This window comes from Solanum dulcamara, chromosome 12, assembly GCF_947179165.1.
Source record: "Solanum dulcamara chromosome 12, daSolDulc1.2, whole genome shotgun sequence".
In the NCBI taxonomy this organism is placed as follows: domain Eukaryota; kingdom Viridiplantae; phylum Streptophyta; class Magnoliopsida; order Solanales; family Solanaceae; genus Solanum; species Solanum dulcamara.
In genome coordinates, this window is record NC_077248.1 from 8784137 (window position 1) to 8842055 (window position 57919).

Sequence of the window (57919 nt, forward strand, 5' to 3'; positions counted from 1 at the left end):
TCCAGTGGCCTTTCATGCCACAACGATGACAGTTACTTCTTGAAAGGCCATTTTGAGAACTGATATTGTTCTCCCTTTTATGTTGACCACCACCACGACGATTATTATATCGTCCTCTACCATTGCCACGTCCACGCACATTATTGTGGCCTTGATTTTTATTATGTCTTCTTTCAGACTGGCCATGTGCTTTTATCATATTTGCTTCCGGTAACGGAGCAGTTCCAATGGGTCGAGCTTCATGATTTTTCATTAAAAGGGCATTATGTTGTTCAGCCACCAGAAGGCATGAGATCAATGCAGAATATTTATGAAAACCCTTTTCACGGTATTGCTGCTGTAATATCACATTAGAGGCATGAAAAATTGTTAGTGTCTTTTCTAACATGTCCTCATCATTTATAGTTTTCCCACATAATTTTAATTGGGAAGTTATTCTAAATACAACAGAATTATATTCAATTACAGTTTTAAAGTCTTGAAAACGTAAGTGCATCCACTCATAACGAGCCCTTGGCAATACCGTTGCCCTGAGATGGTCATACCTCCCTTTTAAGTCTTTCCACAATTCAAGTGGATCTTTCACTGTCAAGTATTCCATTTTCAGGCTTTCATCTAAATGATGACGAAGGAAAATCATAGCCTTTGCTTTATCCTGATTTGATGCTGTATTTCCTTCAATTATTGCATCACCAAGACCCTTAGCGGTAAGGTGAATTTCAGCATCAAGTACCCATGACAAATAATTTTTGCCAGAAATATCAAGTGCCACAAATTTCAATTTTGACAAGTTTGACATGATGAAAATTAATTTGAAAGTAACAAAGACAACTTAAAAATTAAATTTCTTTAATAGATATACCTGATATAGAAGTTAATTTTCTGAAAAATTAGAGCTTCGTGCTGATAACGTGTTATAAAATATCTTAATTCAACAAAATAAAGCGGAGAAACTAAAGAGAAGAAAGGAGAACAGAAGAGGAAGAGAAGAAATTAACTTGCTGTGTATATGTTTGTGTATTCTTATTGCCAAAATCTGACAATATTTATAGTCATAAGAAAGAGCAAAATATAGTGGGTGGGACCCACACAAAAAGAAAGATAATTGTAAGTGGACATCCAACTTTGTCCACTTGTTGTTTAACAAGAAATAATATATAAATCCATTAAGTAAACAAAACTATTTCTAAAGTGTTTAAGAGCTTCTAATCACAAGTGCACAACACATCAAAGTAAAGAACAAAAGTATTTTACAAAAAAGATGCATAATGATTATATAGAGAAAAAAATTAGATACTTACCACAAATATAGTGGACTTCTTTTGTTTGGATTGACTTCTGTTTTCAATTGGTTTAGACTGAATCGTAGAAGTAGTTGTCACAATTTGATTATTTGCATATTGTTCGTAGAGCTTGTACCATTTTGACTTTATAGTTGTAGCCTGTTCTTGTGCCGAAGAAGTATCCACCTTTGAGAAACAATATTCTAAAAGTTGCATCTTTAAGCGAGGATCCAAAATTGCTCCAAATGAGAGTATTATATTATATTTATTCCAATATTTCTGAAACTTTTTGAACATTCTTGCAGCCATTTCCTTAATAACTTCATCTACTTGAATTCTCCTTCAACATGCATTCAATTTTCCAAACTTACATAAAGTACAAGTTGAAAGTAGTATAACTTGAACCAGAAATTAAGTTCGTTTTTTCATAAAAAGGTTCCAAGAATTCAAATATTTTTTCTGCCTTTCTCCAATGATCAGATTAGGACAATTAGAGTCATTTCTATCAATCAATTGTAAACTAGAAAAAGCTTTTTCATATTATTGTACACTCTCAAGTATCAAGTACGTTGAGTTCCATCTAGTTGCCACATCTAAACGTAAATTCAGATTTGTACTAATTCCAACCTGCTTAACACATTGCTCAAATTTTCTCATTCTTCCATCGGATCCTTTAACATACTTCACACTTTCTCTAATTCTAAACAAGGAATCATTAGCTTCTTTTAAACCTTCTTGGAAAATCAAATTCAGAGTATGGGCAGAACAACGTACATGAAAAAATTCACCATCACATAATAAACTCTTTTGTGGCATTATCTAAAGTGATAGAGAACACCTTCATATAAATTCTCCACTCTTTCAAACAATCATATATAGTTTCAACCAATTCAACTCCAGTATGAGGAGGAATCATACGATAAAAGTTCAAAATTTTACTAACTACCTTTCAATTATCATCAATATATTGAGCAGTTAAATAAAGATATCCCTCAGAAGTACCTGCTATCCAGCAATCAGAAGTTAAGCAAACTCGATTAGGTATCTTAGTCTAAACTTGTTTTAATTTTTCTTTCTCTTTGAAATACACTTTCTGGACATCCACAATAGAAGTGTTCCTCGATGGAATTACCACATCTGAATTTACATAATTTGCCCAAGATCTAATTTTTTATATTCAACAAAAGAATACGGAAAATCATGCTCAATAATAGCTTCAGTAAGCTTTTCACAGAAAATCGATTGATCTATTTTTCTCGACTATATGCTACCTTGCTGATCTATATACATTTGATCCAAATCATAGTATTTAACCTTTTTACATTTAAGTAAATGATGTTTCAAATGTGATGTTCCATAGTTTTTACCATTAGGTGAAGGAGTAGAACCAACCTTATAAGAACCTTTACAACCTCTGCATAATGCAATTTCCACTCCATCTTTATCTCTACTTATCTTTTGGAAATATCTCCAAACAGTTGATTTTAACTGCCTCGTTTTCTTCTATGTAGGTTCATTAGGTTCATCCACCTCAACACTAGTTTCATATGCACTATATTCACCATCATTCTCCATTGATTCCATTGATTTTCGTGTAACGATAATTATGTCAAAAGTTAGTTTCTGACTTCACAACTAATTAGAGGCATTTCATTAGAACTAATTAAGTTCATAATGTAAGAATCATTAGCAGCTATAAAGTGAAAAAGACAAAAGTAGAAATGCAAAAAATGACACAAATTTGTTGACTCTAGAACAAAGGAGTAAAGGAAAAACCTACTGCAGATGTTTGCCAAAGAGAAGAGTAAAGATTTAGCAACTGCAGTTGCTTGCCAAAGAGAAGCTAAAGGAGTAAAGGACAAATGTTCTCTTATTCACTTTTAAAGCTACTGTAGTTGCTTTCCAAAGAGAAGTCAGAAGACTAAAGGAGTAAAGGAAAACCATAATAGATTAAGAGGTGTCTGCTAGATGGATGTAACAAATACTTCAACACTCAAAATGATAGGCTCGGATGTGGCAGGAAATACTAGGAGATCAAGTAGGTCCTGGATCATAACCTATATAAGTGTAGAAGCAAGGGGTGAGTACAAAATAACACGGTACTCAGCAAGTGTACAACTAAAATTAAGCAAAGCTCAATAGATACAAGTACTTCTGTCATCTCAACCGAACCTCCTTAACTACAACCTGCATAAAACCAGCCCAACTCTACACTTTGCACAATAATAATAATACAATCCACGAATCCTAATCGATAGTCTCATCAAGTAAATCATATCAAGTCAAATTCAGCATATACAGAGCAATAAGTGGTTAACACGAATTCACAAATATCAATAAAAAAGTGCGATGCAATGCAAGGAAATGATGCATGTCTGTCCTATAGGTACACATCCGCTGAATCACAGTTCGGAACTCATAGGGATATTCCTGTCCATGTAACCTGCCATGGAGTGTGTGGCCCGTCCCCTCAATATACATATCTTGCCATAGAGCGTGTGGCCCGACCCCTTTGTTTCATATTATTTTTCAATCTTAGCATAGTATATTAGAACCAATGCAATCAATTAAGGTTCATATAATTCACAATAATCACATGATATCAATAATAATTTTCATATCTCATATCAATATAGTTACTTCACATGTCCAAAATAAGTCAATAATCTCATCACATCGATCACAACAATACACGTCATTAGATTGTCATTTTATACCCCTCATCTCCATTTTTAAGATCACTCATACAGTCAATAACTCGGTCCTATTCTAATAACTCCCCAACGCACATAACAAGGAAATACTAGCATCTAAAAGCTTAAACTGAGGTTTAGAAGTTCACTTGCCTCAAATAATCAAGCAATCACTCTAGGACTTGAGCATTCCCCTTTCGTTGGGCTTCCACATTAATGAAATCTAGTCAAATAAATAATCACAATAAGATTTCAAAACTAACAACAACCATATTACTATATGTCTAGCCTAGATCCAAAAACTCACTCAAATCTATAACGGAATTCCTAATCTTGAGGTCAATTAACATGTCAGCTCTCATATGTTTTTCAAATTTCAAGTCTAGGGTAAGGTCACAATTTCTCCAAATAACATGAATATGATGATCTTAATATAATACCATATACCTACTATTTAATTTCCTATCTCAACATATCAAAACTTAATTTATAATATGATAAACCACAAAAATTTCTTTTAACTGAAACTAGGTGCCAATAACTTTAACCGTGAAAATATCATTCACGCCCTTAACTTACTGCAATTCTACTTTACATATAATAAATATGTAATTCCTAATGATTCATTTATCAAGTGACATAGTCATCATTACGCATTGATGTCATTACCTATATATATTCTTTATATTCCCCCACCAAATTATCAATACACAGAACCACATACTTCAAATCCAAATATTTCATTTTGTTTCCCTTTTTTTTTGGGTATTAGGCTGACTTGTCTCGATGGAGTGAGATGAGTGCCGTCATACCTGAATTCGGATCGTGAAGAAAAACCCCAATAGATTAATGGGCTAGTCACTAATGGGCCGTTGCTAATTAACAAAAATCTAATGGGCTAAGGACCTAAAATGTAAAAGTTGTGCAGGAGTTGGAATTAATTTTAATTTTAAAAATATTTATTGACAATTTTTTAACAAATAAAATTTTATTCAAAATACATATAATAAATCTTTTTAAAATTCACAATCCACGGGCCGCAGCTGGCTTCTGAGGCTCGCGGGTTGAACCTCTGAGGCTAGCGGGCCTCGTGAGGCTGGGCTAAAAAGCCTCGTTCTTAAATGGGATGAAAAAATTGAGCCCAACCCTATTTAATTCAAGGATTAGGTTGGGCCGACTTCGCGGGCCAAGCCCATTTTTACAGCTCTAATTCCGAAGTGAGGACGAAAATGCAAAGTGAGAAGAAACTTTTACACCACTTGAACAGGTAAGTGAACCTCATTAAATACTTGAACAATTTATGTTTACACGCGTTTGATGAAACATGCTTGATTATCTATCAGAAATATTATGCACCAAATTTCTTTTTTTATTAATTATCTTTGATTTATTTGTTATATTGTATTACAAATTCTGAGATATAAATGACAATAGGAATGCTGAAAGATCATGTAGGACTTTTGTAGATGTTACACCAATAAGTAAAGCTTCAAGACAAGTAAAATATCAACTAAACTCAAATAGACTAAACCATAACCTACGACCACAGGTACAAATAGGTTAAGGGAAATAGACTATTAAATAAGTTATTTACATTCATCATTTATTTCGTGATTCACATTACTTAAATATTTCACATAGAGCTATCAATATGAACTCACATAAGTATATCTCTGTATATGTCTCCTATATTGATATGGACCCCCTAGTTATCACAAGCCTTAAATCTCACTCTAACCCGACAATTTTCTTCACCTTAATCTTTACAAAGACCATCAATCATATCAATAAGCAGTATTACATTTATCAACCAAGAACTAGACTATCATCATTAGTCACAAGATAATCATACCCACATGGTACATTCCTACTCTAAACAACAAATACGATACATTCAGCCATCCAAACTCCGTGGCCGAAGGCCTAGGCATGAAATCTCTTGTCAGCTACAATATAGAATGCGTGGGAACAGATTTACAACTAATCAATTAGAGAAACCTAGCCTACCTGGGCGCCAACCAACTGTAGAGAAGCATTGTGGCTTTAATCCTAGCTTCCAGACAAGAGATGGTGAAAGTGGGCCTGAATTTCGCCGATTGGAATCTTTCCTGAAACCTCCTTCTCCCTCCTTTCCCAGGCCCAGAGCCTCCTTTGGAGGGTTTCTGGGGTAACCCTCTACTCTTTTTGGCACTTAGGGACAAGAAGAGAAAATAAGAAGTCGCGATATTAAGTTCTGCCCTGACCATCCCGCTCTGGCGGCTTACATCCTGCTGGAGCAGCGCCGTCGTAGCGAGATTATATCCGCTCTGACGGGATTGTGCGGATCTAGATGACAAATTTTTACGGTTTTCCATCTCCCTTAGTAACGGCGGTTCTGATCGTTATACTTAGGTAACAACTAATATTTTTCTTGTATCACAAATCGTTCTTATTTTAACTTTCTTACAAAAACATGTCTCTTTTGAGTTAAATGACAAGTGCTATATCTTCCAAATTAAAACCAAGTTGTGTACCATTCAATTTGTAACCCCTACTACATCTGCCATTGCACTATTTACTATATTTCGTATGTTTCAGTTTAATGTCGAAAACTTGAAAGCGAGTAAGGAACTCTTTCCATCCATAGAATCTATTCATTATACTAGCACTTTTATCAACATAAGTTGCAATACGGTTTAGAGAGGCGAAATGAAAATGGCATAGATGGGCCAAAGTGTTAATGGATAAATGAGCTTTTTCTCAAAGTTCGATAACATATTTCATCCTTTTCCCTTTATTCAAAATCAAGCACCTAAAAAATTGTTCAATCACCAAAATCAAGCACCTAAAAAAAATTTCAATCACCCAAATCAAAGCATGATTTTAAATCACTCAAGTCTTTTGAATAATATTTATTCCTTGATGAATGAGATCAAAACCAAATGATAGAGGAGTGTACACAATACTATATAAGTATATATTCTTAATCATTGCTTTATATTATCAATATATAGTTTGAGAATTCTCTAAAACAAAATAATCTGAATTCCCAATGAACTTCCTAACAAGGATCTAAAATTTACCTTTCTATCGTCTTACAAGATTGAGTGTCCAATTTTTTCGAATATTATGCTCTAAAAGAGACTTGCCATATCCTAGATGTTTGACCAATCTAATAACATATGTAGCCTATCTTTATAATCTCCTTTTTCTTGAACCATTTTTATCATATTTTCAATTGTAAAGCCAGTCCTAACAATAATTGGATAAACTTCATCTTCCCTATAACCTCCACAAAGACTTAAGACAAGATGAAGGGTGGACTCTTTTTGAATATTGTAATCAACCAGTGTTCGATCATCTTCAAATTGTTTTCCACCAAATATTAATCTTTGTTGATATGAGGGAATTCCTTCTTTGTCTTGAATCTTTGCTTTAACATTGTCAATGGTGTTGGAACTCTTGACATCAAGAGTAATGGTCTTTCCATTGAGGGTCTTAACAAAGATTTGCATCTGAAATTGCATACAAAAAGAGAAAATATTTGTTATTATTAAGTTTAGAGAACACAATGGACCTAGAACATAAGAGAAATAAGATTCAACAAGTGTTATTAGAGATGATTTAATAATTTAAGGAGTTGAATTCAAAGAGAAGTATTGGACGATTCGATGGATTAATAGTCTATTTGGCCAAGCTTTTGGGAGACTGAAAGTGCTTATGTTAAAAAGTGAAGTGTTTGACCAAACTTTTAAGAGAAAATATAAGTGTTTTTAAGGAGTAGCATTAGCTAATCGAAAGTAGTTTTTTTTTCCGAAAGTGCTTATTTGGAAAACGCTTTTGAAAAAAAATACACTTAAAAGCACTTTTTAAAAGTTTGATCAAAACTAATTGTTGCTTAAAAATATTTTTTTTTTTTTTTTTGGCCAAACATAAACTGCATCTCATGAAAAGTACTCTTTTGAAAAACACTTCTCAGAATAAACTAATTTTATAAGTTTAACCAAATAGCTAAAATTGAGAAAGGGGTCGATAAAAATAAAATACAACAGGAGAAGGCAATTGCTGAAACATATTTACTAAAAAAATGGGTTTAGTACCATGTGAAACAATGTAAAATCCTAATTAGGCAGTAGATGAAGTAATCGAGACTTAAGAATAGTGACGTTAGATTAAGATCTATGTTTGATTAATTAAAACTTTCAAACTTTTTCATTCGATGTACGCTATCCACCGGCCACATTAGATCAAAAGATAATATTGATAAACCAAGCATGTTATATATATAATAGAAAATAATATATATGAAATTAAAAACAGATCAATCAAGATGAAACTAATTATGTTAGATTAATAAAAGATAAGTAGCAGAGCATCAACTAATTAAATTGAACAATCAGATGATCAAATCAATACATAATTACTATTTAGAGATTAAAATAATTTTATCTTGAAATAGAAAAATAATTGCTTAATACACTAAGCTTTTACTGTGCATAAGATTCAAGGAAATGCAAGATCATCTAAAGTTATTTTCTTTAAATTAAATTATGGTTATATATTTTCACGTAATGTCTAAATATATAAGTTATATTTCAAAAATTGATTATCCGATCGACGAATTCCTCACTTTATGAATTTCTATCATTCTACTTCAAACTTCGTCATTCTTTTCTTACGTTTAAATATATAAATTTTACTTCACACATTTAAGAAATTAAACATCCTAATTAACAAGAAAATAGACAGTAAATTATCATACTCCAAATTTCACCATTAAATTATCATACTCCAAATTTCACCATTCTTTTTCTATCTAAAGGGAATAAAGGAAAACTAAATTAAAATTAAAATTAAAAAGAAAAAACAAAAACAAATAAAAAGAAAAAACAAAAACAAAGGATAGAGATGAGCAATAGAAGAACTTACCTTAAAAGCTTCTGTTAATGAAGAGAAATTTATAGATTATTTATGAATTAAAGAGGGGGGAAAATAGAACACTCTAAAGCTGTGGATGAAAGAGCCATTAAATAGGAGATGCTCCCTAAGAAATTGCCAAATCAGAGATTAGGAGAAAAACTCGTAATTAATAAAATATGTAAACAAATAAAATAAGTAATTTTTTTTTGCTTTATAAAAGTATAACAAAACCTAATGATAAGTTTATATAATACGTGTGTCCACACTTGTTTCAGTTTATACAAATTTAATTATTTACTCATGTATATTTAAAGTTGAAGAATATGAATGTCAATTAAGATAAAGTTAAATGATATGTTTATATCTAATATCTTTAATAATTAGTGATGAGTTTTAATTTTAATTCTCCAAGTATATAGTTTAGAACATTTATCTTTTGATTATGAGTTTCTTTCATTCTTATATAATTCCCAAGTTATATAAAAAGATAATGATTTTTGACATATAAAGTTATAGACTATAATTACATACAAATAATTGGTTGTATAATAAAACCAAAGTTTTAACGGGCAATGGACTCTAGGGCCTAAAACATATCCTTAAGTCACTCATGTGAAGGGAAAATTACATAACTAAGCTAATATTTAGTAGTTAATTATGCTTCATAATTATGATTTAAATTAGTTATGAAAAACGTCTATAGTTTAAGAAAATGATTATAAGCTGGGTCCCACATTTTGTATCAATGTGTATAATTCTTTTTCTTCTTTTATACAAATTAATACACTCTCTCTCTTATTACACTCACTTAATTTGCTCATAAAATTTCTCAGTTCCCTCTAAATCACTCAACCGAATCAAAATTCAAAATTTGAAAAATTTATTCATCCCTCCTAATCGTGCAAAATCAAATCCAGATAACTTCCATTCCATTTTTTTTTTGTAACTTTCATCCATTTTTATTTTTTGTATTTGTATAATTTGTTTAGATTTCCCTCATTATTTCATATTTTTTCAGCCATAATCTTGAAAACTCAGGATAATCATCATACACATTCAAATCATAGAGGAACAATCTCCATCAAAAGAGAATTACCAAAGGTATACATTTGCATGCAAAAAAATTTGATGTGTTGGGAATAACTCAAGATTTTGGAGAAAGTGCAGGTTTCATTGCCAAATCTAGAGCCATTGATGAAAACAGAGCAAAGATAGAGCAAAGCCATTGTTGTTAATTAGTGCTTCAAGTGTTGTTTCATGAATTGTATTAGAATCAAACAATTTTTACATGATATAGGTTTTTGTATATATATCAATGTTATATGTATTTGTCATTTTTATTGTATAGTTTAAAGAACAATATAAAATTGCTTATTTGTATATATGCATCAATTGCATGTATACAAATAGTTGTCAATCACATATATATACAAATAGTTGTCTAGCATTTTCATCTGTATATTTTGATTTGTATATTTCAGAATTCATGATTTGAAACTAAAGTTTTTGTTTCAAATGAATAATTAGAAAGGAAGAACTGAATTGAATTATTAGTATTAAATCGAAAAATACTTGTTGTTGTATTATGGATGAAGAAATCAAATTAGATTTTTGATTGTTGAAACCCAATAAACGAAGATCAGAGTTTCAAGGAAGAAGTTTATAGCTTGAAGAGTCCATTTTGGTAAGAAATTGTAAGAAAAAATTACACAGCGTGATTTATGGGATAATTTCCATTTTTAAACTGATTTAACTGTGTCAATTAAGGAATCAATTGACAATTATATTTGTATAAACGACATTCAAAAACAAGAGATATGCAAATACTAATCTCAGTAGCTAATGAAACTATAGCTACAACTTGTAACTAGGCAAACTGTAGCTTAAGAGTGAAAGCAACATGACAATTTACATTTCTCAAGTTTTAAACTATACGCAGAGTATCTTAGAATCAACCACTTACCATTATGCCAAAAGTTATAGCTGATAGCAAATGCACAATTTTATTTCTTAACTAAGTCCACGACACAAACGCTATGGTCGATTGTGACTCCGACCCAAGCCATCTTAGCCCCGGGGCCTTGTCATAGGCATCATGTGGGCATTTACCCAACAGAGTATTAGATTGAAAAACGAGATATAGTTTCCACCATTAGTAAAAGGAGCTAAAAGTAGCATAACTTTAGCCTACAAAGCATACAAAAAAATATCTATCTTGTTCGTGGTAGGTATTGTCTGAAAACAAAACTCAAAATAATCGTTGAACCTAGTAAACATACTGGTCAAGACAAAGGAGATTTGGACTGAAAAGTAGCATAATAGCGCTCACATTACACAGTTTGATAACAAAGCAGAGATCTTCCTTATTCTCTCTACTCACGAAGTCTTATATTATCATTGTTTGCATCCGTTAGAATTGTTAATCTCCGTGCCGTTTTCGTGAAATCCCTGCAAAACAAGTTTATATGAAGCTGAATTACCAAATAAATTTATGTGAATATGAATTACAGAATATCACTTTTTGAAAGATAAAACACATACCTAAATGGTTCATCACCAAGTTGTTTTACCGCACCAATTATATCTCGGTAAATCACATGATTAAGCATTTTTGAGATTTCAATGCCTGACATATTTGATAACTCTATAGATAACTTGTCATAGGATCCCAACGATGATAAATTCAATGTTCGTCCTACATCTTCTGATTCGATGAAAACTTTACAATGTCCAATCTCCACATTTTGCTCTGACTGAACTGATTCGCTTGGTAAGCGATCTGGTAGACTATTGTGATCAAATGTAGTATCTGAGGAATCAGAGATATTCTCTTTTTTACATTCATTCCCACTATTCGTTGTACGAACTGGAGAAACACTATTTCTTGAATTGCTTAGAGATATTTGTTGTTCAATAACTATGGGTTGACCAAAGAGTACGAATTGTGGTGTTTTTTCACAATCAAATTTCTTCTCAGTTTGGGTGGAACTTCCAAGGGTTAGCAAACAAGATATATCATTGTTGTTACTTGGCTTGGGAATCATGGTATTATTGGAGGTGCTAGGGTTTGAAACAACATGATGAAGTGATGGAAAACCGATAGGTAATGATAAACTATATGGAGCATGCCTGGCTCCCTGCATGCCAACAGGGGTGTCGTTAGTAAGATAACCAAAGGGGCCATTGGGCGTAAGAAGATGATTGTTCGGAAAACCTGACATAGGAAGATGAGCATCTAGAGTAAAATTTAGGTGGTTGCCGAGAAAACTCTTCATAGGAAGATGACCATCTAAAGGAAAATCTGAATGGTGAGATAATCGAAATTTCTTTAGTGGGGATGTGTAAGGAGTAAAGTTGATAGTGGGCATGTTTGAGACTAATTCCACTAGCCATGGGTTGACACACTTCACATTATGAAGCAAATTTGGCTCGTCCCATGTCACCTGCAATAAAACATCTCTAGTTACAGATAAACATATCAATTATAAGGTCAATAGGCAGTTATCCCGAAGAACAAAACTTTGAATTGAACATTAAAATGAATTGTCATGGTGAAAAGTTTATCAAGAAAGAATGGATCGAACAGACAATATTATGTGTTACAGAGTAACAAGAACGACTCAATACCATCCATGGCCTAAAGTCAAAATTTAATAAAATAATGTACTTTTTTTCATTCCAAATTCACTATTTTAACATTTTATATGCAAAGCTATAAAGTTACCCTTTTAAGATTAATTCATTCAAATATTTCTTTTCAGCGACAAATAATTCTTTCCAAATTTTTAAGTATTTTGTTAAATGACAATAGAATTTTATTTGATATTTAGAACTTTGAGTTATACATACAACTTAAAACTCATTATCTACCCAAAAACCAAAGTATTGTACAAATTGCTAATATTTTATCAACTTATAAGAAGGTTGCCTAAGCAAGATAATAAGATAGAGTTACAGAGAGATAAACACTATAAACAAGTACAAATGATTATTTATATAATAAAAATTAAGTTTGTAATGGCGTTAGGCCTTAGCAAGTTCGAAGTAGATCACAACATGATATACCAAACATATACACTAAATATAGATGGTATTACCTGAAGAATCCTCCAAGGTGAAACAGGCCATCGAGTGGGATCGATGGCCTGGACAGAAGATATAGTTCCCATGAACCAACTTATCACTGAGTCTTCAGTTTCAAAGGGCATTTTGAACCTCATTCCTGAGCACCAAGGAATTTGCAACGCTGCCTTCACACGTGACGCCTTGACAAAGAACTCTGGAGTTCTACTGCGCGGATAAAAGATAACCTCAAATGGTTGTCTATTAGTTGCCATATTCGTAGCTTCAATAACTGATTCTGCTTTCACCTTTCCTCTGTCCCAACTCGAGTAATTTGTATTCTGATCATCTCTTAGAAAAGCTGAAAACCTTCCGCGTGGTATTGTATAGTTACCAACAGATGGAATCCACCAGGGAGAAGTCTCAGGTTCAATTGGAACAACACTTTTCTTTTTTATCCTTCGAATGCCTACATAAATCTCGTCATTTTCAGCTCTCACAAACACAATGGAATCACCTGCAACAAGTTTTTTTCCGTTCACAAATGTACTCCAACCGGTTGTTAAAAGATGACGTTCTGGTGTCCCTCGATAAATATGTCTGAATTTCCATATCTTCCCATGAATATCCTTTGCTAAGAGGGTCTGAACAGGAGGATTTGCAGTGTAATCCAATGGAGGAAAAATCCTATCTGCACAATATTTCGGAACAGAAAAACCTCCACCGTTATTAGCATCTGATTGTGTCAATGTCTTAGCAAATGAAAGAGGTTTATTATCTGAGTTATCAGACCCAATTTTCACAACCATTCCATCATCAGAAATTTCGATAACTTCATTAGGACTAACAGGTGTCAAACTAATTTTTGCAAAAACCTCATCAGTTTCATGTTCTGCCATGTATTTAATACCCGAAACTCTACAAGGAATGTATGATGGAATCCTAATGTCACTCGTAAATTCCACACTTACACCCGCGTGTTCTGCGTGTCCTTGAGGAAAGTAGAACACTATCGAATTAACTCCAGCCATTTTTACCATACTACCAGCACATGCTTGCCACAATTGCGACGAATTTAAGCAATCTGAATCCATAAAAGTAATAATCTGTACAAATGCAGAAAATCAGCTCATAAATTCGAGAAAAAAATAAATAAAGATAAACAAAATCAACCATACAATGAAATTCAAAAAGGCCTCGGAAACTCAGAAATCTTGTTGAATTGATGAAAATTTAACACCAAAGAGAATTCAATAACCAATTTAGAATGGAAAAACCCAATTGAATTGAATCATCATTTGAAAAAATTCCCAAAAAATATTGAAGTCGCTACCTGGTATGGACTCACCTCTGAGTATAACTTTGACACTATTTCTCACAAAAAAAAATATATATATATATAAGAGCAACTGAGTAACAAATCACCGAAAAAACACAAATGGATTAAAGAAAGAGAAGCCTAGAGAAAATCGGAAGAGGTGGAAAACGAAAAACATGCTGATGTTCTTTATTTTTTCTCTCTCTTTAGAAGTGTTATTTGCAGTTAAATTTTTATGGACTTTTGGTTTTGACCTTTTTCTTCGGATCTGAAGAAGCTTCTAACTGTATATATATATTTCAGAACACACCAAAACAGCAAAAATATATTTGTTTTAAAATAAATTAACTTAGCAAAATAAGAAAGAGTATAAAAGAGAAAAATAGTTGTGTTTATATTCTTTCGTGTTTTTTTTTACATTATAGAATATGACATATTTATAGTCATAGTTAGGAAGACAAAAGAATGTGGATTGGAAAAAAGTAGAATAGGATTGAAAGGGATATCCACAATTATTTTTTAATACTATCCCTTGGATGTCCATGAAAAGAAAATATATCTAGTTATTCTGAGCACCCATATATCTTGTGCCTTGTTAAAACCTTACTAGGAAAAATCCAGTGGAAAAAAATCTAGTGAAGAAAAAAGAGTACACACATCTGGTAATACGCTGCCTCATTAAAAACCTTACCAGAAAAACTCAGTGGGACAAAACCTTGATTAAGGAAAAAGAGTGCATCACGTATTTTACTCCTGCTGATGAAAACTTCATTTGATATTTTGGAGACGACGCATTCCAATCTTATATCTTAGTTTCTCAAAAGTTGATGTTGGTAATGCCTTTGTGAATAAATCTGCAAGATTATCACTTGAACGAACTTGTTGTACATCAATATCACCATTCTTCTGAAGATCATGTGTGAAGAATAATTTTGATGAAATATGTTTCGTTCTGTCTCCTTTTATGAAGTCACCTTTCAATTGAGCTATACACTCAACATTGTCTTCGAATATAACTGTGGGTACTTTGACATCATTTTCCAGGCCGCATATTTCTTTGATGAAATGTATCATTGATCTCAACCACACACATTCTCTACTTGCTTCATGAATTGTTATTATTTTAGCATGATTTAAAGAAGTAGCAACAATAAACTGCTCTCCGTGTGTAAATAGATAGCCTGTTTGAGATCGAAATTTATGTGGATCTGATAAATAACCTGCATCTGCATAACCAATAAGATCTGCACAATCTTTGTTAGTATAAAACAAACATATATCAATAGTAACCTTTAGGTATCGCAAAATATACTTAATACCATTCCAATGCCTTCGCGTTAGGGATGAACTATACCTTGCTAGCAAATTAACAAAAAATGTTATATCAGGTCTGGTTGCATTAGCAAGGTACATAAGTGCACCAAAAGCACCGAGATATAGTATTTCAGGATCAAGAAATTCTCCATCCTCTTCTAGAGGTCGAAATAGATCATTTTTCACTTCAAGTGATCGAACAATCATTGAAGTACTTAATGGATGTGCTTTGTCCATGTAAAATCATTTTAAGATTTTCTGAGTGTAAGCAGATTAGTGGACAAAGATCCCATTTGTTAAATGTTCAATTTGCAGATCTAGACAAAGTTTTGTCTTTTCAAGGTCTTTCATCTCAAATTCTTTCTTTAGTTATTCAATCGCCTTTTAGACCTCTTCAGGGGTTCCAATGAGATTTATGTCATCAATATAAACGGCGAATATAACAAACTCTGATTCCGTTTTCTTAATAAAAATACTTGGACAAATGACATAATTTATATAACCTTCATTTATCAAGTACTCACTAAGGCGATTATACTACATACGCCCTAATTATTTCAGACCATATAATGATTTTTGCAATTTCGTTGAATACATCTCCCGAGACTTAGAACATGCTTCAGGCAATTTTAATCCTTCTGAAATTTTCATGTAAATTTCATTATCAAGTGAACCATAAAAATAAGTTGTAACTATATCTATTAGATGTATTTCAAGATTTTTATGTACAGCTAAACTGATGAGATATAAAAAAGTTATTCCATCCATAACAAGTAAATATGTTTCTTCATAGTTGACCTCGGATTTTTGAGAGAATCCTTGTGCAACAAGGCGTGCCTTGTATCTTACAATTTCATTTCTCTCATTTAGTTTTCGCACAAAAACCCATTTATGGCCAACTGGTTTTACACCTTCGGGGATTTGGACTACAGGTCCAAAAATCTCACGCTTAGCAAGTGAGTCTAATTCTGATTGAATTGCCTTTTGCCATTCTGGCCAATCACATCTACGTTGACATTCTTCAATGAATTTAGGCTCAAGACTTTCACTATCTTGCATGAGGTTAAGTGCAATATTATATGCAAAATCATTATCCACCGTAATTTTTAATCGATCTAAATTTATCTCATCACCGGTAGAACTAATTAAAGTTCTTCATTCACTTGAATCTCGGGTTCACTGATTTCTTCAGGAATATTAGGATTACTCAAATCTTGACCTTTTTTAGGAGGTTCTTTTGTAGTAGCATTTTTATTATTCTTCACGCTTCTCTTTCTAGGATTCTTATCCTTTGAACCCAATGGTCTACCACGCTTCAGGCGTGTTTGGAATTCAGAAGCTATAATACTTGTAGATGGTCCTTTTGGGATATCAATCCGGATAGGCACATTCACAGCAGGGATATGTGACTTAGTTATCCGTTTCAAATCAGTAAATGTATCTGACATTTGATTTGCTATTTTCTGTAAGTGGATTATTTTCTGGACCTGTTGCTCACATGTGCGTGTGCGTGGATTAAAATGAGATAGTGATGAAACTTTTCACGCAATTTCTTTTTCGGGTTTTTTTTCTCTCCCCCTAATTGCGAAAAAGTTATTTTATCAAATCGATAATCTGCAAATCGAGCAGTGAATATGTCTCCAGTCAACGGTTTAAGGTATTGAATTATGGAGGGTGAGTCAAACTCAACATAGATGCCCAACCTTCATTGAGGGCCCATTTTTGCACATTATGGTGGTGATGTAGGCAAGTATACCGCATAACTAAAAATTCGTAAATGGACTATATTTGGTTCATGATCAAATACTAATTGTGACGGGGAGTATTTATTATAATGTGTCGATCTTAGACGTACAAGTGCTTCTACATGTAAGATAGCATGAACCCAAACAGTAATCGATAATTTTATTTTCATTAGTAGAGGTCTGGCTATCAATTGTAGGCGCTTAATAAATGACTCGGCAAGGCCATTTTGAGTATGAACATGAGAAACAGGATGTTCAATTTTTATCCCAATTGATAAGCAATAATGATCAAAAGCTTGAGATGTAAATTCTCCAGCATTATCAAGGCGAAGAGCCTTAATTGGATAATCTGAAAATTGCGCTCTTAATCTTATTATTTGTGCTAACAACTTCGCAAATGTCAGGTTGTGAGATGATAAGCGGCAACATGGGACCATCTAGATGATGCATCTATTAGGACCATAAAATATCTAAATAATCCACTAGGTGGATGAATAGATCCACATATATCTCCATGTATATGCTCTAAAAAGCCAGGAGATTCGATGCCAACCTTCAGGGTCGATGATCTGGTAATTAATTTGCCTTGATAACAAGCAACACATGAAAATTCATTATTCGTAAGAATCTTTTGGTTCTTTAACGGATGTCCAGTTGAATTTTTAAGGATTCGTCTCATCATTATTGATCCAAGATGACTTATTCGATCATGCAATATCATAAATGTATTTAGATTAGTAAACTCCTGGTTTACGATCAAATGTGCTTCAATTGCACTAATTTTTGCATAATATAGTTCAGATGACAAAGTTGATAATTTTTCCAAAATATATTTCTGGCCTAAGACACTCTTATTTATACCAAGATATTCAGTATTCATTTCATTTAGTGTCTCAATATGATATCCATTTCTGTGGATATCTTTAAAACTTAACAAGTTTCTTGGGAATTTAGAAGAGAATATTGCATCGTTTATAATAATTTTTGTCCCCTTTGGCAGAAATATAGTAGCTTTTTCAGAGCCTTCAATCATTTTTGAATTATCAAAAATTGTAGTAACATTTGCTTTTCTTCTAAGCAAGTTGGAAAAATATTTCTCATCTTTAAAAATGGCATGAGTTATTCCACTATCAATTATACAAATATCCTCGTGATTGATCATTGATCCAAACAAAATTTGAGGCATATCCATATTTTTATTCAAAAAGAAATAAAGTAAATATTATAATTAATGCATGGCCCATTAGATAAATTTTATTTATTTACATGGACTAGAAATATCATTTAGTACACACAAATAAAAAAATTATTTAAATATTATTAGGCTTATCAATATTCATATTGTTTCTCAAAAATTAAAGAAATCAGATACATCCAGATGCATAGGCTCAATATTATCTTCAGAGATAAGTTTGTCTCTAGATTATTTTCTGCCCTCTTCAAGGATGCCTGATATAGTTGAACCTGACGTTTTGATGAACGGCAAGTCCGTGAGTGCCACATACCTCCACATCTATGACATATACTTTCTGAAATTTCCTTTGGTAAAGCTTCTGGCTTTTCACTCTTCTTTTGGTACTGTTGATCATTTCTCGGTGCGAGCCGAGTATCATGATTATAATTTCTTCTTCGACCATAACTACGACCACGACCACGACTGGGGTCATGACCTCTTTCTCATTGGTTATAATTTATCTGATTCACTTTAGGGAGTGACAAATAACCAACGGACCGACTATCATAATTTTTCATTAGCAGTTCGTTGTGGTGTTCAACAATCAGAAGGTGAGAAAGTAATTCAGAATATTTTTTAAAATCCTTTTCGCGATATTGCTGCTATAGGAGTATATTTGCGGGTGAAAATGTGGAGTATGTCTTTTCAAGTTTATCTTGCTCAGTGATTTCTTCTCCGCATAAATTTAACTGAGTTATAATTCTAAACAAGACAGAATTATATTCAGTTATATTTTTAAAATCCATTAATCTCAGATTTAGCCAATCATGACGTGCTTGTGAAAGCATGACCAATTTTAGGTGGTCATATCTTTTTTTAAAATTTTTCCACAGTTTAAGGGGATCTTTTAATGTGAGATATTGTAATTTTAACCCCTCATCAAGATGGGACGGAGGAATATCATGGCTTTGACACGGTCATGACTAGATGTCGTATTGTCATTTGATGGTGTCTGCCAGACCCATCGATTATAGATGTATTTCGGCATCTAGTGCCCATGACAAGTAGTCTTTTCCAAAAATATCAAGAGCAACAAATTCAAGTTTTGAGATATTAGACATTTTAAGAAAATAAAATTCTTATCCCTTTTGTTACCTTCTTAAAAATATAACTCAAAGCGATGGAGACTCGTGCTGATAACGTGTTTTAAAATAAACTAACTTAGCAAAATAAGAAAGAGAGATTAATTAAAGAGAGAAGCAGAAGAGAAATATTTGTGTTTGTATTCTTTCGTGTGTTTTTTTACATTGCAGAATATGGCATATTTATAGCCATAGTTAGGAAGACAAAAGAATGTGGATAGGAAAAAAGTAGAATAAGATTGAAAGGACATTCACAATTATTTTTCAACAATATTTCATTATTTATTTATTTGTATTATTATAATATTGGGTACTATATGTTTGAGGTGTCATATTCAGAACTTTTCCATTGATTAAAAAATAATATATTTGTTCTCTTGGATTTAATTATAAATTTTGATCAGAAATTTTAAGATCGGCAATTATCTCGACGCAGTGAGTGAAGTCAACACTATCATGGTTATTGGGCTTAAAAGGCATATTAATAAAAGTAATAAAGATTTATTAACTAACTAACTATGGTTAGAAGGAAGTTTAACTTTTTACTGGGGTTAATCTAACTGTACTTTTGCCTAACCTGCAGGTTTAGTTGGGTTAAAGTTTGGTTGTACGACTTCAGCAACTGCCTTCCTACCGGTAACAATTTAAAAATGAATTTTTAGTATGTTTTGCTTCAACAAACATGGAAAAATCATCAATATTTATGGCAGAATTTTATTAATAAAAATATTAATATGATTTAATTTATCAAGTCAAATTAACAAACTCAATAATATAAGTAAAACTAGGACACTTGCATTATTGATAATTTCTTGAACATTGTTCAATAAACTAGACTTGTACTGACGTATCCCTTTCCACACAAAATAATTACTTTATTCAGCTTCAAAATAAGCTTAAGATCTCTTTGTTGAAGAAGCTCTCGAGAGACATAGTTCAAGAATAACGTTTTATTCAAACGAATCTAATCAAATACACAATTTGCAGGATTATTCAATTCGTTTTATTAGTTCAATAGTGCAATCACATATATAAATATAAATTACATTGAAAAATCAAAGTCTATAAATTATATTTTGTCACATAATTGATCAATTTTTTTTTTTGTAAAAAAATCTTCACCGAAAATTTATAGAAATCGAAGAAGGAAGAAGGATAAATTTAGTGTGATGTGTAAGAGTTCACCTTATTTAACATATTCAAGACACCGACTTAGGAAGAGTCCTAATTATTGTGTCCTTTCATCTATTAATTTGAAATAGAAAATTCTATTACTTATATGAAACCAAATTGACCCATATGGGTGACCCAAATCTAATTTGGGTACATTATAAAAAAAATGAATAATTTTCTACATGATATACACATGGATTAATCATATACTTTGATTAAAAAATATTCCAATATTATATAATAAAAAGATATTTACGTATAACATTTTGTTTGGATGGTTGTTACGTATTGTTTCATAATGTATCATATTGTATTGTGTTGTGTTGTGTTGTATCGTACTATATTATTTTAATGAATACAGTGTTTGGATAGATTGTATCGTTCTTCGTCGTTACATAATGTCACACATCCACGATTTGAATGATAAAACTCACAAGAAAAGTAGGGTACGAGGTAGAGTTACTACGAAAAGGTAGGGTAAAAGATGAAATATAATTATTAAATAATAAATAAAGACAAAATGAGAAGAAAATATTAAGGTAACGACGCGAACACACAAATCAGTCATTATATAAAATGGGTCTTTTCGTCGTTACTTAATGATGAATTTAAACGATAAGATACAATAGAGTTTAAGTAACAATCAAAATAAACATTGTATTTAAACTAACAATACAATACAACGGGTAAAAACCATCCAAACAAGGTGTAAAAGTCCACAACAAATTAAATTAATAACTAAAAAATAACAAATTATTTGCTATATAATATGTTAAAGTACTAGAAAGTTCACCATCAATATAAATAATAGATCTTTCACCAATTAATAGCCCGTTTGGATAGACTTATAAAGTGTTTATAAGTTATTTTCAGTTTTTTTGAGTAATTGGCTGACCAACTCAAAGTCATTTGGTATTTAAAATAAGTCCAAAAAAATAATTGCGTCTGTTTGACTTAGTTTATCTAAAGTAGTTTATAAGCTGAAAAGCCAAAAAAAATAAGTTGGATAGCCTAAATTATTTTTTGGGGCTTATAAGTTGTTTTCAACTTATAAACTAATTAAAATAAGTTAAGCCAAACGGACACTCATTAGAAAATGTTGATGAAAAAAGACGTTGGAAACTCTGGCTATTGGGAGCAGGGTTGCATATCGACTGTCCTCATAAGAGATATCACGACAAAATAACTCGAGATTTTTTATTAAAAGGTGACAAAAAAGTTTTAAAATTAAAAAAGTGAAATACGTCTTAATTATTGAGTAAAGATGACATTTTAAGATGATAATAATTTTAAAATCCTCAAATTTTATTACTAACACAAAGACTCTATTTTTCCATACCCACCACCACCACCCTTTCCCTCCCCTCGTCCTCACCGCCATTGTCATTCCTATCCCTTCTACCATCGCCGCCGTCACCACCACCACCTCCTCCGCTACTACTGCCACATTTTTCTCCATCACCACCACCACCATATTTTTCTCCTCCTACACCATCACTCTCACCTCCTTCTCTACCACCACCTCTTCCTCCTCCTCCTTCACCACCGCCACAAAAATCATCACCTTTTCTTCCATCATCACTACCAACACCACCAACCTTCTCTTCTCTCACAATTATTATCTCCTTCACCAGTCCTCCTCCACCTTATTTTTTGTCAAAAAATTAAATAATTATTGAAGTTGTTGCAATAACTATACAGAAGTTGCTATAATATTTCAATAATTGTTGTAGCAACTCAAATAATTATTGAAATTGATTCAACAACTCAAGCAACTGCTAAAGTTGTTGTAGCAACTATGATAGCTACTGCAACAACTATAGTAATTGTTGTAGTAATTACCATAATTGTTACAAATATTGCAATTATTGCAGTAACTATCATATTATTTGATTTTCTATAGAATTTCTTTCAACGACTTAAACATTGACATCTTGAATTACTGAATACTTATATGTTCTAACCTTCTTTCCTATTTTTTCATTCTCTGTTTTTATCGATTTTTCATTTTATGTGGTTATTTTTAGGTCTAAATTATAGGATATTAGAACTCTTGCTAGATTTACATTTATCTGATCTTTTAGAATTACATTTTAATTTTTATTTGATTATGTTGTTTTAGTAGGTGTAGACACATAAATTTTGTTAGATTTAATTCATCTCAAATTTGAATTAAATTTATAGTTTTGGATTGAATAATTAATTTGGACTGCACAATTTATAAATAAGTCTATTTTATTTATTAAATTCAAGTACGAGGTCCATTTCATCTTGATACCCAGCTCATTCCACATGTCAAGATGATTTTGTATCCTAGTCAAGTTAAAGACCAATAAGAGGATGCCATGTATTCAAATGATGCGGTGATCCTGGTCAAAGTTCAACAACCAATCAAAAAACAACCTTATCACATAGTAATTGTGATAAGCTTGAAGACTTATAAGAACCAATCAGAAGAAGGCAAAAGAGCTCATTCACATTTGAACTGCCTCCCTCCTACAACTATAAATAACAAGGTTACATAATTTTCTGAGGATATTTTGCAAGCATTGGAGAAAAGCTACAACACCAACTACATAGTTCTTCAAAGGAATGGTCAAAGGAGTTCTTCCTGGAGATCGACTTGAAACGATGAAGTATTTTCTGATGTTCCCGGAGATCAAACACATCTCAAGGAAGTCTACATCCTCTTACATTCGAGAAATACTCTACTAGTGACCCTCGAATTATGAAAATATATTAAGAGAGAAGAATCAAGAGAACAACGGAATTGTACTAACAAAGATTCATCAATAAAATTATTTTTTTATTTATTTATTTTGATTGCCCAATGGGACCAATTCTGCTCTTCATCTCTTTCTCCTGCACATCTAAGAACTACGAACAATAGACTTTGGAAAAATCAATGATGCTTCATGTAAGGACTCTACTACTACCACATATGTTGACTTTAGTCATGCTGGCCCCATCACTCGACGCAGGTTCAAAACTAGTGGTTTGGATAGATCCGAATAGTTCACTTACTTGGATCTAGCAAGAAAGAGTAAATCTCTGATGACGACTGAAACTACGACTTCTGGGGTTAACCTTGCGTCTATGTTATTTGATGAACTCTCTCATACTGAATTCAGCTTTAGTGAATCTGAGGGTTCGATGAATTCTCCATCTCAAATAAAGGTTAACTCTTTGACGGCTGATGCAACTAACCTGGACGAGAAGTTTGCAATGATGGAATAAATCATTGAGGCTTTGAAGAAGTCCGTTGATGATAAAGATCTTCAAATCGCTCAACTTATGAACAAGATGGAGGCTTTCGCACCTGGAAAGACGAGTCATTTCCCTACTTGTCCACCTGGATTTGTTCCATGACACAAGGATGTTGTTGAGTCACTTACTAGGTCTAAATTTCAAAAGGAGAAACAATCTGCTTCAATTGCAGCGTTATCTGTTCAACAATTGCAAGACATGATACCCAACACCATTAGGGCTCAATATGGTAGAGCACTACAAAATTCGTTGTACGAAACCAAACCTTTCACCAAAAGAATTGATTGTCTACCCATGCCAACGAACTATCAACCTCCAAAGTTGCAATAGTTTGATGGCAAAGGAAACCCGAGGCAATACATCGCCCACTTTGTTGAAACTTGTACAATGCTGGAATGCATGATGATCTTTTGGTAAGATAATTTGTTCATTGTTTGAAAGGCAACACATTTGACTGATATATCGACCTAGAGCATGAGTCTATTGATAGTTGGAAGCAACTCGAAAAGGAGTTTCTTAATCATTTCTACAACACTCAACAAACCGTCAGCATGATAGAGTTGACTAGCATTAAGCAAAGAAAGGACGAACCTATGGTAGATTACATCAATCGTAGGAGAGCCTTAAGTTACTGCAAAGATCGCCTTTCTAAAATATTTGCGGTGAAAATATGTATTCAAGGAATGCATTTGGATCTTCTGTATATTCTACAAGGGATCAAACTACGAACTTTTGAATAACTCGCTATGCTAGCACATGGCATGGAGTTGAGCATCACATGTCATGGGAAGATATTTCCTTTAACTGATTTGAAAAAAAGAAAAGAAGGAGTTCAAAAAAGGTATGACCTCAAAGATACAAACTAAAGAAACTATGGAGATGAAGGCGACTTCTGTAAAGGTCATAACCAAGCAAAAATTGAACGAAGAAGAAACCCCGAGGCAATTCCTAAAAGAGGAGAAACGTCTTCCAACATTGAGGGAGCTGGAGGCAACAAAGTTAGCGAACCTAGGTACTGCGAGTTTCAACGTGTCATTAGCCACTCGGCGAAAAAGTGCTTTGTCTTGAAGGTGAAAATCTTGATGTTGGTGAGTGAAGGGAAAATCATCATTGACATGGATGAAAAACAAAAGCAAATCATGTTAGTGTAGTACCCAAGTCAGAGATGTGTTCCAAGTCACAAGTTATGCCGAATACCATCTTTTTGCAATTCGATAATTTCACGCCCGTTGAAGTCGATCGCTTAAAGAGGACTTTTAAAGGTGCAATAAAGGTGGAAGACAATCCTAAACACAATGTAGATAACAGTTGGACTCTGGTTTCTCACAAGAAATGAAGGCATCAAGCAGTTCTAAAGATACGACTTCCTAAGCCGAGAGTGTTGAAGAATGATGTGGATCAAGCACAACCACCAAAAATTATCTAATCTCGTACTAGCAAGAAGATCAATGGTTTTTCTTCACAGAAGATTCGAAAGCCGATTACATTACATGAATTCTTTCTTGGAAAGTTCCTTCAAGACATCCAAATTAGTTCAGCGCATGCGATTTCTAGCACTCACGAAACAAAGGAGGGCTTAATCTAACAATACAATAAGAATGACATGCTAATGGAAAAGTCGCCCCATGTTTTGCTGCAATTTCCTTTACTGATGATGACTTATTATTAGGTTCTAAGCCACATAATAGGCCTTTGTTCGTTGTGGGAGCTATCTGCGAGCAACATCTCAATCGCATATTAATAGATGTTGGTTTGGAAGTCAACATCATGCCAAAGATGGTGCTAAAACGATTGGGAATAACCATTGATGAGTTTTCCAAAAGTAACCTAACGATCCAAAGTTTCAATCAGGATGGGCAACGAGCTATAAGAATGATTCACGTAAAATTATTCATTGGTGACATGGAATCGAATACTTTGATTCATGTTATAAATCCCAAAACATCATATAACTTATTGCTAATACGTCCTTGGGTTCATGAAAATGGAGTGGTACCATCTACCTTACATCAGTGCATGAAGTACATGAAAAATGGAGAAATTGTCAAAATTGATGTGGACATTAATCCTTTCACCGAGGCTGAGTCATATTTTACAGATCTAAAATTCTACTTAGAATCTTGTAAATCAAATATGGAGAAACCCGCACTTGAGGACCAAATTGATGTTGATTCAAAAGAAGAGAATAAAGTTCAACGGGCCACTGTCAAGGTGTCTAAGAAGGGAAATCAAGGAGTCTCCATTAAGCTTTCATCATCTGAGGGATATATACAGACAAAGATTGATGATAATCATCTTATTTTTTGCTACATTCTATGTGAGCGTCAAAGAGAGGGGAAATCCCTACTGGAGGAATGTTCTCAACAAGTTCACCCTCTAAGGAAACAAATGAGTCATAATTTATTTTAAAATTTAAAGGAAAGTATGATTGTCCTAGTTGCACAAGTACCGGCTATCGCTTTGGAGTCTTCTAAAGGCAATACAGAAGTTGATAAGATAAAAGGGTATTTTGATCCAAAGGTCTTTATACTACTTGAAAAATCAGGTTACGACTTCTCAAATCTTGTGAGATTAGGAGAGCTCAAAGATGAAGTGATTGGTGAAAAGATACATGGATTTATAGAGTCTCAAATGATGTTGAGAAATCAAGGGCATTATGTTGCCACTCCAAAATTTGAGATTGGATTCAGCTTAGCAGAGCCTCTACGGATTTCATCTAAGAAGGAAATAGCTTCATCACACCATACCTCAATAGAAAAGATAGAGAAAGTTGAGGACAAGAAAACACAGCAACGAACTTCAGTGTTTGACCGCATAGAAAGATCGACACCTAACGTCTCTGTATTTGAAAGATTGGGATGCAATGATGAAAGTGGAGTTTTTAAGCATATAGAAGGAAATGTCACCGCCTCAAAGACCTCCGTCTTTCATCACTTGGGAACTATAAAGAAGTCATTATCAAGAAAGATGGTGGAGCATGAAAATAAAGACTTTCGTGAAGGAAGTGACGACAAAGAGATCCGTAGTGCTATTCCTTCACGTATGAAGAGGAAGCCTATTTTATCAATTACCACTGAGGGCTCACTGAAAGTGAAAAGAAGCACCATTGTTTTCACCAACCAATTTCTTGGGAGAACAAAGGAGAAACAAGAAGTAGATATCACAACCTCCTTTGAAGGAAGCCAGAGGGAAGATTTAAACTTTATGCAGGCATCATATCACGTAACAATAGAAGATAGTCTATGCCTTGATAATGTGAATGATGGTGTTTAATAGGCTCCACCTGAACTCGAAGAGGATGTACAATTAATTATAGATGAACTCAAGGAGTTGAATCTGGGCACTTTAGATGATCCACGTCCAAGCTTCGTTAATGCACTACTTACACCTCAAGAAGAAGGAGAATATGCCAAGCTATTGACCAAATATAAAGGCGTATTTTCTTGGTCATACAAAGAAATGTCGGGCCTTAGTCCTAAGGTAGATATTCATCATTTGGGGATCAAAAATAGAGCACGTCCTGTAAAGTAGTCACAACGCATGTTTCACCCTAAATTGATGACGCAGATTGAAGCTGAAGTCAACAAACTCATTGAGGCCTGATTTATTCGAGAAGTGAATACCCATTATGGATCTCAAACATTATACCATTCAAGAAGAAGAATGGTCAGATACGTGTTTGTGTTGATTTTTGAGACTTAAACAAAGAAGAATGGTCCAAAGGATGACTTTTCGTTGCCCATCATTGAACTCATGGTAGACGCTACAATTGGGAATGAAGCTATGTCGTTTATAAATGGGTCATCTGGGTATAACCAAATTAGAATATCTCCAAAATATAAAGAATGCACTGCTTTTCAGACTCCAAAAGGAATATATTATTATAAGGTAATGTCTTTCGATCTAAAAAATGTTGGTGCCGCCTACCAACGTGTGATGCAACACATTTTTGATGACATGCTTCATAATAGGATGGAATGTTACGTTGATGACTTACTACTAAAGACAAGGCATAGGTACAACCATCTTGAAGACCTTCGAATTATCTTCGAACAGTTAAGAAATTTTGACTTGAAGATAAATCCACTCAAATTCTCATTTGGAGTTACTTCTGGAAAGTTTCTTAGCTTCATTGTACGCCATTGTGGAATTGAAGTTGATCCTACAAAGATTGATGCTATTTAGAAAATGCCTGCTCCAAAAAATTTGAGAGAGCTTTGTAGTTTACAAGGAAATTTGGCATTCATTCGAAGGTTCGTCTCCAACTTGGTTGGGCGATGCCAACCCTTCAACCATCTAATGAAGAAGGATGTATCTTTTCACTGGGATCAATCCTATCAAAATATTTTTGAGAGCATCAAAAGGTACTTGTCAAATCTACCTATTTTAGGGGCGCCAACACCTGAGAGGCCGTTGATACTTTATATCGTATCACAAGAGCGGTCACTTGGGGTACTATTGGCTCAAGAGAATGAAGAAAAAAGGCGCAAGCATTGTACTAACTGAGTCGGACTTTGATAGGAGCTGATTTGAACTACACACCTGTTGAAAAAATGTGCTTAGCCTTGCTTTATGCGAGAAAGAAACTAAGACACTATTTTGAGGTGTATACCATTAAGCTAATTTCTTGAGCCGATCCTGTAAAGTTTGTAATGACTCGACAAGTTCTCCCTAGACGTCTGGCAAGATGGTCTATATTGTTCAATCAATATGACATTGCATACAGACATTAGAAGGCTATAAAAGGGCAAACACTCGTCAATTTCCTTGTTGATCACCCTCTTCTAGTAGAATGAGAGGTTTCAGATGAGTTCCTAGATGAAGATGCATTGTACATAGGGGTACTATCAACATGGACCATGCTCTTTGATAGGGATGTACGTCGCGATAGTGCGGGGGCGGGAGTTGTGCTGATATCCGCAGAAAGATTAATCTTACCATTTTTATTTACTCTTGGTGAAACATGCTCCACTAATGTCGCAGAATATCAAGCTCTGATTATTGGTCTTGAAATGACATCAGACATTAACATCCCACAATTGAATATTTATGGTAACTCTAAGCTGATCATCAATCAACTCTTGGCGAGTTATAACGTAAAAAAAGATCTTTTTTCATATTCCAAGAGAAGGAAATCGCATGGCTGATGCTTAGGCTAACTTGGCTACAACAATGGCACTTGGAGAGAAAGAATCAATAAAGGTGTGTGTGTGTGTGTCTCATCGATGGGTCATTCTTGGACGTCTTGCTATTCAAATTAATAAAAGCCACCATATATCCGTTCAAGTTATTGAAGAAGAAAATTAGAGAAAACCACTAATTGAATACCTCGAACATGGAAAATTGCCTGAAGATCTATGAAAAAAGAGCAGAAATCAAGAGAAAGGAACTACAATTCATTTTCTATAAAGGAATGTTATTTCATCGCTCATACGAAGGACTATTCCTATAGTGTCTTGATAAAAAAGAAGCTCGACAAACAATGGAGGAAGTACATTCTGGCACTTGTGGAGCACCAATCAGGGCTTAAATTGCATTTTCGTATCAAGAAAATGGGATACTACTAGCCAACAATGAAGATGGATTGTCTAGAGCATGCCAAAAAGTGTCAAGCGTGTCAATTCCATGCCAATTACATACACCAACCCCTGAGCCTCTTCATCCAACCCTAGCTTCATGGCCTTTCGATGCGTGGGGACTTGATGTCATTGGGCCTTTCCAAAGTCATCAAAAGGGCAGATGTACATCTTGGCAGCCACTAATTACTTCTCGAGGTGGGTTGAAGTTGTTCCGTTAAAATAGGTGAAGAAGGAGACTGTTGTTGACTTCATCAAGTCAAACATAATCTTCAGGTATGGCATACCATGATACATAATTACTGATAATGGAACGCCTTTCGACAACAGGCTTATGAGGAGTTTGTGCAAGAAATTCAGTTTGAAGAACCACAAATCTTCAATGTACAATGCACCTGCCAATGGCCTTGCTGAAGCTTTTAACAAGACACTTTGTAACCTTTTGAAGAAAATTACTGCAAAGAATAAAAGAGACTGGCATGAGAAAATTGGTGAAGTTTTATGGGCAGATCGAACAACCTTCAGAACGGCTACACAAACGACTCCATATTCTCTAGTATATGGCGTAGAAGCGGTCCTTCCATTGGAGCAATAAATTCCATCACTGAGATTCGCAATCCAAGAAGGATTTACGGCCGAGAGCAACACAACTTCATCTAGTAGAGTTGGAGGCATTGTATGAGAAAAGATTGGAAGCACAATAAAAGTTGAAATGTTATCAGGCCCGACTAGCAAGATCTTTCAACAAGAAAGTGCGGCCACGATCATTTCAAGCTGGAGACTTGGTCTTAGCTGTTCGAAGACCCATAATCCTCAACAAGAGCATAGGCGATAAGTTCACATCAAAATGGGATGGTCCATACATCGTGAAGGAAGCATATTCAAATGGTGCATACAAAATTGTTAATAAGGATGGCTTAAGAGTTGGTCCAATCAACGGTAAATTCCTTAAGCAGTACTTTTCATGAAAGTCGCCTACGCTCCTCGACTCATGAGCATAAATTGCATGTTACTCCTGGCCCGCATGAGTTTAAATTGTCAACACAGCTGCAACCAGAACCTGCAAACAAAAATAATTGGAGCCGACGTTAGATCAACTGATGGATAGCGATGCTAACTGCATGAAGCTCTTGATTCTGCTCGGGTGATTGTCGATAGTATGCTGCAGCACAAGAGCAGTAATCTCATAGTTTTTATTGAAGCCTGATGATTCAATATCGCATAATAAATATGAGCAGCAACATAGCAATCTTGTTCAACATGGTGGTGCCAATAGCATGAAGCTTCAACTAATGGTTAATTCCTCAAAAGAGATATCAGGAAAAAATAACTCCGAATTTTTTATTAAAGGTGACAAAAAAGTTTTAAAATTAAAGAAGTGACATACGCCTTAATTATTGAGTAGAGATGACATTTTAAGTTGATAATAATTTTAAAATCCTCAAATTTTATTATTTACACAAAGACTCTATTTTTCCATACCCACCACACCACCCTCTTCCTCCCCTCGTTCTCTACCGCCATCGTCATTTTTATCCCTTCTACCGCCGCCGCCGTCACCACCAGAATCTCCTCTACTACTACCATCACATTTTCCATCATCACCACCACCACCATATTTTTTTCCTCCTACACCATCACCATCACCACCACATTTTTCTCCTCCTACACCATCACTATCACCTTCTTCTCTACCACCACCTCTTCCTCCTCCTCCTTCCCCACCACAACAACAATCATCACCTCTTCTTCCATCATCATCACCAACACCATCAACCTTCTCTTCTCCCACAATCATTATCTCCTTCACTAGCTCCTCCTCCACCTTATTTTTTGTCAAAAAATTAAATAATTATTGAAGTTGTTGCAATAACTATACATAAGTTGCTATAATATTTTAATAATTGTTGCTGCAACTCAAACAATTATTGAAATTGATTCAACAATTCTAGCAACTGCTGAAGTTGTTGTAACAACTGTGATAACTATTGCAAAAACTATTGTTGTAGTAATTATTATAATTGTCACAAATATTGCAATTATTGCAGTAACTATCATAGTTATTTGATTTTCTATAGAATTTCTTTCAACGACATAAACCTAGGCATCTCGAATTACTAAATAACTGTCTTAGCTGTTCTAACCTTCTTTCCTATTTTTTCTTCTCTGTTTTTACCGATTTTTTCCTTTTATGTGGTTATTTTTAGGCCTAAATTATAGGATATTAGAACTCTTGCTAGATTTACATTTATCTGATCTTTTAAAATTTAATTTTTAGTTTTTTTTTTGATAATGTTGTTTTAGTAGGTTGTAGATTTTTATGGTTCAATATTGGCAATTTCCTGAATTAGTTCCTCGTAAATTAACTAGTAATGGGCTAGTAAAGAGCAAAAAGATGTATTTAGCTTAAGTCGCAAGGTAAAAATGAGTCGATTTTATTTTTTTCAGGAAAAAATATGTTGTTGTTTTATACTTTCGTTATTTTATTTTTTTGGACTATTTTTCTTCGAGACTAGATTTATTAAAAATAATTTTTCTATCTTTAAAATAGGAATAATATTTGCTTACCCTCTATCGTTCTCAAACTCCACAGATTCTATTGTTGTACTTCTCCTAATTTATAGATAAATCATGAGCTTATTGAATTTTGAAAAGACACCTAATTATAATATATTGTATTTGTATGGGCAAAACATTCTTAGAGATTTTGTATACATACACCTCAAGCTAAATTCAATTCTTCATTTATTTTTCTAAGGTGATATAAAAATCATCATAAAAGAAAGTTTTGAAATAACTGATAAAGTTGATATTGTATACCATAGCCATCATGTCAGGGTGACCATTTTTCACTACTTTTGTTCTTGGCTCCACGTGAGTTGATTAGCTGTCTGTATGGTGTGTAATATCGAAGCACTGGAGGGACAAAGCCCATGCACCTATGTGGGTCATTTTTGCATTAATTAAAAGATTAGTTTGGTCATGTTTTTTTTTTTTTTGGAATTAAATTTTGGATCTTTTACATATTTAGTTGCTTAGCCAAAAATAATTACAGTGGCTAATTAATATGGATTATATATGAATTTTATTTTTTTAAAAAAATTATCCAAATGATCTATTTTTCAATTTTATTTTTATAAATTTCAAATAAAATGTTATCTTTTCTTCTTTTGCAAAAACTATAACCATTTATCTTCACCTTTAACTTTATAAATTTCACAAAAGTAAAAAAAATACTTAGAATTTATGGTTGCTAAGAATTACAATGGGAGTAGACCTTTGAGATGGAAAAAAATAAAAAAAAATAAAAATTGGGGTAGGTCAGGACAGGTGTAGGGTAAGTTTGCAGGCAGATAAATGGATATGGTTAAAGAGTCCCTTTCTGGGTATTGTTTGATTTCAGTGCATAAAAATGTCTAATGATTCCATGGATGAGAGAAGTTAAAAGAATTCGATCTATACATTAATTTAGATATAATACATAGATAAATTTTTTAACTTAACTTCAGCTAGCAATTAAATAATTTAATTTTTAAGAATGCACATTAGACAGCTCAACTTTTTTTTATTGTGTCAGATAAACACTCCATCTTATAAAGTGATTATCTACACCTCTTAAAATTTAAGTTCTACATCAGTGAAAACGAATTGAGATATTTAGATGTGCATTATCAAAATTAAAGTGTTTAGTTGTCAGTTTTAATCAAATTAAAATGTCTAATTATATATTATACCCATTAATTTTTCTTTAAACAATTGATATGTGATAACTTAAGTAGAAATTCACACATCTAATAATTTAAATACGAAACTTTAAAAATAAAATAATTTAGATATATTTGATTCTCTTATATTTATATATGTATCCCCAAATACATAAACATTGTAATACAACATATCACAAGTCAAAGATTACTATTTTAATGTTGACTTGACACCACAAAATCTTTTCGAGTAGTAAAAAAGCTAACCACCTGTAAGACTTTGGGCTGCAACTATTTGAATGCTTACGGAAAAAAAAAACTTTTTAATAAATAATTATTAATTTTAGTAATATTTTTTATTTATTATGATATATTTGTCATTATTAAAAATAAATTATGCATGCAATATAAATATATTATAAGTGTTTTAAAATATAATATGTTTGTTTGGTAAGAAATTGATACAGTGTATTATAAGTGTATTAAAGTGTGTGATAAATATATTATCCATGAATAAAACTTATATTATATGATTTTATAAATCATTCTCGATAATTTGTATTAAAATTATATTAAATCTATATTATAAATGTATTGTAAGTGTCTAGTGAAAAAAATATTATTGTTATAAATAGTAAATATTTATGTAAATTTCCCACGGTACTACATAGCCCTAAGTCACCTGCAATAAATAAATAAATCTTTATGATATGTTAATTACCTAAAAAAAATAGAATAAAAAACTATTAGAATAAATTAGTATATTTTTTATGTCCTAATTTAAGTGATATTTTTTGTTTTTTGAGTTTTAATTATATAAATTATAGTTAATTTTTTAAAATAATTTTTTTGATCATATTGACATCAGAAAAAATACAATTTCTAATATTTTCTTGTATAATTTTTTTAAATATTTAAGAAAATATGTGTAGTCAGAAAGAAGTGACAGTTCACATAGAAGGTTGACCAAAGTATTTTAGATGACAAATAAGTTTGGAAACAGATGTAAATGAAGATATATGAATGATCACATGACGCTTTGTATGGGCTGGGTTGGGCCGACCACTCTATCATAATTAATATGTGTTGTTTTGGTAGCCTCCAATACAAAGTCTTTCCACACTGCATGAATCGTGCTACTATTTTTTTGTGCGGGCCCTTTTTTATGCCAATGCACAAAATAGCTAAACTAATGATTTGATTTGTTTATAGTTTCCTTCGATGTTCAGTATTCGTATTAGAGTTCGACTGATTCAAATTTTATAGAGCCTCAATTAAAGAAAAATAAGTTTGGAAATAGATACGAATGAAGGTATATGAATGATGACATGATGCTATGTATAGGCCGGGTTAGGCTGACCACTGTATCAGAATATGTGTTGTATGGGTAGCCTCCAATACAAAGTCTTTCCACAGTGCCTGAATCGTGTTGCTATTGTGACACCCCAAAATTTTTTTCGCTAAGATTCGAACATTTCTTCACGTGAGTGTAGACTCGGACCGGAGGACTTGAAATTTTTCACATGAGTTAGGATGAGTTCCTAAGTAATTAAAGAGCGTTAGAGGTGATGGGGGGTCATGAAGGACCCCTAGGACCAAATCAAGCCAAAAGGTTCGTCGTGGCTAAGTTTGAGGAGGAGTTTGCATGAGGGGTCGACTTCTAACGACCCTATCTTTTGATGTATGACGATTTGGGTAGCCCACGACCTATTAAATTAATGGTCGTCGAGTCTTCTTTCCAACGCCACCAAGAATGTAAATTTTTCGAGTTCGGAGTCGAAAGATATGGCGATCCTAAGATGAACGAGCACAACAGAGATTTTCAGGCCTGGGGTTCAACTACTGGAAATCTGGGCTTGGCGCCGTAGTGGTGCGATGCGCCACTATCGCGCCAGGAATATGCCTCAGTAGTTTGGCCCCTGGCGCGACGCGCCGCTAAAAGTTGTACAGGGTTTTTCAGGCCAATTTTCCAGAACCCAGAAATTTTGGCCTTGGCGCTGTAAGGGCGCGACGCGCCACTATCGCGCCAGAAACATGCCTCAGTAGTTTGGTCTCTGACGTGGCGCGCCACTGCGAGGTGTGCATGTTTTAGGCGTAATTGGCCTGGTGCTGCAATGGCGCGACGCGCCACTATCACGCCAGGTGCATTTTTAGCCTATTTTCAGAACTTTTGAGGAGGGGTAATTTGGGAACTTACCCAAATTATATATGTATCACCCTAAACCATTTTGGGATCATATTATTGCAGTCTCTCTCTCTCTCTCTCTAAAAAGCCCTAGAAGCTTCTCTCTCTCTCTTCTTCTTCTTCAAATCCTTTCCAACAAGAAGAGTTCCAAGAGCTTCAAGACTTGAGTCCTCCATTGAAGACCCAACATCAAGGTTTCTTCAAAGTCTTCAAACAAGGTTTGTAAGGCTAACCTAAAATATGGATTGAGTTCTTCCATATGCCCATAGATGTGTTGGTTAGGAGTTTGTGAAAGAGTTGCACCTTCTAGAAAGGTTTTCTTGAAAGTTTTCCCTAAACTATGGAATGTTTTTAGATACAAATGGTTAATTGATGATTTTAATGACTTGAGTTACTAAATAGTTATTTTTCATATTATTAACTACAAATGTATCTTTGTATATAGATTTATAGGTATTGACGATATTCTTGAGTTGAGTTTTGTTGAGAGTATGGATTCATGTTTCATTCACATGAACCCAAGATGAGGTTTCTTTGGTCATAATTTGTCTTGAGTTGAGGTGAATGGTTTTTTGTATATATGTATTGATTGAATAGTTAAGAATGTCCTTTTGCTTCTATAAAATGAACATAGAACAAAAATAAGGATTTTGGAGTAAATGTTTGATGATGATGTAAATGATGATATATGATGATGTGATGATAATGTTTGGTGATGAAGTGGATTGGAGTCTAATGTGATTATATGACAATGATGTGCATAATTTGAGTTGATTGGAGTCTTAGGAATATTTTGAAAATAAATGATCTTTTGAAGAGGAGCTTTAAATAAATTATTTGTGAACCTTTTTGCATAAACTATTTATACACTATTTTGAGTCTAAAGAATTATTAGTTTCATCTTTGATTTAGAAAGGAGTTTAAGTATGAGTTGAGTATGAGGAGCCTTTAAATGAGTTGAGTATTTTTACATTAAAGTATCTATTTTGAGTTTGAGTTGAGGAATTGAAATTATATTTTAATGTACATAATATTTTCTACATTCATTGAGTTGAGATTGTATAAATTTTTAAAGAGAAGAGTTTGATGATTTGAGATGAGTCGATTTGAAAGAAGGTCCAATGAAGCTTGATTGAGTTGATTTGAGGATGAAATTGACGAGTGGACAAGGTCCTAAATGAGACTTGTAATTATGAGTTAATTGAGTTGAAATGAGAACAGAGTTGATGAGGTGGCAATGTTCCACATGAAACTAGCCGTGAGGGCTTGTTTGAGATGATTGGAGGAGTTTTATGAGCATGGAGTCATGGGAGGAGTATCGAGCACCGAGGCGGGTGAGAGTACAGTCCATACTCGAACCCCAAAAAACTACACCGCCAACGTAGGTAGGGATGGAACCATTAAAGTCGGATGCTTCCCGTGAGATCGAACCGTTAAAGTCGGATGTTTCTCATTTTTTTGTCCTGAATGATAGGACTTGACTAATCAATGGTATCCATGATTAGGGAGGCGTTCATGCCCTGGCAAGGTATGGACGGACGTGGCAACAACGTCTGATTGTTGTACTATCACTGGCTCATAAGTGATGGTTGTCGGATAAGAGAAACTCTCATTTAGCTCTTGATAGTGCTCCTAGTCAGTTGAGTTGAGTGGGTTATGAGTTGGTCCTGTCTAAACTATTTCTTGTTAGACTTAGGACACTTGAGTGAGTTGTTACATATTTACTGAGTTGAGTCCTTTGAGTTGAATTATAAAACGTTGCATAATTTAGGTTGCATATTTACTGAGTTGAGTCCTTTGAGCTGATTGTTGAGTTGAATGTTGTGTTGATTGTATATGGTCGGATTGGATTAGATGAATTGTGATTGGATTGAATAGAATGGTATGTGACTAGATTGGATTTGATTATTGAGTTGAATGTTGAGTTGAGTGTATATAATTAGATTGGATTGTATGGTATATGATTGGTCTCTGTCTAAACTGTATCCTTACTTTAGATTTATGACGCCTTATTTGAGTCTCTCTTATCTTTCTGATTTGAGATATGTGGACCGATGTTATTCTTCCTTGAGGTATGTTCCATTCTGCCATTTTACATACCAGTACATTCCACGTACTGACGCCATTTGGCCTACATCATTTTATGATGCAGAGACAGGTTTATGAGATCATCAATAGGAGCATCATTGGGGATCTATTTGCACTCAGCGTATTGGTTAGTCCTCCCCTACATTCGGAGGACACCGTTTGTGTATTCTTACATCGAGTTAGCCCTTTTTATTTTTATTTGAGGTAGCCATGAACATGTCATTGGCACTAATTAGATAGTAGTGATAGAGGCTTCATAGACTAGATAGTGATGCGTCGATTGAGTATTTCTTTTCTTAAAATTATTCTTGTCAAACTATTTATAATGACAAATATTATAGTTGAATTGTCGGCCCATGGCCTTTATTCTTTGAGTTGGATGGGTGATTTGAGTTGCCCGCTAAATTATTATTTATTTCTAAACTTTCCACTGAATGAATGAATGAACGGATGTGTGATCAGGCTATGTGGTTCGCTTGGGAGCCAAAAATGGTTTCTGAGTGCCGGTTACGTCTAGAGTACCCTTCCGGGGCGTAACAGCTATTTTTCTGTGCAAACCCTTTCTTTATGCCAATGCACAAAAATATCTAAATTAATGTTTTATTTTATTTTGGTTTCCTTCGATGTTGATATTCACATTACAGATTGACTGATTCAAATTTTGTAGAGCCTCAGTTGGAGAAAAATAAGTTTGGAAATAGATGTGAATGAAGATATATGAATGATGACATGATGCTATGCATAGGACGGGTTGGTCTTTCCACAGTGCCTGAATCGTGCTGCTATTTTTCTGTGTAGACCCTTTCTTTACGCCAATGCACAAAAATATCTAAATTAATGTTTTGTTTTGATTTTGGTTTTCTTCGATTTTGTTATTCACATTAGAGTTCGACTTATTCAAATTTTGTAGAGCCTCAGTTGGAGAAAAATAAGTTTGGAAATAGATGTGAATGAAGATATATGAATGATGACATGATGCTATGTATAGGCCGGGTTGGGCCGACCACTCTATCAGAATATGTGTCGTTTGGGTAGTCTCCAATACAAAGTCTTTCCACAGTGCCTGAATCGTGCTGCTATTTTCTGTGCAGACCCTTTCTTTCCGCCAATACACAAAAATATCTAAATTAATGTTTTGTTTTATTTTTGGTTTTCTTCGATGTTTGATATTCACATTAGAGGTCGACTGATTCAAATTTTGTAGAACCTCATTTGGAGAAAAGCGCTACCGACCAAAAATATTTCATACGTAGAGTTCGAACTTAAAAACTCTAACTAAGAGAAAAACAATCCTATCCATTACATTACATGTTTTGATGGTAGTAAACTAATGTTTTGCTCACTGCCGTTCAAGTGTTGAATTTTTTAAAACTAATCTACATTTAAAAGTATTTAACTTACACTTTTTATTTTATACCTAATGAAAAAGATTTATAATCACATGCTCCCTCCGTCCTATATTACTTTTTCATCAACGATAATAACATAACCAATGTAGTCTTGAGGGTAGGATGTATGGACATGAGCACATTTTATCTCTATCTCAGAGGTGAGGAAGAAAGGTTGTTTCCGATAGAACTCTCCTCTTTCTAATCAATACAAAAATGGTTTAGAAAAAAACATAATAGAAGCACAAGTGACAATAGATAGTAACAAAAACAACACATAATAATAGAACATTACTACAATAAAACAATACTACAAATGAAATATATAAAATAATAGATAGTTACAAAAATTGAAGAACAAGAAACCACAAGAGTAGTCCTACGACTACTAGTAAGGGCAACAAGACAAACCACTTCTACCTACTACTACTACTGGTAGGAGTGTAACATGGATCTGATAGATTCGAATTTTTCAAATACCAAACCAAATTATTTGTGTCGAATTTTTAAATTTCAAATTTTTTCATGTAAGTCTTCATATAAACACATAACTAACTTGTGTTTCATATATTCCTTTAGTCATAGCTATATGCAACCATGTGAGGTGTTTCTTTAAAAAAAAATCAACACAAAATAAAATATAATAAGTGATGACAATAAAATATTCAACAATATATATATATATATATATATATATATTGATCTATTTCACGGTAAAAAGTCAAAATAAAAATGACAATAATTTAAGAGTGTTAACTCATGCTAAAATAAGTCCAATAAGTATTAATTTTATGAATAAACATTAAAGAGAAAAATAAAATTAAGTTACATATTTTAACTATTTACTAAAACTTGAAATTAGCTACGAACTTCATCCCTAATTTGTTTCTGTTTCGCTCATACCTAATAGAAATATGTCGCTAATTCGTCGCTAAATATGATTAGTGATGAATTTTGTTGTTTAGCTACAAAATTTATTTGTCGCTAAATCTAAATTTTTTTAACAGTAAACTAATGCAAAATAAAAAATATATATAACCAACATTATTGTCGTTCCTAGTGTTGAATTGAAATATTTTTTTCCTTAACATTACCATTGATTTTATTTTGATTTGAGTTACTAATATCTATGGGCTATAAAACTTATTGGACCATTTGAAATTTCTAAGTCCAAACTTGAATTAATATGTTGAAAGATAAAAATTATGAAAAAGTTTAAGAAATATTTATAAATTACATCACAATAGATATTTTTACACATAAATACTTTTAAAAATTGTATACATATACTATCGGATTGATTTGATTCGGTTTGACTTTTTTTAGTTAAAACTAAACCAAACCAATTGTAATCGAATTCAATATGAAATCAAGTCAAATCAAACCACTATTTGGGTTATTTTTTGTCTGTTTGACTCGGATTATCGATTTTCTTTGTACACCCCAACCTACTTGTATAGACGCACTCATAAATACTAATCTTCTACCCTAATATGTATCTTTCACACCTTTTTATCTAAGGTCATATCCTCAGGAAGCTGTAACTACGACATATCTTGTCTAATTGCATCTCTCCAATACTTATTTGCTCTACCTCTATCTCTCTCGAATCCGTCCATAACCAACCTCTCACAGCTCCGCTCTGGGGCATCAGTGGATCTCCTCATCACATGTCCGAACCATCTCAACTTCGTTTCCCTCATCTTGTCTTCCACCAAAGTCACTCCCACCTTTATCCTTTTTTTTTAATTTTATCTCTCCTAGTACACTCAAACATCCATCACAACTTATTGCCGCCCCATATTATCTTTTCACATTACTAAAAATATTTCTCGCAAATTACTTGTCAATTCACAAATTCAAGATAGAATTTATTATTATTTATTTTATCTTTGAAATCCATTCTTTCGAAAGTATAAATGTGGTGAAGTTTCAAAAAAGTTAGTAAAGTTACAGGTTAACCTCCTCCATTCCATGATTCATATAATTTATATACCTTGAAATGTAACAATAAGAATAATCGGATGATATGGTTGTATACAATTAAGATATACAACGCGTGAATTGTATACAACGTACATGTTTGTTGGATATTTTGTAGAATTTTTTTTTCATGAAAAAGGATAAATTGTACTAACAATTTTTTGACTATATGTATTTTGATACAGTAATTATTTTTGGACAAAATAGTTCTATGTACCCAAAGGAAGAGGGATGAGAGAAGGAGAGATACACAAATACACAAAGGAACAAGAGAAAGGGAGATACACAAATACACAGAGAAAGAAGAGCGAGATCAGAAGGAGAGAAATGATAGAAGGAAAGAGGCGAGAGACAAAGGGAGGTGAGCTAAAGAGGGAGCGAAAGAGGGACGATGGATATAATGGGTATACGCGTCGGATACAATGTATCTGGGATCAAATTCGGACATGATTTGTAATTATTGAAAATATGGTTACTGGTAAAGTTGCTGCCATGTGACCAGGAGGTCACGGGTTCAAGCCTTGGAAACAGCCTCTGACAGAAATGCAAGGTAAGGCTGCGTACAACAGACCCTTGTGGTCGGGCCCTTCCCCGGACCCTGCGCATAGCGGGAGCTTAAGTGCACCGGGCTGCCCTTTTTTTTTTTTTAATTAATTTCACTCTATACTACCATATTTTCTGAAATTTGCTCTTTTTCACTATTCTTTCTCGCATTTTCTCTTATAGTCCATTTGAGCATGCGATATGGAATCATGATTTGAAATCAGACTGATTTAAAGTTGAAATTTTATTTGAATATGCAATTTGAATTTTTTTCTTAGAAACATGAAAATCCCATATGTTGTGAAAACTATCAAAGTTTCCCAATTCTTATACAATCTTACCAAATGAGGAAATCATATATAGTTCATAAATAATATATCAAAATATCTCAAGTATTGATAAATCACATATCTTCATGTTTCTTTTATAAATAAATGTTTGTGATTACAAACTTCCAAATACACATAATTGTATAGAGATCCACTAGTCAATAATAGTAGTAACTAGTTATTTTTTAAATATAATTCTTTTGCATGGTACAAACAATCTCTTTACTTCAAGCATATGTTCAAACACAAGCTTAAACTCTTAATTCAGATAAAAAAAAAAATATGAATAAATTTATTGAAAATATTTTAGGTCTCTTATTAATGTCGTCTTTAGGTCACCATATCTGTTGAGCCGCCCCTAATTATATATATAATTATAATTATTTTATTTTTATGTATTTATATTTGTAGATGTTGAGGGTATAAATAAGAGGAGAGGTAAACGGTTGTTGTTTTAACTGCCAAAACCCCCGATTTTCACTCTTCTTCTCTACTGCCATAGACTCGGTCCAATGCAAACTATTTTTGCTACCTGCACTTACTATTTCTTAATCCCAATTATTAATTATTAATACACATAAAAAAAACTCTTAAAAAAATAAAATTACGTGTCTATATTACAGTTATATAATAATTTTCTCAAATACCTTTTTCCCAGATTATAATTGATTATCATGATTGACGACCTTTGTTCTAATTATGTTGTGTATTTATCTTCATTTGGATTGTTCATGTTTGCGTAAATTTGCAGCAGAGAGGATCAGATCAATTCAGTATAACAAAAATAAACTTTTGTTAAGTCATTTGAAACAACTATTTTTTGCATTTTATTTTTAACTTCATTTGGATACATGGCATTCCTAAGACTTGGCTCCAAATCTGAGGCCTTCCGTCGTGAAGGCCAGGCTTGGTAAGCCCATTTTCAGCTTTTTTTTTATGTGGTGTTCGATATCTGCTTTGAGGCACTAATTAATTTGTATTTGTGTTGTATAAGACTTATTAAAACGGGAAAGCGTTCCCTATCATTTTTTCATTCTCGGAGATTGTCCAATGGAAATTTAAAAAAATCGATCCATTTGTAATCAATCATTCACTAGTTGGATTAATAGATCATTTGATTGGAAATGATAACAAAATGCATAAGTCTTTAGAAGGAGTTGGTCCCCCCTGTCAAAAATACCACACTTGTGCCAAATTTGATTAAAAAATTTAGCATATGCTTGTAATCTCTCTGTTCACTAACAGAAGTTTAACTTCGAACTTTCACTTTCGATGTCGCACCCGTTTGTCGGATTCTCCAAAGATACATTACTTTTGGAGAATATGACGCATATCCGGTGATATTTTTGAAGAGTCCGAGCAACATAACATTTCAGCATATTAAAAGTTCAATCGCGTTCAGTTGGTGTTTAGTTAGGATTTGACTCTTCTGGTCTTATTTTTTCGTGGTAGATTAGGCAAGTAATGTATAGAATTTCATATGGACCATATGGTTTCTTGAATGTGTAGACTAAATGAGGTAATCAAAACAATCCAAACTATAAACATTGATTCATTTTTGCTGTTTGCTTCTGAAGTAGCAAAACTTGCAATGTTTTCTTTGAGTTATGAAGCTTATCCATGAACTCTCTTCAGGCATTGCACATCAGGGCTTCCCAGTGATGTCACAATAGAAATTGGAGAAATGTCCTTTTATCTACACAAGGTACACCTTCTTCTTCTTTTGTTGTTATCAATTTACTCCCTCCATTCCAATTTGATGTCTGATTTTGACTTGACACGGAGTTTAAGAAAGTAAGGAAAACTTTTGAATCCTATGGTCTTATACTAAAGATGCGTAGAATATACCAAAATATTCTTTAATCTTGTGGTGTTAAACATGTCAGATAGAAAGAATTAAAGAGTTGCCAAAAAAAAGACATTCTTTTGAAATGGATGGAGTATTGTTTTGTTCAAATGTAGCTTTTGTGCATTATCTTGTTTGCATATTACTTTGCAGTTCCCTTTGATATCAAGAAGTGGACTACTAGCAAAGCTAATTAAAGAATCATCCAATGACGACGTATCAGTTTGCGTCCTGCAGCTCAATGACATACCTGGTGGTGCTAAAGCATTTGAGCTAGTAGCCAAATTCTGTTATGGTGTCAAAATAGAAATCACTCCTTTGAATATAGTGAGCCTTAGATGTGCATCAGAGTATCTGCAAACGACATATGAATATGGTGAAGGAAACCTCATTGCACAAACAGAATCTTTTCTTAACGACGTTTTTCGGAATTGGACAGATACTATAAAGGCTCTTGAAACCTGTGAAGAAGTTCTACCACATGCTGAAGAGCTTCACATTGTGTCAAGATGCATAAATTCCTTAGCAATGAAAGCTTGTACCGATACAAAGTTGTTTAACTGGCCTGTGTCCGAAAATGATCACGAGGATACCACAGGCGCGGAGGTGTGGAACGGTATATGCACTGGATCCAAGACACAACCGATGACAGATGATTGGTGGTATGAAGACGTGTCGTTCCTTAGCTTACCTCTGTATAAACGGTTGATCCAGGCAGTTGAAGCAGGAGGAATGAGTCCAGAAAATGTAGCAGGTGCCCTTATGTTTTATGCCAAGAAATATATCCCCTTGATGAATAGACAAGCAAGTTTCAAGGATGCTGCTAGCCGTTCTAAATCAGGATCAACAATTTCCACTCCATCAGAAGGCGACCAAAGGGCACTTTTAGAGGAGATAATGGAGTTGTTGCCAAATCAGAAAGGAGTAACAGAAACCAGGTTCGTAAACTGTAAGAGAGATCACACTTTTAATTACTTAATCATATTATGTCTAAACGCTTTTTTTCCTTTTGGGGTGGCGATGACATTTGAACTTAGGGGTGTGTTTGGTATGGAGAAAATGTTTTCTAATTTTTCCATGTTTGGTTGGTCAGAATGTTTCGGAAAATATTTTTCTCTAGGAAAACAAGTTCAGGAGAATGACTTTCCTAAGTGGTCTTCTAAGTCCATTGTCTCCTCTCTACCCCCATGTTCCCAACCCTTACCCCTACCCCCCCCCCCCCCCGATCACACATAATAATCCATCATTTTCCCTGTTTATTAGTTTTGTAATGAAAAGTACAAGGTTTTGTTACCTCTCCAACTACCTCTCCATTAGGCATGATTTTTGTTGCCTGAACACTTATTTTGTTGAGGAGAAACTGATCCAATTCGAAGTTGTTGATGTATATATTGGTCGATCATAGAAGAAATATTCATTCCGATTAAGCTTCCTTCCTATTAATCTCGAAGTTCTTCTCAAATACAAGGAAATGATTCAGTTCCAGAGCTAAAGATCTAGTTCTTGAACGAGCAATCGAAAAGACTCCACCCCCATAGTGTTTTGCTAGATGCCATATAAATGTTCTTGGGACAATATTTCCGGAAAACAATAATTCAAGGAAAACATTTTCATTCATACCACACACACCGTAAGGCATTCTGCCTGCTCTGGTACCATATTAAGTTGTATGAACTATCTTATTTAGAAGTTTAAGTTGTTATAGAGAGCATACTTTTAGTTACATATTTTGTATATCTATACAGGTTTCTTCTTAGGCTGCTCCGTAGCGCTATGATGCTACAAGCAAGTCCATCTTGCAGGGAGAATTTGGAGAGAAGAGTAGGACTGCAGTTAGATCAAGCTGCACTAGATGACTTGTTAATACCAAATATGGGATATTCAGTGGAGACTTTATATGACATAGACTGTTTTCAGAGAATTTTGGACCATTTTATGTCAATAGACCAGGCTTCTTCTGCACCTTCTCCATGTATTCTGGAAGAAAATCAATTGATGGAAGGTTCAAATTCCTTGACTTCATTAACAATGGTAGCAAATCTAGTGGATTCATATCTTTCTGAGGTGGCGCCCGATGTTAATTACAAGTTCCCAAAATTTCAGTCTCTTGCTGCCACAATCCCAGATTTTGCAAGGCCACTTTCCGATGGTATCTATCGTGCAATTGATATATATTTGAAGGTAACAAGTAGTTCTATATTTCCATTAAACTGATACGCGATCCTTCTTACTTTAAATGCATCTTTCTATCAGGGTTGAAATTGATTCTTTTGGAATCAGAAGAATGTCATGGTAGCAACTAGTTTTTGACTTCTCATAGTCCTTTTGATGAGTTTCTATGTTATGGTAAAGTAGTAACTAGAATTGACAAAATTGATTTATCTACCTATTCTTCTCCTAGTCAAGTTCGCTTTGAGATTTATGATAGTAGAAGGTTAGTAGGTAATTGCATGTTGTCTCGCTTTCCTGCGAGTTAGGTTTGGTACACTATACCTATTTTTCCTTCCTTACCAGTAGTAGTAGTAGTTTTATTCTCGTAGTTCCCTGCCCATTGATTCATGTAACTACCTGTTATTTCTTGTGCTTCTCGGAATGCTATGTAGTATTTACTCTGTCCTTTTTAATTCTCGATTTCTCTTTTCTATTGTCTTTGATATGCATTGCCTGAGCCGACAGTCTTTCGGAAACAGTCTCTCTACCTCCACGAGGTAGGGATAAGGTCTGTGTACACTCTACCCTCTTCAGACTCTACCTGTGGGTTTACATTGGGAATGTCGTTGAGATTTACATACATTCAACTTCACAGTGATCTGATATTGTGTAAATATTTTTATACTATCAGTGTGTTGAATGAACCGAGGGTATTTTGGAAACAGACTCTCTATCTCCATGAGGTAGTGGTAAGGTCTACGTACATCCTACCCTCCCTAGATCCCACTTGTGGGATTTCACTGGGTATGTTGTTGTTGCTGTTGTTGTTGTCAGTGTGTTGAACTGTATCTCTTCTTTACTTATACACCCTTTCTTACACATTTCAATTTTAGGCACATCCTTGGCTCACAGACTCAGAAAGAGAGCAAATCTGCAGACTAATGAATTGCCAGAAGCTCTCATTGGAAGCTTGCATACACGCTGCTCAAAATGAGAGGCTACCTCTTAGGGTCATAGTTCAAGTCTTGTTCTTTGAACAACTTCGCCTACGGACATCAGTATCAGGATGGTTCTTTGTCTCGGATAATCTTGACAACTCTCAAAGTACTACTCTTCATGGAGGCAACCGGAACACAAACACAGCAAATAGAAGAGGATCAAGTATCGAAGACATGAGGGAGCGTGTTGCAGAGCTAGAAAAAGAGTGCAACAGCATGAAACAGGAGTTTAAAAAGGTGGTAAAAACAAAGAAAAAGTGGAACGTGTTTTGTGGAAGAAAATCTGAGTGTGACTTGAATTCAGTAAATCCCAGCAAGTTACTACCTCCACAGGTTAATGAGCGTAAAAATCAAAAGAATGGAGACTCAAGATGAAGGTAGACGTAGTTTATTTACTGTGTTTTATTCTTTTCTTGACATCAGGACTCTTCTTCTAGTATCATGTATGCTATGGTTTGCACTCGTCATAATGCTTTTACAAATTGTTAATGTAGTGAGTAGATAATAGGCATGTTTAAGCAAAAGAGCATTTGTAGACGATCCGATGGTGAAGCTTTTGAGGTACTTCAACTCTTCAAGGGTATTATGGTATAGCGGGAGACCTAGGCTATCTAAGGATGTTATCCTAGAATCCAAAACCCATAAATTTCAAATTCTGAATCCACATCTGCCTTTGATCATGGATGTTGGTCTAACATTTGACAGGCCAGATTGAATTTTTTGCTATAGGATGTGTGAAATTCTATTATGTTGAAGATTTAGATAAGAGAAGATCCCTAATAAGGTATTTGTTTGTTCTTTATGGCTGTGTGCTATCAATTGGAAGGCAGTGCATTTGCAGAGCTAGAATTGCTTTTCTACCAAAGAAGACTGAGTATATGGTTTTCACAAAAGCAGTAAAAGAGGCTGTATAGTAGGGTGGTGAATGAACTACTAGAGTACAAGGCACGCAGAGTTTAGATATCACTCGACTTGAGACGTTATCTTTAATAGTTTAGTTCCCACATTGCTTAGATATCACTCGACTTGAGACGTTATCTTTAATAGTTTAGTTACCACATTGCTTATACCCGTATTCTTGTTTCACATCCTATCATGCATAGAATATTACATAAATTCCAGCGTATCATAGTATGGTTATTATGTAATACAACCAACTTAACGTTGTATTAGGTACGGGGTGACCATTTTTTCTACAATCAACCACACAATTGACCCCTTAGTCCAACAAATTAAGTTTCCAAACAAAAAAATTGTGCAACAATTCCGACATTCATTTCACACCAAGATACATCCCAAAGAGTGATCTAACATGTCATTCTCTAGTCCATTATCAACTAATGGATATAATATTACAGGTCAGAATCTTTCCCCAAGGCAATTTTAGAACATACACTGTAAAAGAAAATACACTGAGTACTCCCATTAGTCTAGATGCAGATACCAGAATTTTTGTACCAAAATTGGTGTAAAAGTAGTAGCAGGTGTTCAAGGTGCAAGCAATTCATCAGCTTTGCCGCAATTTTCACCATTTCCAGACCCTGCCATGTAAGATTATACATTTGTAAGAGCTAAAACACATTCAACAAGAGCATTGAACCTTAAAATAACCATAAAAGTTTAAAAATATACATTGATGAGTTCTCGGCTCTGCCTTTGAAAAGACTATGAATAAATTGGAAACATGAACATGTGAGTTGTTTACCTCAAGTTTTTCCCAATAAAAAAGATGTACTTTAACACATTCAATATTGACGCCTGGGGGGGCGCTCTTCTGCAGCGCTTACGCGAATGGACCTGCCATCAAGGTCCTGCACAATAAATTACACCAGATACATAGTATCAGAACAACCTGATTGAGAATATCGAGTATCTTTTCACAAAAACTCGAGTCCAATGAGATGAGAAACATCTAGCAAAGCTGAAACCAAAGAATGATTATAGAGAACATCTATATCGTTAGTTAGAAGACAAGGAACTATATGTGGGAGGATTCATAACCCTTCTTTTCAGCTACCTAAACGACAAAAACAACAGATACTAAGAACAGGCATGTGTATATTAGTCCATTAATCAAGTTACATAATCAGGCTTAGTAAAGAATACACTTACAATGCCATTCAAGCTATCAATTGCTTTGTTGACCTCTTGAGCAGAACTGTATGTCACAAATCCAAAGCCCCTTGATCTACCACTATCTCTGTCATAGACTACTTTGGCATCCACAACTTTGCCTTGTTCACTGAACAATTCTCTAAGAGAAAGGTCATCGACACCCCATGAGAGGTTTCCTACATAGACTCTGTTGGAGCTATCAAAATTTCTCCCACCACGTCCACCTCCACCTCCACCTCCAAAAGAAGAATTCTCACTTCTCCCACCCCGTGCACCTCCAAAAGAATTCTCCCTTTTGTCTGGTGCTGGCCCAGAGTTCACTCTCAGTGCCCTCCCGTCGATTTCCTGCAAAAGGACATCAAAACATGAACTTTAATATCAACATCAAAAGGCTGACTTCTTTTGGAAAGACAACATTTTTAGATTACACAAACGACAAGTTGAAAGTGAGACTAGAAAGTGTTTTCATCAGCTATTTAGCATAGCAAGTCATATTCAATTTGTGATATAAGTGCACTTGAAGATAATAATGGATGGCAAGAACAAAGGGCAAAACTTTACATATCCATTGAATTGTTGTTCAGCAGCTTCCACCTCTGCTTTACTCGACATTGTCACAAAACCAAACCCTCTGCTTCTTCCTGTGAGCTTGTCATATATAACCTGCAAAATTGTTACAACTTCAATACCTTCCCAAACAATCCTAGCATCTCACATCCACTCAAAAACCCGATAAAGAAAACAAATCTTCTTGAGCTCACTACAGGAAAAAACTACAAAACTATTTTACTGCTATATCGAAAAACAAACCACTCATCATGTTTTACAGTTGAGGATAAAGTTAATTATACATTAGGGGTCTTAAAACTTCCCATTTCCCATTAATTATTTTCAAAACATGGACCAACACAACTCTTCAAAGTATTATATCCAAGCCACTCTACTCCAAATGCTTAAACAGCCACTTAAGGGGTGTCAATTCTTCGTCTGAAAAATTACACTTACACTGACACACTGCAGTATAAATTTTGGGTCGGCCACTGACTGTGTTATAGGAGAGACACTATAATTTAATTAGTCTTAACATGCTCTCTCATGAGCCTAATACATTCATTGTTAAATTTGAAACAAAAATAGCTATGACAGGGCACAATTCTATTTACTTAATTATGCTTTTAACATTAAGCAGCAAAATTAAAATTTCCCAAGGAATAGAAATAATGGATAATTAGCTAAATTACCTCAACCATCTCAACATTTCCAGCTCGTTCAAAAATCTCAGCAAGTGCAGCACTGTCAACACTAAACGGCAAATTACCAACAAAGAGTTTAAGGTCTGGAGAGAAATTGCGTTCTTCTTCTACTTCTCCCACATCGTCTTCCAATTGATCAAATTCAGACAGGGCCACGTTACGAACAAAGCGAGATGAAAACGAAGAAGACTCAAAAGGCTTGATAGAAGAATAAGGGGTTGATGAAGATAAAGAAAGATAAGATGAAGGAAGAGAGAAGAAGGAAAATGAATTTGCTGTAGAATTGGGTTTTAGAGAAGAAAGGGTTTGTGGGGTTACGAAGAGAAATTGAAGAGAAGAAACTGAAGAAGCCATTGTTACAAAGGCACCGAGTTGAAGAAACTGTGTAGAAAGATAAGGTTTTTCAAGATCTTCAAGAAGCAACGTTCAAATTTATAAGTGGAAAAATTGTGTAGATATTTATTTTTTTTAGGTTAAGGCCTAAAAGGGGAATAAGGCCCAATGGGTAAATTTGCTTCTATATATCAAGAAGGCTTATAGCCAAAGTGGCTAATACCAAAGCCCTCTAGATTTTTGTATTCGTTTGGAGGCTTGTACCTAATATATTTGAGGAAAACTTACATAAATGTACTATATTAACAAAATATTTATTATTTATAGTACTAATATTTTTTTCACTAGATACTTATAATATAATTTTAATATATATAATATAAATTTTATTCATGGATTATACATTTATCACACACTTTAATATATTTATAATACGTTGTGTCAATTTTTTACCAAACAAACATAATATATTTTATAATATTTATAATAAATTTACATTACATGCGTAATTCACTTTTAATACATAGAAGTCAATAAAAACTCTAAACAAAAATTCAAACGCACAAAATTATCAGAAAGAAAATCTAACTCTAGTTCTTTTTTCTTTGACTATTTCACTCTTGAATGCTCTTGCTCGAAAAAGTCTCAATGTCGAATGTGGAAAAGCCGTTATGTTCATTGAAGCACTTTTCTTTTATAGTGTTTGCAAACCAAGACCCCTAGTTGAGTTCTTCGGACTTATCGCATAATTACGACAATGCCCCTGATCTTGGCTAAGTCAAGCCCTTATCCAAACGAACTCCAATTGGCACCAAATTCGGTAAGCATATACAAGTACATGCTAGGAAGTCATCCCTAGTCCGGAATCCCCAGATTTCATTTCTACTTCGAGAACGTGCGGAGGCGACATGTCTTGCCGCACGTGGCCTTCGCCTACACGCTAGGCCCTTGGACGTGCTCCCAAGTCTCAGCCAACATCTTCGGCAATGTCAGGGCATATCATCCCACATCTCATATGGCCAATGCCTCTTGCCCTGTCCCTTTGCCTTATGTACCTTTTCAGCCCTCCATCAACTCGTGCCACGCACGGCTTGCCCGGCGTGTGGTCCGCTTGACACACATGATCCCCGTCCTTGTTAACACCCAAACTAAGAGAAATAATTTTCCCAACTAATTATTTTCCATATAGCTTGTTGCACTCGTTATCCTTGTTTTTGTCGCTTTGCCTTTTATTCATGAGTTATCTTGTTTCTGCGTCTTTAGTTTATATGTCATGCAACAATGTGAACCTGGTTTACTTTCTCATTATCAAAACCCAGAACATTTTTATGTCATTAATTTTCTCCTTTTTGATGATGACAAATTAATCTCTCCATTGTAGTGTACCTGTACACGTAACCAACCCAATACCCCCAATCTTGCCCCTTTTGACATCACGAAAAGAAAACAAGTAAGACAACAACATGACATAAACACACACAAGCTCAAGGTCATCTTAGGGACCACACAAACCAGGAATGAACGACTAGAAAATACACCAAATCTTTTGATATTAGCCATTCATAGTATTCCAAACAACGATATTAGCATAGCCAAAAAGTATTGTCATAACAAAAAAAAAGCACAATCATTAAACCTCAAAGAGGCAACTATACAATCTATCCAAAAACAAGAAACAACTATCCAACAACCTGCACATTTGGAACAGTATCAAATGAAAAGGGGAACTAGGAACTGATCAAGGAGAAGGGGTTCGGGCTTTGGAAGGAGGAGCAGGGGTTGAGGGAACTGGAGCGACCTATCCATACGAATGTTGTTGTACAACTGTTGTTGTATCTTCTTCTTCTTCAGAGAAGCCACCTCACCCCGTGAATCCTCAAGTTCTGCCCTTAAAGCATCACTACCAGCCCTTGAGACAACATTTTGGTCCCTTGCTTGATTGAGTTCAGCCATAAGCTGAGCTACAGGACCAACGACCCTAGGAGTAGGAGCACGATGCTGATTCATAACAGGGAGACAATCAAACTTAGTCAAGGTATTACAATCAATTATGTCATTTTTGGTAATCTCCCTACCTTTCTCCAATGGTACCTTAAATGTAACAAAGATCAGGGTAAGAAGATTTTCAAACGCCAACTGATGAGAACTAGGTTTAGGATCTGACACCCTTTCCATATGACGAATGATCAGAACTAGCCAATTGATAAGTTCCTCCTAATCCAGGGCATAGGCGAGTCCCAAATCCCTAAATGTAGCCTCATGTCGGCATTCCCCCTTGGAACAATTCCTTTGTGAAGAATTTTATACAACAACTTATGAAAAAGCTGCATTTCCCCTTTCAGGACTTTTCGAGGTCGATTTATAACACGCCTCTGTGTGAAATTTGCAGTGAGCAAACAACTCTAGTCCTTCCTCCAGATATATTTAGCCAGACCAGCAGTTGGAACCTTTAGAATCTCACCCAAACGAACAGGTTTAAACACCAACTCCACTCTCAGCACCACAAACATCACAACATTATCCTCTAGCACATTGAGGTTGGTATAAAATTCAACCACCTCATTCTCATGTATCTCTAAAGAAGTGATAAGAAATAAGTGAACCCACCATTGGACAGTCAATTTTTTGATTAATTATTAGACATGAGGAAAATTCCTAACCTCCGGATCAATTATCCTCCCACAAAGAACAGCTTTCGATGCAAAGTACATCTCCTTCCCCATAGCTAGAAATTTTGCCAAGTTTTTGTTCATTTTAGTAGGGGTTGGGGCAGTGTCAGAGTACTCTTTGTGCAAACCCTCTTTCTACTAGACTCTGTCGCCTTAGTTTCTTCTGCAACCCTTTTGCTGTGATTGAATAGAGTATGGGGTCTGATTCACTTTACAACAACGTGTTTCCTGGGTGTTTAGAGGGATTCTTTCCGAGTTGGTTGAGGGGAACATCATCACTAGAGCCCGGGGTGGAATGTGGAGGGGATGGAGAGAATGGAAGAATGGGGTTAGAAACGGGTTTTGATGAAGATGGGTTCACAAATGAAGCAATAGGGAAGGTTTTTTCAAGCGAGGAGGCTTTTGGTGAAGAGAAAGAAAATTCCCTTCGAGTCACCGACACTAGAGAAGAAAGAGTCGACGGAGCTTTGGGTGAAGGGTGTGAAGATTCCCTCTGAGTTACTACCGCTGGAGAAGCAATGGGCGAAGGTAGTGAGGACGGAACCCTAGGTATAAGAGACGTTGAACGTTCTCCCTGAGATGAAGTCGTATCGTCTTCATCGGAGTAGGCTACCAGTGGTGTCACTACCCAACTCCATAGGCCGTAACTAGTGCCCAAACTGGACACTCGTATACACACCTGTTATCTATATTCAATTAGCAACCAAACATGATATGGGAGTTATACGGGCAGCATGTCATCTCAAAACTATCACATATATTTATACCAAAACCACCTGTCTACTAAGGAGTCACATTCATCCAAAGATAACATAATACGTGAGCCGACTAGGCTGTCATTACATGTGGGAATGTTCCAAAACATAAGTCATACTAGTACAACCGGACAACATTTATATATAACTCACACATATATGCCTACAGACCTCTAAGAATATCAATAATAACATATGACGGGACAAGACCCTGTCGTATCCCAGAATAAACAAATATATATATCAAAAGGTCGATATTAAACGTCAAAGCTCCGAAACAATGGAGTACTTTTAAAATAGCTAGATGAAAATCCTAAGGTGGTTGATCCCCAAAATGAGTATCTGTACCTGTGGGCATGAAACACCCCCCCCCCCCCCCAAATAGAGGGGGTCAGTACGACATATGTACTGAGTATATAAAGCATAAAATACCATAAAGAAGATCACATCTAAAATAGGCAATCAGGAGACAAGTTTAATACCGATAATCAAGAAATCATTGTACATGTGCCTTATGAAATAAAATCATGCATGATCATTTCACATATCATATCCGGCCCATTATGGACTCGGTGAATCTGTCATATACGTGTATATCATATTCAGCCCATCATGGGGCTCGACGCCATCATCATATCACCATATCATCATATCATATTATATATATATATATATATATACCGTACTCGGCCCTCTAATGAGGGACTTGGTGAATAATGCCATGAAATTGTGCACGAAGACATACCTGGCCCGAGACTCGGTGAAAGATACATTAAGACATGCACGAGTAGAGTAGTGAGTAACTATATGCATTTAAATCATCATTTAAGACTTCATGGAATAATCAAAATGAACCATCATTTGAAAATCAGGATGGTAGTCATTTCAAATACTTCTTTGATTGCCGTTAGGAATTATGCCAAACATGAATTACACCGAAATATGAATTGTACCAAAATATAAATTATACCAACTAGGATGGCTGGAATCATACACATGAGTCGAGACATAACGATATAAATTCTGGAAATCAAGAACGTTAGCCATTCGAGTGTATCTAAGAATAAGAGTTTCTTTGGAATTTAAGCATGCGTCGTCCGTTTGTTTCATATGGATCATGCCAAAAGGAAGAAATGTTAGCTTTACATACCTTTAGCGTTTACTTGTGCTCAATACGTATATGCTGCCCAATATTGTCTCAACCTATATTAAAATGTTAGGCACTGCCTTTAAGCTATAGAAAGGCATAAAACGTACTTTATCGTTAGTAGGTTATTTCTAAAAAGATTGGACAGCACCTCCCCTGAACTTCATCACCCTTTTGCGAGTATATAAAAGCAAAACTGAATTTTAGAGCCTGAATGAAAATTTTAGACCTATGAAATAGATTTCCAGAACATCTTCAATTACACAAAATTGAGCTTTACACAAGGCGTTATGCTAAAATTACTAACAGCAGTCCCATCCAAAAATGGGTTTGCAAAACACAAAATTCTGGGCAGCAATTCCCTTATACTGCTCACTTTTCCCACTTCCAAATCATCCATACAATCACCAAGCAACATCAATAATCACACATTCAAATGCCATGTCAAGACAAGCCAAGATGATATTCAAAAATACTCCAAACAACCCATCTAACATTTGACTTTCGTTGATTATCAACATGATGACTACGATGCTATCAAATTACTTTTAATAGGTTGCAGCCATCATACCTTATTGAATTGATTTATAATAGCCTAACAATCAGCCATACAATGCATAATCATAACTTCAATTTAACACAAGCAGCCCCACACTATAAGCAACCCTTAAATCAATTACAACTCGAACTTGACATGTTGAATGCTTTCATTTTCGTTTTGTAATAAGCCACAATAACAACCATCACGTTAATCGATATTCATCCATCATTTTTAGTGTAGAACATCCCTAATACGGCCCAAACGGAAATTTAACATTAACATATACAATCACTTCACTTTCAACACATAATTCATGACAATAAGAATAACGACGACAATCAGCCCAATCTAATTCAAGCAACTCCAAATCTGTCCATTTTAATACCAACACTAATCATGGGGTTTTCTTGATTCCAATTCCATTTAATACAAGTTAATCTCTTCATTATAACATTATTGGTAAGTTAAGGCAGCCCACATTCATAACATTCAACAACAATTTCAATCCACATACAACTATTACATCCTCCAATTATCCTTAATGATCCATAGTCTTAACGTTTTATCGAAACAATCCTAAAACAGTCCAATCAACATATAATGCAACATATAACCTTAATTATCATTAATCTTCCAAGCTAAACAAGAATAACAACAACATGTCAATACAACCCCTAACTAACAACATAAAGATGCTCAAAAACCTTATGAACACCTACAACAAGCCAAGCAAACCACCTACAATTTTTACACCTTATTTCATACTACTTTTCATCAAATTTTCGTGACCTATAACAGCAGCCACACACAACCACAATATCACTCATTCATATGCAAGAAAGCCATGTTAATATCACCACAAGTTCTTGTTGACACCCAATTTTGATCGATCTATAATTATTTTTTTATTTTTCTTTGAATTACTATCTTAATAGATAAGCATTTTTTAAAATTTTTTATATATATATATTTATTTTATTTTATTTTTACAAAAATAATAATAATAAAAAAAAAATTATATATTTTGGCGTTCATAGCTCATAATATATTTTTTCTATTTGTTAATATTATTAACATCTTTTTTTTTACCGTTTATGAAAATAACAAGCTTTGTACATTCAAATATATATTTTTTTCCGCATTATTTAGTATATATTATACGTGTGTGTGTTTTCTTTGTATAAATATTACTTAATTAAGTATATTTTACCAATTTACTTATTCATATTAATTTGTGCATATTGCATACCTATTTTAATACGACTTATATGCATATGCATATAAGGTTATTACTTAATTAAGTTTATTGTGAATTTTAGTTAATATGTATGTCATATCTATTTTTAGTATATACATAAGTATTTCTTTATAAAATATGTTATTTACTAAGTTTATTTTTTGTAATTTACTTCTTCATATTAATATATACGTATTTTAATAGGTCTTATGTACATATGTATATAAAAGGGTTATTATTTAAGTTTATTATATATTTTAATTTGTTTATGTTAACATACCTATTAAACATCTATTTTTAGTATGTAATATATATAAGTGGCATTTATGTGTATATATACACAAATATTTATATTCTATGTACATGCATATTTACTTTACATATATAATATTATAATTTTATAGATTTATGATTTTACTTATTCAACATGTATTTGACAACTAATTATATGACATTTTATTTGTATGACTACTTATAATTATATCCTAATTAAATTTAATGTAGTCTATTTTTATATCAAATTATAATCTCAACCATAGATTGCATTTTGATCGGACGGCTCTCATTCGTTCTTATCCTTTTTCACACTCAAAAACCCTAAAACTATATTATTCTCTCTCTACCTCTTTCACTTAATTCTCTCTCTACCTCTTCACCTAACTCTCTCTTTCTATTCATCATCTTCTCAAAAGAAGAAGAAGACAACAACAAGAGTTGTCTTCTCCACCACATAGCCGCCACCGACGGCTCTCCCTCTCTCTCTCCATCGCCGCCTCTCCCTCTCTCTCTCCGTCGCCGCCTCTCCCTCTCTCTCCCCGTCACTCTCTTCTCTGCCACCAATGACGGCGAAACGCAGCAGCTCCACCAACGCCGCCAACAACTTTTCTGCGACACCGACAACTCCGACGACAACAAGATATTGGTATATTTTCATTTAATCTTATTTATATTATATATATAAATACGTATATTGTGTTTCATGAATAGATTTAAAATTTTATAGTCCTT

At 34.1% G+C, this 57919-nt stretch overlaps 5 protein-coding genes across 5 annotated transcripts; 1 reads left to right on the forward strand and 4 right to left on the reverse strand.

The window, feature by feature from the left end:
• Positions 1–10995: 10995 nt before the first annotated feature.
• On the reverse strand, positions 10996–14039 carry LOC129876523 (auxin response factor 18-like). Its single transcript, XM_055951976.1, has 3 exons — positions 12973–14039; positions 11417–12318; positions 10996–11323 (listed from the first exon to the last, which is right to left on the reverse strand). The coding sequence occupies exons 1-3, from the start codon at positions 14029–14031 to the stop codon at positions 11248–11250; spliced, it is 2037 nt and encodes a 678-aa protein (XP_055807951.1). The 5' UTR covers positions 14032–14039; the 3' UTR covers positions 10996–11247.
• Positions 14040–22128: 8089 nt separating this feature from the next.
• Positions 22129–23472, reverse strand: LOC129875570 (uncharacterized). Its single transcript, XM_055950874.1, has 2 exons — positions 23325–23472; positions 22129–22448 (listed from the first exon to the last, which is right to left on the reverse strand). The coding sequence occupies exons 1-2, from the start codon at positions 23470–23472 to the stop codon at positions 22129–22131; spliced, it is 468 nt and encodes a 155-aa protein (XP_055806849.1).
• A 7204-nt stretch (positions 23473–30676) lies between these two features.
• Positions 30677–31444, reverse strand: LOC129875571 (uncharacterized). Its single transcript, XM_055950875.1, has 3 exons — positions 31129–31444; positions 30765–30808; positions 30677–30706 (listed from the first exon to the last, which is right to left on the reverse strand). The coding sequence occupies exons 1-3, from the start codon at positions 31442–31444 to the stop codon at positions 30677–30679; spliced, it is 390 nt and encodes a 129-aa protein (XP_055806850.1).
• Positions 31445–42717: 11273 nt separating this feature from the next.
• Positions 42718–47358, forward strand: LOC129877213 (BTB/POZ domain-containing protein At5g03250). The gene is made up of 5 exons (XM_055952701.1): positions 42718–42776; positions 43502–43571; positions 43866–44650; positions 45458–45893; positions 46757–47358. The coding sequence occupies exons 1-5, from the start codon at positions 42718–42720 to the stop codon at positions 47234–47236; spliced, it is 1830 nt and encodes a 609-aa protein (XP_055808676.1). The 3' UTR covers positions 47237–47358.
• A 756-nt stretch (positions 47359–48114) lies between these two features.
• Positions 48115–50641, reverse strand: LOC129876973 (29 kDa ribonucleoprotein B, chloroplastic). Its single transcript, XM_055952448.1, has 5 exons — positions 50218–50641; positions 49538–49639; positions 48974–49321; positions 48567–48672; positions 48115–48402 (listed from the first exon to the last, which is right to left on the reverse strand). Exons 1-4 carry the CDS (start codon positions 50581–50583, stop codon positions 48607–48609), a joined length of 882 nt encoding a protein of 293 aa, XP_055808423.1. The 5' UTR covers positions 50584–50641; the 3' UTR covers positions 48115–48402; positions 48567–48606.
• Positions 50642–57919: the final 7278 nt, after the last annotated feature.

Excerpts from the sequence above, each read along its gene's own strand:
- LOC129876523 (XM_055951976.1), bottom strand. The coding sequence starts at position 14,031 with ATGGATTCAGATTGCTTAAATTCGTCGCAATTGTGGCAAGCATGTGCT. Across the intron at positions 12,319-12,972 it reads CACCTTGGAGGATTCTTCAG|GTGACATGGGACGAGCCAAA; the intron begins GTAATACCATCT and ends GTTTTATTGCAG. Across the intron at positions 11,324-11,416 it reads CTTGGTGATGAACCATTTAG|GGATTTCACGAAAACGGCAC; the intron begins GTATGTGTTTTA and ends CTTGTTTTGCAG.
- LOC129875570 (XM_055950874.1), bottom strand. The coding sequence starts at position 23,472 with ATGTGTTTGATCTCCGGGAACATCAGAAAATACTTCATCGTTTCAAGT. Across the intron at positions 22,449-23,324 it reads AAATATCCTCAGAAAATTAT|GTGGAGGAGGACTGGTGAAG; the intron begins GTAACCTTGTTA and ends ACAAAAAATAAG.
- LOC129875571 (XM_055950875.1), bottom strand. The coding sequence starts at position 31,444 with ATGATTGTGGGAGAAGAGAAGGTTGATGGTGTTGGTGATGATGATGGA. Across the intron at positions 30,809-31,128 it reads GGAAGAGGGTGGTGTGGTGG|CATACTATCGACAATCACCC; the intron begins GTATGGAAAAAT and ends CTTGTGCTGCAG. Across the intron at positions 30,707-30,764 it reads AGAATCAAGAGCTTCATGCA|GTTCTGGTTGCAGCTGTGTT; the intron begins GTTAGCATCGCT and ends TTTTGTTTGCAG.
- LOC129877213 (XM_055952701.1), top strand. The coding sequence starts at position 42,718 with ATGGCATTCCTAAGACTTGGCTCCAAATCTGAGGCCTTCCGTCGTGAA. Across the intron at positions 42,777-43,501 it reads CGTCGTGAAGGCCAGGCTTG|GCATTGCACATCAGGGCTTC; the intron begins GTAAGCCCATTT and ends AACTCTCTTCAG. Across the intron at positions 45,894-46,756 it reads CAATTGATATATATTTGAAG|GCACATCCTTGGCTCACAGA; the intron begins GTAACAAGTAGT and ends TTTCAATTTTAG.
- LOC129876973 (XM_055952448.1), bottom strand. The coding sequence starts at position 50,583 with ATGGCTTCTTCAGTTTCTTCTCTTCAATTTCTCTTCGTAACCCCACAA. Across the intron at positions 49,640-50,217 it reads GAAATGTTGAGATGGTTGAG|GTTATATATGACAAGCTCAC; the intron begins GTAATTTAGCTA and ends ACAATTTTGCAG. Across the intron at positions 48,673-48,973 it reads TTGATAGCTTGAATGGCATT|GACCTTGATGGCAGGTCCAT; the intron begins GTAAGTGTATTC and ends TTTATTGTGCAG.